This window comes from Pteropus medius, unplaced genomic scaffold (assembly GCF_902729225.1).
Source record: "Pteropus medius unplaced genomic scaffold, Ma_sr-lr_union100, whole genome shotgun sequence".
Classification (NCBI taxonomy): Eukaryota; Metazoa; Chordata; class Mammalia; order Chiroptera; family Pteropodidae; genus Pteropus; species Pteropus medius.
In genome coordinates, this window is record NW_024342471.1 from 5,875,468 (window position 1) to 5,947,556 (window position 72,089).

General features: G+C 35.9%; 2 protein-coding genes and 2 pseudogenes across 2 annotated transcripts in view; all 4 read right to left on the bottom strand.

The window, feature by feature from the left end:
- Positions 1–12,217: 12,217 nt before the first annotated feature.
- Positions 12,218–19,804, bottom strand: DEFB116 (defensin beta 116). The gene is made up of 2 exons (XM_039863677.1): positions 19,738–19,804; positions 12,218–12,435 (listed from the first exon to the last, which is right to left on the bottom strand). Exons 1-2 carry the CDS (start codon positions 19,802–19,804, stop codon positions 12,218–12,220), a joined length of 285 nt encoding a protein of 94 aa, XP_039719611.1.
- Positions 18,916–19,034, bottom strand: LOC120604243 (uncharacterized; annotated as a pseudogene).
- Positions 19,805–42,428: 22,624 nt separating the features above from the next.
- LOC120604058 (uncharacterized) lies at positions 42,429–42,547 on the bottom strand (annotated as a pseudogene).
- A 26,426-nt stretch (positions 42,548–68,973) lies between these two features.
- Positions 68,974–72,089, bottom strand: part of LOC120603366 (beta-defensin 119-like) — a 7,972-nt gene continuing 4,856 nt past the window's right edge. Inside the window, exon 3 of the mRNA XM_039863710.1 lies at positions 68,974–69,167. Within this exon, the coding sequence (XP_039719644.1) occupies positions 68,974–69,167 (194 nt within the window). The remainder of the gene's footprint in view (positions 69,168–72,089) is intronic.

The window sequence follows — 72,089 nt, forward strand, 5'->3', positions numbered from 1 at the left end:
ATGGAAATGGAACACAGGAATCTGGAGCATCAGATGATGAGGAAGGATTTCTCTGTCCTTGACTGGGATGCCTAGATTATCCTCCATGAGTCTTTTAAAGCACATAGCTTAGGATGATAATAGTAGTTTCTGCAACAACAATAACAAAAACCAAAAACTTTATTGTTCAAAAAAATAAAAGTTGGTTTCTTGTTCATATCACACTTTATCACTGGTTAGCTGACTTTCCTGGAACACTCAAACTCCTGATTCCAAGTGATGACTCAGATACCTTGATTTTTTCCAATTTTATGGCTATACCATCTTTAAGTATTTCCCTTCCAATTCCACAATATGAGGAACAGGGACAGCTGATGACACATCAGAGCTTTTAGGAGCAGGGTCTTAAAGTGGCATATTTTGGTTTTGTCCATATTCCATTGGCAGAACCAGTTACATGGCGCCTCACTAAGGAGCTGTAAGGGAGGCTAGAATGTGTAGTCTTCCAATGAACACAGGAAGAAGAAATAGAATTTATGATCATCTAATCACTCTTTGCCACAGTCTACCTAATTTGCATTTCACTCTTCCTTGCGTGTATAGAACATTGCCCCTCCCCAGAGGGGAAAAGCCAGTCTTCTCCAGTCACTGCCTTCAGCTCAAAAATCCAGCATCTCCAGGTAATCACTCTCCACAATCACGCCTTCTTAGTCCAGTGACCTATAAACCAAAAGACAAGTTTTCTGCTCCTTCCTTCAAACACATACTTGATTTAAAATAATGAAGCAGAGACAAGATGACTACAACAGAGACTCCAATTCAAAAAAGAAAAGAAGATAGACAGCAGTCACTGTATCATGGCAATCCAAATAGCTTGGGCATGGCAAGTGCTACCACCACAAGAATAGGGAAATTTTATTTATGAGGCACAGGTTCTCTGAGAAAAGAAATCTTTGTTGTCATTTTCCCCTGGGGCCTCTTGTCCAATGTTCTTACTGGCCAAACTGAAGTTAGGGAGCTTATCTCCCTTTGAAGTGACAGAGACTTTAAAGCTTACCTCCTGCTCAAAGAGGAGGGGCATAAGTTATTCTAATTCTCAGAAAGTCAAAGGATTTTCAGTAGAGTCTTGTGGTTTTTTGACAATGAAATTCTAATTATTAGTAAGAGGAAACAAATGACAAAAGTCATTTCCAGTCTCAGCCATTAAAGGCTCTACATGCTCTTCTCTTTATTAACCTTAGCAAACTAAGAAGCCATATCTTGAGATGAGGTTTCACTGGGAGCTATTAAAAGATCTTAAATAAATGGAGAAGTAGTCTATGACATGAATATTAAGACATAATTTTGTAAAGATATTATTTCTTCCCAAATTAGTCTGCTAATTTGATGTAATGTCAGTCAAAATCCCAACAAATTCAATGTAAGACCAAGCAAAATCCAAACATGTTTTTATAAAATTTGGAAAAAATGAATAAAAAAATATAGAAAGGATAAAATGTCAAGAACTGCCAAGAAATTTCTGAAGGAAAATAATCAGGATCTACCATTATGTCCAGATTTAAAATTTAGTATAAAAGTAAAAATTTTTAAACTTTATAAGTGATAAAAACAAGGCTGGAAATTGTTAATTTCTTTCATTTATCCACAAATACTTACTGAATACCTACTGTATTCCAGACCTTCTGAGAGTAGCTGGTGCTACAAGGATAAACAAGACAAACAAAAAATATTCAGAAAATGTAAGTTAATATCTTTCTGACCTTATTATAGAAAAGAATTCCTTTTTAATAACATAGAAAGTACTGCTATTAAATAAAAGACTGATAAATCTGAGTATATTGACAACAGAGTGGTCTCATCCAGGGAAGAGACACTGATATGAGGCTCAAGTTGCTGATTTTTTTATTTTATAATTCTACTAGAAAAAAAATATTATTAATCTAAAAGTAGTTTAATTTATCAATATTACTCTGCTTTTCTTCTCTTTCATTTTTTTCCCTAAGGTCTGGTCAGAATATAAATTGTTGCAGCCTCCATGGAAAATGATATTGAAGTCCCTCAAAAAATTAAGACTAGAGCTACCATATGACCCAGCAATCCCTTTTCTGGGTATTTATACCCTCCCCCGCAAAAGGAAACTCTTATTTGTAAATATATATGTACCTCTATGTTCATTGCAGAATTATTCACCGTAGCCAAGATATGGAAACAACCTGTGCCGTTTAACTGATGATCGGATAAAGGAGATGTGATACATATATACAACTGAATACTACTCAGCCATAAAAAAGGTGAAATATTGCCATTTGAGACAACATGGATGGATCTTGAGAGTATCATTACTCTACTTCTCTTGCAGAAAAATCACCAAACCACAAATACAAATTCTACACATTTTATATTATCATTATGTATCTTTATTGTGATAAAGTAAAAGCATAGTATAAAGTTCTTAAAGTTAAAAACATGATATGTATAAAGACAAAATAAACAAATGTCCATGATTTTGTTCAACTCATAAATAATGAAGAAACCAGTAAGATGTTAAGACTGGTTCAGAGGAACTGTGATGAATATCATCAGTCAAAAGAATTCTGAAATCAATTTGAAAATAAATATAAACCTGTTTAATATCCTAAAGGGCAATAAACTATAACATTCAGGACTATCTTTCCCACCAAACAGAAATCAAGTGCATCCAGTTGCATCAATTGCATCTTGTTCCTTTGCATTGTTATGTATGGTAATAGCTTTCATTATTCTCACGTACATTTTTTGCAATGTGCATCATTCTCATGTACATTTTTGCAATGTTATCAGTTTTTTTGTAAGTTAACCTTTACTCATACAGTGTTTCAAAATAGCCAAGTCAATGGAAAATTGTTCAAAGGTACATACCACTAATAGAATTATAATACCAGAAAGATCTACTAGATCATGTCCACCTATCCCCTGAAAGGACACCTAGTAATCTTTTTTACTTATTTCTAAATTATGGATAATTTTTCTTAACAACTTGTTGATAGAATGGTACCTTTCTGAACAGAATTTTATTTCAAAAAAACTTACAATGCATGTGTAATGCTCCCAAATATTTTTGTTTGGGGTGATGTTCATTTTGTTTTGTTGTCTTCAAAAGGAATAAATCTTTTTATCTTTAAAATAGAGATTACATGTTAACACAGAATTGCTTGCTACATGTATTTAATTTTAGAATCTCTTTAGTGCCTCTTTCTAAATTCAGTTTCGTTGTTTAAAATACAATCAATTCCTCTACTCCTTTGCCCTTTGTAATTCTAAACATACTCTAAAGAAAGAGTTTTCTCTTTTGATCTATTATATTTTGAATAGCAAGAGAGTTATTTCCATGAAAGAAAGTGAATCTGGTGAAAAGTCTCTGGTGTATTTAATCTAAATGGAATAGCATCTATTTACTATTATTTCTAGGGTATATTCTTTTAAACACTAAGAAATTATAGTACGAGTACTTTGAAGACTTTATCTTATGTTGAGGCAATTTAATAGAGTTTCTGGAATCTTTGTGTAGAAAATCTTGAGGCACATACAAATTCTGGTAATAGGTTGGTTTTTAAGTCTGAAAACAAATACAAATGATTTTGGGGAGTTGGGGTTTACTTTGTTTGGTTTGATCTACATGTAGCTGAAAAGGCTTATGAGGGACTTTTTTTTCCTTTGAAGTTCATTAATGATGTTTTTCAACTTCTCATAGACATATCTGTACAGGAGAGAATTTAAAATTTTGATTTACTTTTATAAGCCTCTTCTTTCCATAAATTTGGTAAACACAGAATGCAATATACATATGACATATTATTGAATCGTAGATTTGGAACCCACATAATTTTATTAAGCAATATCACCCCAATAAATTTAATTTAAAAAAAGAAAGCAATCTAGAAGAAAAGGATTATACAAATCACATGCAAATGTGTAGTGTGCCTAAGACCTCAGTCTTAAAAGCATATTGATAATGATGGTGAAGATTTTGAATTTAAATTTCTTCATAGTTCTTATGACAATATCATTAGTACTTTTGTTAAGATATGTTTTTGGTTTCTAGAATTTGCATCAGTTTTTTCTGAAATGCAATATATAATTAACTGATTAATTCAAGGTATGGATTACTATTTCTTTTTACTTACTCATTCTCATTGTCAACAATTCTACCACTGAATAATTTTCTTATTTAATGACATTTTAGTACAAAAAATGAGTTGTATTGCTTTGAAATAAATTCTTTTAATGTTCGAAGGAAAGAAACAAAATGGGAGATTTCTAGATGTTTCTCTTAGATATTTTGAAACATCTTGCTCTCGTAATAAAGAAGGAAAACAACACTAGTTTGGAGATACTCTCTGGACACCAATTCCAAATTACACTAAGTGATACTATAGCGGTTTTAAATAAGCTAAACAGATACGGGACTTTTTTCTAGACCCTTTCACTGAAGATCCCACAGAGTAGAGTCCAACCTAAAAAAGAGAAGACCTGATTTTTCTCAGCAGTAAGGGTTAAAAGACAGGCAGAATATATAGTTTATATACCTACCTGAAGAACAAAGTATTTCCGAGCTCAGGTGGGAAGCCATGTCATTTCAAGCCACAGAAGGGAGACACGGAGGAGGATCTGAAAGTAAGGCCATGAGCGAATTCAGTTCACATCCTGTTCTCCACCTCCACTCGTCTTAGGATCTTACAAACTCTGCCAAATTGTTGCACAAGAATGACCAGACTCAAAAATTTTAAATAGGTGTTTGTCATTCATTATGACCATTTTTCAGGAAGGAAGGAAGAGGATGCCCATTAGCCAGGGACTGGGAATTACTCCACTCCCGTTGCTTAACACAGCAAAATTACATGCTTTCTGTTATAACTCATTACACCTAAAAAATCCCTGTGAGATTTATGTTGAAGCAGTGTATAAGTAAAACTGGAGAAGGGAAAATGAGAGAAACTGAGGTTGGGAAGAATGAGGGGGACTTTATAAAATAGCAAACTTTGAAGGCACTGTTTAATGGGAGTACTAATAACAGTCAAAATAAAGATAGATGAGTACACATTTGAAAACAAAGGAGATCACTTTACTTTTTGAGAAGAGGTAATGTGACATTGAAGAACTCTAAAGGAGTAAAAATGTACATTCGAGGGAATAAAACATTAAGGGTTTCTTAATTAGCTGAGATTTTTCACTTTAAGAATAGTGAATCTTTGCTTATGATTATGCAAAGTCTGATTTCATCGTTGAATTGAGATCAGTTTGAAAGTTGGAACTAAAAGCACATTTTAATGACTTGGTCACTGTGACTTGAGAAGAATTGGGGGATTAAGAATGATTCCCAAGTTTCTGAATTGAGAAATAAGACAAATTGTAGATGTCAGTTACTGAAAAGGGAAGTCAAAGGAAAAGCCAGGCAAACAGATTTGAGATTCAGTGTATTTGAGATTCAGGACATTTTGAGCCTGAGAAAGTTGAGAAATTCAGGAGAACATAAAAAATATATAATCCAATATGTGTGTTTGGACCTCAGAGACATAATCTGGGCTAATTATATAAATATAGAACTTGCCTAAGATCACACAGCTTCTGAGCAATGATGAGGAGGAGGGTGCAAATCCTTCTGACTCCATATTTATGTTTCTTTCTCTAAGACATGCACAAACCAGATAAATGGGATCTGCTTTAAACCTAGAATTCTACAACCATCTTCCCTCTACAAATTCTGCTAAAGTAGAAAGTCTAGAAACCTTATATTTTAATTACAATGCTGAACCTAAGACCAACACTTTCTTCCAAATATTAAAATAAGCATCTAATCATGATACTTAATGCTCGAAAATTTCTGCCTCACTCCTTGAAAACTGGCTTCTGCCAAGTCCTTATCCCCTGTCTGACAAACATGTCATACATGCCTGAATGTCAGTGAATCTCAAAGATACAAAAATTTTATATTAATAATTTTATATTTATATTATACATAATAATGTATATTATATTTGATACAATAATTTTATAGTGGGAAAATATTAAAATTTCCCAACAGACTTCTAAGTTCAATAAAATTAAAATCTAACTATATTAATTAGTCAGTTAGTACATAGCTTTTGATTCATTGGTTTGGGCTGGGATTGTCATTTGTCTAATAATGAGAAATGCAGGCAGAGTGTCCAAAAGTCGTGGCAAAGAGAAAGAGAGAAAATAGAGAAGATGAAAAATATTACAGGGCAAACGGCAGAAGAAGAAACCCCCAAAGGAACTAAGAGAGAACACCCAGAAACCAGAAGCCAGGGCAAACGAGGATTTCAAAGAAGGATTGAGAGCAATGCAGTTAAATAGTAGCTAGAGGCAAAGTAAATAGAGAAACTAAAGAATATTCAAATTTTTCAACAATGAAGGTATTAATGAGAAAAACCAGGGCCATTTCAGTAAAGTGGCCAGACTTGTCTTTGCTGAGGTGAAATGAGGAATCTGGAACTTAGATAGCTAGTTCTAGAAGTCTGAATCCAAAGAGGAGAAAAGATAAAACATTAACCATAGGGAGAAGTATACATAATTTGATGAAAATTCCATAGCATGTCAAATATTAGTGGTGACTAAGTTTGGAGTGAGAAAACAATATTCCTCAATTCTCAGGAACAAAATGGTTTTAAAGGTTATCAAGTATAATATCTAGCTTCTATTTTTTTTAAATTAAGTTTATTGGGGTAACATTGGTTATACAATTATATAATTTTCAGGTGTACATTACAATTTCACATCTGTATATTCTATTGTGTGTTTACCACCCAAAGTCCAGTTTCCTTCAGCTACCATATATTTGATCCTCTTTACCCAATTCACCTTCCCCCTAATTCCCTATATTTGATCCCTTTTACCCCATCTACCTCCCCTCTCCCCCTATCCTCTGGTAACCACTGTCTATAGTCCATGTCCATGAGTCTCTGTTTGTTTGTCCTGTTCGTTTGTTGCTCTTAGGTTTATATCCCACATATAAGTGATATCACGTGATTGTCAAAATTTTCTGTCCGGCTTATTTCACTTAGCATGATTATCTCGAGGTCCGTCCATGTTGCTGCAAATGGCAGTATTCAACTCTTCTTATGGCTGAGTGATATTCCATTGTCTATATGTACCAGAGCTTCTTTATCCAATCATCTATCGTAGGACACTTTGTTTGCTTCCATGTCCTGCCACTGTAAATAATGCTGCTATAAACGTCAGTGTGCAAATATCTTTTCGGATATGGGTTTTCAAGTCTTTGGGGGTAAATATCCAGTAAAGGGATTGCTGGATCATATGGTAGATCAATTCTTAGTTTTCTTTGAGAAACCTCCATACCGTTTTCTATAGTGGCTATACCAATTTGCAGTCCCATCAGCAGTGTATGAGGGTTCCTTTTACTCCGCATCCTTTCCAATATTTGTTATTAGTTGTCCTGTTGATTATAGCCATTCTAACAGGTGTGAGGTGGTATCTCATTGTGTTTTGATTTGCATTTCCCTAATAGCTAGCGATATTGAGCATCTTTTCATATATTAGTTGGCTTTTCATATATTTGTTGGCCATTTGTATGTCCTCTAGGGAGAAGTATCTGTTCAGGTCCTCTGCCCATTTTTTGATTGCATCATTTGTTTTTTTGTTGTTGTTATTGAGTCATATGAGTTCTTTGTATATTTTGGATATTAGGCCCTTATTGGAGGCGTTACTTGCAAATATACTTTCCCATCGGAACAGTTGTCTCTTTACCTCGTTGATGGTTTCTTTTGCTGAGCAGAAGCTTTTTAGTTTGATATAGTCTCATTCGTTTATTTTTGCTTTTACTTCTCTTGCCTTTGAGGTCAAATTCATAAAATCCTCCTATATATAAAAAAATTATATATTTTTTCATGGTATTCTCGGATGATCCTTTGCATTTCTGCGATGTCAGTCGTAATTTTCCCTCTTTCATCCCTGATTTTGTTTATTTGCATCCTTTCTCCTTTTTCTTTAGTGAGTCTAGCCAGGGCTTTGTCAATTTTATTAACCTTCTCAAAGAACAAGCTCTTTGTTGCATTTACTTTTTCTGTAGTTTTTTTTTTAATTTCATTTATTTCTGCTCTATTTTGATTATTTCTTTCCTTCTGCTGACTTTACACTTCATTTGTTCTTTCTTTTCTAGTTTTTTAAGATGAAGCGTTAGGTTGTTTATTTGGGCTCATTCTTGTTTTTGGAGATAGGCGTGTAATGATATGAACTTTCCTCTTATGACCGCTTTTGCCATGTCCCTAAAGTTTTGATATGTTGTACTATCATTATCATTCTTTTCTATGGATCTCTTGATCTCTCTTTTGATTTCTTCTGTGACTCAGGTGCATGTTGTTTAATCTCCATGTATTTGTGGTTCTTCCTGATTTCTTTTTGCAGTTGATCTCTAGTTTCAAGGCATTATGATCAGAGAATATGGTTGGCATGATTTCAACCCTCTTATATTTGTTGAGGCTATCTCTGTGTCCCAGTATGTGGACGATTCTTGAGAATGTTCTATGTGCACTAGAGAAGAATGTATAAGCAGCTGTTTTGGGATGGAGGGCTCTGTAAATGTCAGTTATGTCCAGTTGGTCTAATGTGTCATTAAAGGATGTGATTTCCTTCTTGATTTTCTGTTTGGATGATCTGTCCCTATCAGACAGTGGGGTATTTAGGTCCCCTACTACGATAGTGTTTTGGTCTGTTTCTCCCTTTAGTTCTGTTAGTAATTGCTTTATGTATTTCGGGGCTCCCTGATTGGGAGCATAGGTATTAATAAGTGTTATGTCATCTTGGCGCATGATTCTTTTTATCATTATGAAGTGTCCCTCAGTATCTTTCTTTACCTTTTTTATTTTGGAGTCTATTTCGTCTATATTAGTACTGCTACTCCTGCTTTTCTCTGAATGCCATTTGCTTGAAATATCATTTGCCACCCTTTCATTTTCAGTCTATATTTGTCTTTAAAGCTGAGATGTGTCTCCTGGAGGCAGCGTATGGTTGGGTTTTGTTTTTTGATTCATTCTGCAAGTCTGTGCCTTTTTATTGGTGAGTTCAGTCCATTTACATTTAGGGTGATTATTGAAATATGAGGTCTTCTTAGAGCCATTTTACCTTTTGCTTTCTGGTAGCTTGGTGTTCCCATTGCTTCCTTGTCCTTGTGTTTCTGTTTTCTTTATTTTGGTTGGCTTTTGTGGGTTTTCCCTCTGGTTCTTCTTGTTTTATGTTATATACTTCAGTTCTGAATCTTTGATGTGTGGTAACCATAACGAATATGAAAAGGATAGTTATATACATACAGGCATCCATTTTCTTCTGTATGTGCTTATCTTCATTCCCCTTTGCGAATTTAAATCTTCGAATCCTCCCTTTTTAAGTCATTGTTGTCTCGATTTGTCTCTATGTATGCTGAACGTTCATTACTATCTTGTTATAACAATTCTCTTATTATTATTTAAGTTTATAATGCCCTGTTCTTAGTAAGGGTTGCACCCCTCTGCTTCTATTTGCCTGATAGTCACTTTACTCTTAATTATGTATTTTCTTTTTTTGTCATTTTGTTTTAGGTGAGTTGACCCCTTTCAGTTTTTCCTTAGTGCAGGCCTTGTAGTGGAGAATTTCCTCAATTTTTGTATGTCTGGAAAGGTCCTAATTTCTCCTTCATATCTAAAGGAGAGCTTAGCTGGATACATTATTCTAGGCTGGTAGTTCCTTTCACTTAATAGTTTAAATATTTTATTCCATTCCTTTCTAGCTTGTAAGGTTTGCACTGAGAAGTCTGAGGATAATCTAATGGACTTTCCTTTATAAGTTACCGTTTTCTTCCCCCAGGCTGCCCTGAGAATTCTGTCATTGATCTGAGATAAGTTTAATACAGTGTGTCTTGGTGAAGGCCTTTTTAGGTTGAGATAATTGGGTGTTCTATTGACTTCTTGAATTCCAAGCTCCAGTTCCTTCCTTAGATTTGGGAAATTCTCAGCCACTATTTGTCTCAAAGTACTTTCTAGTCCCTGCTTCTTTTTTTCGCCTTCTATAATGCCTAGTATTCTTATGTTTTCTCTCCTGATGGTATCAGCTAGTTCTTGTATTTCTCTTGTATTATTTATTTTTTGGTTTCTCTCTTCTTCCTTCTGATTTATTTCTAGATTTCTGTCTTCGATATCACTGATCCTTTCCTCCACTTGGTCGACTCTATTTCCCAAGCGTGCTATCTCATTTTTCAACTCTTGCAGTGTGTGTGTTTTTTTTAATCTCCAGAAGATCTATTCCATTCTTTTTGAGGGTTTCAATCTCCTTGCTTTGCTCATCTAGTTGCTTTTTCAATTTCTGAAATTGTTGACATGATTCGTTTTGGAACTCACTGAGTTTTTTCAGAAGTACCATCCTGAAGTCTCTGTCTTTTAAGCTGCATATTTCTATATCTATAAGCTTATTTTCTGGAGATTTTTCTCTTTCTTTCTGAGATGCCTTGTCACCTTGGTTGTTCATGGTGTTTAATGTACTATTTCTCCGCCTGGGCATTAATGGAAGTGTATTCTGCTGTTTTTCCAGAAAGGTTTATTACGTAAAGGTCTCTCTTTAGCCTGTTGCAAAGAATTCGCTTTTCTGTTGTTTTCCAGTAGGTGGCATCTAAGCCATTTGGATCTCTGCTTTATATAAAGCCTTAAAACACCTTTTTAAAAAATTTTCTTGTAGATATTTAATCACTTTCGCTATCCTCAGTTTCAGTCTCTTTCAGTGTAAGCAATAGTCTCGGCAGCGTTTGCTCAGATTTCCCTGGGGCTCCACGGTGACTGGTCTCGGAGAGTATGAAGGGAGGGGCACTCTTGGTTGGGAGTTGGAGGCTGCAGCTCAGCCTTGGTTTTGCAACCAGGACCAGTAAAATCAACTGTTGTTTCTCTGTGGTCCCATCCTGCCTTTCTGTCTTCTGCCCTGATGACTGGGCCCTGCCACCAGCTGTGTGGAATACACAGCACTCCCAGACAGGGCTATTCAGGAAAGAAGCTGCAGCTTCTCCCCGGCCCCTCCTCCTGCTGGGAGCTCTGGTGACTGTGAGAGGCAGCTTCAGATTTGGCAGCGTTTGCTCAGATTCCCCTGGGGCTCCACGGTGACTGGTCTCGGAGAGTATGAAGGGAGGAGCACTCTTGATTGGGAGTTGGAGGCTGAGGCTCAACCTCAGTTTTACAACCGGGGCCGGTAAAAATCAACTGTTGTTTCTCTGTGGTCCTGTCCCACTTCTCTGCTTTCTGCCCTGATGACGGCCCTTCTGCCCTGCGCAGGGGGCTCACAGCACTCCCAGGTAGGGCTGTTCAGGGAAGTTGCTGCTCCTTCTCCCCTCCCCCTCCTCCTGCAGGGAGCTTGGAGGCTTCAAGAGGCACCTTCTTTATTTCTCCCAGTCGACCGCCTGACACCCGGGGTTCCGACCTGTGATAGCTATTATGCATAGATACCACACTCAGACGTGCTGGTGTGCAGTTTGAGTGTTTTTGTTGAGTTTTAGATGGTCATCCAGCTTCTGTTTTAAATTCCTCCCTAACATCATGACTGTCAGCACCTGTGTTCCACATCCAGAAATGGTCCTCTAGTGTCAAAATTGGAAGAACACCCAGAGACAAGCATGCTTATTCCACTTTCCAGCAGCTCTACCCTTAGAAAATGTTGCCCTTGTTTTTTCAACAGATTTCTACACTCGATTGCATCCATTCATCTTTCTGGTTCTGGTTTTTCCCTAGGATACTGCATCATACTGAATAGATTGGGGTAACTCTCTGGATATCAAAGGCAACCCTATTGTCTCTGTCCTGATCCTACGGCGTTTACTCAGAGGACTAAGTGATCTTCCCTACATGTTCCCTGAGTCATCCAGACTCGATCCAGTGGTCACCTTCTCTCTGCAACCTCCAGAATGAGTCACAATCCTTGTCATGGTACCAAAACAGAGCAGAACTGTGATCTCCTCCTGTCCTTGGCACCCTCACCATCTACTGGGCTATCTTACCATCCTATTTGCATTTTTAGCCAGTGTCCTTTCCTATACTTCGTTGCTCCCCATCTCCCAGCCTAACCTCCCTCTGTCCCGTGATGACTGTTCACAGATGAAAGACACATGCATCAGAAGGAATGCATTTTTATGGGGGGGAGGGGTGTTTCACAATGGAGGAGGAAATGCTCCAGGATGGGGTAACATTGGTGATATTCAAATTTCAGAGTAGCTTTAAGTGTTTGTAACTGACAAGTTGAAGTTGGAGTCCTCCTTCACATGGTTAGAATTGGCTATTTTCGCAAAAAATTTCAGGCAGCACTTTTGATCATTGGGGCAGGTTGAGTATTGAATTTCATATTTCATGCAGGCATTTCTGCACATGCCATGGTAAAGCTGGCATGGATTCCAAGGCTCCTGGCTCCTGCCAAAGTAGGATCTGAGCAAGTCACCTGTGAAAAACATAGCCATGTTTAGCTTCTACGCAGCAATGATAATAGGAGTGGGGAAGTGTGATTTAAAGAGAACAAGCCCTAAGAATATTAAGAGCACAGGGTCTGAAGTCAAAATCACCTCAATTCAAATCTGAGCTCTGTCATTATCGTTGTACATCCTTAAGCAAATTATATAAGTTCTCAGAACCACCACTGCATCATCTTCACAATGGTCATGATAATAAGTTCAACTTCTTAACATTTTTTGTGATGACTAAATTAGCACATATAATATGCTCAGAAAAGTATCAGGCAGTGTTGTTTATGTAAAAGCCTTTTCCTGAAGGTCCAGAGCCTTAAGGGCTGCCACTGTGAGCACATATTGGACATGTCTCAAGTGCCCGTATGGAAGTGTCCTCCTCACACACCACTCTCATCATAGACACCTAGGATCTACTCTGAGGCAGGGCACACATATTCGAGCCCCTGCATGCCTTCATACTTTGAAACATTTGAACAAACATATGTCATGCATGTCATTTTGTAGATTGGCCCACAGAAACATGCTGTGCATACATGGGCAGCACACTAGCACATACACACACAGGCACAGATACATGACTCATTTTATTCACAGGTTCACATTCATGCCTAAATTGAGCATATGCATGTGTTTTCTTTACAAATCTCTACCACACGTTTTCTACATAAACTAAAATCCATTTGTGAATATTGATAGCTATGTATCAGTCATCCAGAAATGTCCATGTGTATCCAGGCTCTTCAGCTGAAAATGACCCAGTGACAAAGTTTCTAGCACTTAGTCAGCATTCTATAAATATTAGTTGTCAATAATATTAGTTATCCATTGGAAATTTCAAAGACAAAGGAGCAGTTAGAAAAATAATAATAATAACAATTGCTACTATATATTCAGCATCATCTATATATCAGGTATTTTATAAATGAGATCTCACAGAACCCTCACAAAATCTGGCTGTTATCTCCATTCTCCAGATGAAGACACTATAGCTCAAAGAGAGACCTTGTTCTATTTATAGTCCCATAGCTCACACTTGACCAAGCTAAGATCTCATTTCTAGTCTACATAATAAACTCATGCTCTTTCCTCTCTGTCACATTGCCTCTCCATGTGATAGAATTTTTAGGAGAGGGTGGCATATTGCATGATGTCTGCAGGCATAGGGCCTTCTATTGTTTTCAATAGATAGTCCAAAATTCATAGTTTAATATTTAAGGAACTTTTCTTTCTTTTGCCTTCTTTCTTTAAAAAAAAAATTAATTTTTTTTTATTTTTTAATTTCAATTGACATTCAACATTAGTTTATATTAGTTTTAGGTGTATACATAGTGGTCACACATCCACATAATTCACGAAGTGATTCCCTTCAGTCCAGTAACCACCTAGCACTATACATAGATGTCATCATATTATTGAATATATTCCCTACACTTTACTTTACATCCCCATGACTATTTCGTAACTACCCATTTATATTTCTTAAGACCTTCACCTTTTCATCTAGCTCTCCAAATCCCCTCCCATCTGGCAACCATCAGCTTGTTTCCTGCATCTATGAGTCTGTTTCTGTTTTGTTTGTTTATTTTGTTTTGTAGATTCCACATATAAGTGAGATCGTATGGTATTTGTCTTTCTCTGTCTGACTTATTTCACTTAGCATAATACCCTCTAGGTCCATATATGTTATCACAAATGGTAAGATTTCATTTTTTAATGACCAAGTAATATTCCATTGTATATATACCACCTCTTCTTTATCCAATCATCCATTGATGGGCACTTAGGTTGTTTTCATATCTTGGTTATTGTAAATAATGCTGCAATAAAGATAGGAGTGCTTATATATTTTTTATATTAGTATTTTGGATTTCTTCAGATAAATACCCAGAATTGGAATTGCTGAGTCATAAGGTAGTTCTATTCTTAATTATTTGAGGAACCTCCAAACTGTTATTTCAGAGTGGCTGCACCAATTTTTAATTCCACCAAGAGTGCACAAGGGTTTTCTTTTCTCCACATCGTCACAAACACTTGTTTGCTGATTTATTGATGATAGCCATTCTGACAAGTGTGAGGTGATATCTTATTGTGGTTTAAATGTGTATTTCTCTGATGATTAGTGATGTTGAGCATATTTTCATATGTCTATTGGCCATCGGTATGTCCTCTTTGGAGAAATGCCTATTCAGGTCTTCTGCCCATTTTTAAGTGGATTGTTTAGGTTTTTTGGTGTTAAGTTGTATGAGTTCTTTATAAATTTTGGATGTTAACCCTTTACCAGATGTAGTATTGGTGACTATCTTCTCTCATTTAGTAGATTGTCTTGTTTGGTTGATGGTTTCCTTTGCTGTACAAAACCTTCTTAGTTTGATGTAGTCTGATTTGTTTATTTTTTATTTTGTTTCTCTTGCCAGAGGAGGTATATCAGAAAAAAATATTACTAAGAGCAATGTCAGAGATTTTACTGCCTACGTTTTCTTCTAGGAGTCTTATGGTTTCAGGTCTTACATTTAAGTCTTTAATCTATTTTGAGTTTATTTTTGTATATGATGTAAGAAGGTGATCTGGTTTTATTTTTTGCAGGTATTTGTCCAGTTTTCCCTACACCACTTATTAAATAAACTAACTGTCTTTACCACATTATATATTCTTGCCTCCTTTGTCATAGATTAATTGACCATATAGGTGTGGGCTTATTTCTGGGCTCTCTATTCTGTTCCTTTGATCTATTTGTCTATCTTTATGCCAGCACCATGCTATTTTAATTACTATAGCCTTATAGTACAGTTTAATTTCAGGTATCATGATATCTCCAACTTTGTTCTTCTTTCTCAAGATTGTGGCTATTTGGGGCCTTTTATGGTTTCATATAAATTTTAAAATTATTTGTTCTAGTTCTGCAAAAAATGCCATTGGTATTTTGATAGGGATTGCATTGAATCTATAGATTACTTTGGGTTATATGGACATTTTAATGATATTAATTCTTCCTATCCATGAACATGGTGTATGCTTTCATTTACTTATATCTTCTTCAATTTATTTACTATAATAGTTTTATAATTATTATAATGCCTTATAATTTACTGAAAACAAGTTTTTTGCCTCCTTGGTTAAATTTATCCCTAGGCATTTTTTTTGATGCAATTATAAATGAGATTATTTTCTTAATTTCTTTCTGATAATTTATTATTGGCATATAGAAGTACAACTAATTTCTGAATATCAATTTTATATCCTGCTACTTTACTAAATTCAATTATCAGTTCTAATAGTTTTTTTGGTGGAATCTTTAGGGTTCTCTGTATATAGTGTCATGTCATCTGCAAATAACGATGGTTTTCTTTCTTTTTTTTTTTCCAGTGTGGATGTCTTTTATTTCTTTTTCTTATCTGATTGCTATGGCTAAGATTTCCAATACAATGTTAAATAAAAGTGGTGAAAGTGGACATCCTTATCTTGTTCCTGATCTTAAAGAAAACACTTTTAGCTTTTCATTGTTAAGTATGATATTAGGTGGGGGTTTGCCATACATGGCCTTTATTATGTTGAGATAAGTTCCCTCTATTCCCACTTTGCTGAGAGTATTTATCATAAATGGATGCTGGACATTGTCAAACACTTTTTCTGCATCTACCGATATGATCGTGTAATTTTTATTCTTCATGTTTAAGTAGTGTGTCATATTAATTGATTTGAGAATATTGAACCAACCTTGCATCCCAGTAATAAATCCATTGATCACAGTGCATTAATTTTTTAATGTCTTGCTGAATTCAGTTTGCTAATATGTTGTTGAGGATTTTTGTATCTACGTTCATCATGGATATCGGCCTATAAATTTCTTTTTTTGATGTCTGGTTTTAGAATCAGGGTGATGGTGGCCTCATAAAATGAGCTTGAGAGTTTTCCCTCCTCTTGAATTTTTTGGAATAGTTTGAGAAGGCAAAGACCTTTTCAACCATCCACCCATCCCCTTATTCCACATCCATTTATCAGCATTCACTCTGTTCCAGGTTATGTACTCAGTGCTAAAGATGCAGTGGTCTCAATGTCCACCCACATTAGTGAAAATGAAGCAAAGCAAGTTTGATGTTATTTCTTGCACACACACATACACACAAAAACACTTTGTTAATTTTTTGACAAGAGAAAGTAAAATTTTCAAAGTTTAGGTGAACTCACAGATGAGAAGAGAAAGAAAGAAATGATTCAATGGCAGACATTCCATAGCATTTGGGTGCTAGTGTATATATGGACTGCCACAAAATTTGGCACTCCAGTCCAGGGAAGGCACTCAAATGCTGCTGCATTCGGCAAACCTGCTGGTTAAGTAGAGGAAGCAGGCAAAAATGTGACCCTTTCATCCATGCTTCAGCATCATGGTCCACTGCGTTTCCTACATTAATCCTCACCCTCATCACGGAATCTGTTGCTCTTTTGCAAACTGCTACTGATGAATCTGTATACTTGTAGGAGGAAGAGATCTGCAGGGTCCTCCCCAAGTGACACCAACACTCTTTTGGCTATCATCTGAACTGGAGGACTTTCCTTTTCTCCCAAACACACTGAATGGAAACCAGGGCGCCCAAAGTTTCCTCTTTGTAGTCACCAAAGGATGGATAGGAACATAAATACCAAAAATGAGGATCATGCAGGCTACCTTTTCCTCACATTCTCCACATGGAAAACAGGTAAAGGCAGTCCTAGGAGGATTCTGCTTAGAGTGGCTAAACAAACAAATAAACAAACAAACACGGGTTTTATCTGAGACATTTATAACTTCTCACTTCTGCAGCTTTTCCAACCCTATATTGCGTTACTTCATGACAAGCTGCAACATCCACATCAAATTAATGACACCTTTTATGATCTCTCCATCTTCAAACTGAAGTCAGAGGAGATCCTCAATACTCTTGAATCCCAGCATTGCCTTTGACCCTCTGGACCTCTGGACCTAGTCTCTCCATAGGAGAAATGGGAATGAGAGAGTTTTCATGAAATCAGAAAATCTCGACCATGTTTGTAAAGGAGGAAGTTAATGAAGTGTATCACATTTTGTAATAACCTGGGGGATTTTTAAGTATATTCACATCAAGTCTCTAGACATTCTGATTTGAGAGGTCTGGTGATAGGCCAGAGCAAGGGTGCTGTGCAAAATTTCCAAGAAAATAGTCATGGGCTCCTGCTTGGCGTGAGAGCCACAATCCTGCCTGACCTTCTCATATTTACCTATAGATATTTCCCAGCTCATTTTCCCACATAGGAATTGTTTTAAGAGCAAATTAAAAAGTCATAAATCAAGACACAAAATATATACTCTAGACTCTATCAGCTCCATCCAGAGCCAAAATCAATGTGATACATGATTTTTTCTGCCATCTGTGCACTCAAAATATGACCCTTCTCCCTCCAATTCCTAAGATTCTTCTTACCCATATAAATTTATTAAGAATAAGTCATTTATATATTCATTTAGTCAATAAACATTTGCTAAACTCTGCTCTGTGCAAAGCACTCGGCTCAACCAGGAATACATAAAATGGAAAAGCAAAGTCTTGGCTTTCAAACAGTTTAATTTCATATGTATATGTTTGGGGCAATGAAAGGAAAAGATTACTTTGATTGTCCCAGAAAAGACTGTCCAGAACAGTTCCTGCCCATAAATTCTGTCAGGCAAAAGTATTAAGTAGTTACTAAGGAAGCAACAGTACGCACAGCTTTTGAAGCATAGAGTGCTGCTTCCTTTTTGTGTTGTTTTTTGCAAACCTGTGGTTTTTATCACTATTATAACATGGGAATTGAGCTTTACTGGATATGAGAAGTAAAGAGGATGAAACAAGATGAGAAACAAGGGGTATGAGAATACAAAGTAAGAAGAAGATGAGGAAGGAGAAAAAGGAGAGGAAGGAGAAAGGGAAAGCAGAGAAAACACTAAACATGGTAACTTTGAACTCAATCCTCAAAAAAGAGAAGCAACCCTGGTCTTCTATAGGGCTAGGTTGAGACTACTCCCATGTCCCTCTGTACTTGTCAAGGTTTGAGAGAGACATTGAGGATATTCCAGCTTTCTGATTTCATTTATCCTAGCTACAGTTATAGCTATTGTTCTCAGTGTCCCTGAAAATCACACTAAAGAAACTTTTTTAAGAATTTAAAAATATAACAATATTTTTCATCCAAAATTCATTTTTTCTATTTCAATAGCCACAGCTCTGCTGTCATAATTTGACTGCCTTACTCAAACTTAATCACCCCCAGATTCCGGCTAAGCCAATCACTGCTCAAATAAACCCCACATATGCCCAGCTTGAATAAGACATCTACTTAAACCAAAAATCTGACTCCAACTTCCAGCTCTATCTCCTGTTTAGTTATTTTTGTTTTTTGGTTTTTTTAGGCGAGGCAACTCTTGGTTGACCTCACAGTTAAGGACCTTTGTTCAGCTTACAGTCCGCCTACAGCACCTGGTCTTCCTAGGTGGTCTCCTATCCAAGTACTAACCAGGCCTGACCATGCTTAGCTTCCGAGATCAGATGAGATCGGGCTTGTTCAGGGTAGCATGGCCGTAGACCAGCTCTATCTCTTTTGATAACAAACTAAGGTTCAATTATAAAACTTAACACAAACATAACACTAGCCAAACCACTCAATCCTTATTCACAGCATCAAGCCAAAATACAGACCAGCTACAAACTTCACTCCCAGTTCTCTCACTCCCAGTTCTACCCAACTCCATCCTCAGCTCCACTCAACAAAAATATCATTCCCTCTTCAGACTACATCAAAACATCAGTCCAGCCCAATTCTATATATAGAATTGCTCACCCCCTCCACATCCCCGCTCATTTTTCCAATATTACTCTAAAGTCATACACCATCCCACCACAACTCACTCTCCAAACTTCAAACTACTCTGTGCAAAGCACTCAGCTCAACCAGGAAAAGATTACTTTGATTGTCCCAGAAAAGACTGTCCAGAACAGTTCCTGCCCAGTTCCTGTGCACTCAAAATATGACCCTTCTCCCTCCAATTCTTCATGCTTCGACACTCCAGTATTCCAGGAACAACAACCTCTTAAATTTGTATTGGCAGAGCAGAACCAAGGGAGATCTTAACATAAGCTGGACCTTGGGATTAATATCTACAACCCATCTGAGACCAGAAAAGGCTTTAGGTAGTGCCTACTATATGTGGGTAAGAGTCATCTCAGAGTTCACCAAGATACCAATAGCACATGCAAGACCCCAGAACTTTTGAGAGAGGCCTGAATTACCTGGAGTCTTATGAACCAGGATCAGAAGGATGGAAATGGCCATTAAATAGGGCTTCATGACTGACATGTCCTGAGAGAATGAAGGACTGTGTTGCAGGGGACCAAATAGAGATCTTTGCAGTAGGACAGTGCCTTGCCTTTATTAGTTTTGGAAATGGGCCAGCATTTTGTGCAGTGAAGTAAAAGGGATGAGACATACCTGGAGTCAGCCAGGCAGAGGATGATATATATCAATATCTCAGCTGGACACTCTGTGTAAGTGTGGGAGATTTGCCAGTAGCACCCATGTCAAGGTGGATCTTTCTTCCCAGTAAGAAGCAAAAGCAAATTAGAGCCAGTGGCATTTTGGGTGAAACAAATTTGAATGAATGAATCAATCAATCAATCAAACAATGAGAAAATGAATACGTAATTTAAGAAATAAAAAATCTTTTTAAAAACATTTGTTTTAATCCTCCTGACAGTAGACTATCACCTTTTGTCAGTAGTACATACTATATATCCAATCCTGTACTAGGCATCATGGACTAACAAAAAAAAGAAGGAGGAGGAAGAAGAGGAGGAAGAGGATGAGGAGGAGGAAGAGGAGGAGGAGGAGATAATGGTGATGAAAGAAAAGATGGGGAAGAAAAATTAAATTGAAGAGGGGGTATGAATGGAGGAAGGGAGGAAATGATATTAAGCAAAAATAATGGCAATTCATATTTACCATGAATTTACCATGTATCACTTTCTGTATTAAATACTACCATATAGTTATGAACACTTACCAAAACACTGTGAAGTTAGGTGGTATTTTCCACTTCACAGATGAAGACAATAAAGATTGAAGAGATGATGTAACATACCTAGGCCACACATCTAATTAGGCATAGAGCCTAGATTAGAAACAATATCTGTCTTACAGCATATGCCTTTGGCGTTTTTCATTCTTTCTGTAAGTGAAAGGGCAAAAAATGAGAGACAAAGAAAAAAACATAATCAAATTGCTGAAACTCAGAGACTAATCACCATTCAAAACAATAAATTCCGTCTGAGGAATTCAGTATTCATTCTTTGAGAAATGGGAATAAAAGGATTTTTTAGAGAAGGCTTTTTACTCCAATGAATCACATGGAAGATTGATGGGTGGGGTCCAGTCTTTCGAATAAAAGTATATAAATGAGTGAAAAGCCTCTTTCAAAAGTCGAGGATAGGATTTCCACATCTTACCATGACAAGGCAAATGGAACTGAACTAACCCTCCCAAAAGTAAATGCAATTGTACAAGCCCTGTCAATGTGAGCAACTATAACACTGGAAAAATAAAGAGTTTTAGACATTAAATTAAAGGCACAGGAGAAGTGAAAAGTCAACCTAGAAAATGTGAGGAAATATTTGCAAACAATATATCTGATAAGGGGTTGGCATCCAAAATATATAAGAAACCCTACAACTCAATAGTGAAAAAAGAAAGTCCAATTTTAAAATAAGAAAAGGACTAGAAGAGACACTGATACCAAGATGAATCAGATGCTGGGATTTTCTGAAAAGAATTTTAAAATAGCCATCATAAAATGCTTCAAGAAGGAGTAATTATTTTGAAACAAATAAAAAGTAGAAAATTTCAGCAAAAATAGAAGCTATAAGAAAAGAACTGACTGTAAATTATAAAACAAAAATATATAAAGCAATATATTTTTAAAAACACTATAAACTAAGTAAAACAAAATCCTAAAAATTGTTCAAATAACTCAGAGAGTTTAGAAAAGAGAAGGAGTGGAAGCAAACAGACAACGAATAATAAAATGGCATACTTAAGCTCTAATATATCAATAATTCCCATAAATGTAAAAGGTCTAGAGTGACATCAGTGAAAATGATGACATAAGGAATGCTGAAATTTTATCTCTCCATAAAAGCAGTGAAAATACTGGCAAAACTGTCAGAATCAACTGTGTTGGCAATCTGGATATTAACCAAAGGTTTATCCCTGCCCGAGAACACTTATTCAGAAAAAAAAATCTGACTCTCAGTAAAACAATGAGCTTTCTAGCATTTTACTTTATCACAAAAACATCTCCCACTCCCAAGCTCAGTGGTAACCTTGTAAGTAATAGCCTGCATTCTCAGTACTGGAAAAAACAAAACAGACTTCATTCACAAAGAACTGTCATTATTTGACCTGTCTGATGACTCCCTGGGAGACTGGCTCAGAAGATTTGACTTTATATGATTCAGCATCCTCCTAGAGCTAAAGATCCTATTAGGGAACATTTGTCAAAACCAATTACAGGCATGTATTTTAGTCAGAGCTGCCTGAGAAGATAAATAACAGTTGAGGACAACAATAGATTAACCAAAAGGCTTGGAAGGCAAGGCTGGGGAATGAGATGTCCATTAGGGCTTTAAAAAGCTCTGCCATATGCCTGCATGCAAAGAAACAAAAAAGCATGATGCATGCACAGGGGGAAAACAATCAATAAAAAGTGTTCCAGAGGAAGCCCATACATTGGACCTTCAAGACAAAGACTTTAAATAAACTATGTTAAATATGTCCAAACAGAAAAAGAAAGCCATGTCTAAAGAACTATGGAAGACACAAGTAAATGGAAAGACATCTCGTGAATGTCTTAATATTCTTAATAATAAGCCGTGGAAAACTGAATATTTTTAAGATGTCAATACTCTCTCTATCAAAATCCCAGCAATTTTTTTGTTTTGCAAAAATAGAAAATTTTATCTTTAAATTTATATGGAATCTCAAGAGACTCTGAACAGCCAAAATAATCTCAAATAAGAGCAAAGTTGAAAGCTTTATACTTTCGGGTTTTAGAACTTACTACAAATCTGTGGTAATCAAAACAATGTGGTACTAGCATAAAGACAGACTTACACAGTGACAGATGCTTACTAGACTTATTGTAGTGATCACTTTGTGAGGTATGTAAATGTTGAATCACTTTGTCGTACACCAGAAACTAACATAATATTGTATGTCAACTATATTTAAAATAAATTTTTAAAAAACATGTTTAAAAAGACAGATTCTTAGATCAATGAATAGAATAGAGAGCCCAGAAATATATCCTCACATATATGCTCATATAATTTTCAGTGTGTCAAGACTATACAATGGGAAAAGAATAATCTTTTCAATAAATGGTATTGGGGAAACTAGATATCCACATGCAAAAAAATTAAGTTGGACTCCTACTTATACCACATACAAAATTAACTCAAAATTGATGAAATACCTAAGTATGAGAGCTAAAACTATAAAATTCTTAGAAGAAAACACAGGGAGAATGCCTCATGATAATAGATTTGGTGATAATTTATTGGATATTACATCAAAAGCACAGACAATAAAAGAAAAATTACATAAGTTGGACTTGAGCAAAAATTTAAAACATTTATGCATCAAAGAACACTATTAAAAGAGTGAAGAGGCAACCCATAAAATGGGAGAAAATATTACAAATCATATATCTACTAGAGATTAATATCCAGAATACATACAGAGTTCCTACAACTCAACAGGAAAACAACAAACCAGTGGGCAAAGAACTTCAATGGAAATTTCTCCAAAGAAGATGTACAAATGGCAAAAGGCACATGAAAAGATGCTCAAAATCACAAGTCATTAGGGAAATGCAAATCAGAACCACAATAAGATAACCACTTCACATCCATTAGGATGGTTTTACTTTAAAAATGAATAAATAAATAACAAATGTTGGCAATGATGAAACTGAAACTTCGTGCACTGCTGATGGGAATGTAAAATGGTCCAGCCCTATGAAAAACAATATGACAGTTCCTCAAAAAATGAAATATAGAATTACCATGCGATCCAGCAATTCCACTTCTGGGTATATACTAAAAAAATGAAAAAAGAGATCCACAAAAATATTTGTACAGTCATGTTCATAACAGCATTACAATAGCCCAAAAGCAAGATAAACAAAATGTTATGTGTACATACAATGGAATATTATTCTACCTTAAAAAAGGAAATTCTGGCACATGCTACAACATGGTTGAATCTTGAAGATATTATGGTAAGTGAAATAAGCCAATCAGAAGAGTACAAATATTGTATGTTCTCACTTATATAAGGTATCTAGAATAGTCAAAACTCATAGAGACAGAAAATAGAATGATAGTTGCCAGGGTCTGGGGAGGAGGCAAGAAGGGGAGACGGACAGGTTAGTATTTAATGGGTACAGAGTTTGACTAATACTAATGTTATTCTAGTCAGGTGTAACTTTTTGAAACCACCTGTACAATTGTCAGATCCTAAATGAGTAGTGTGAACATGACTGACTCACAGTTATAGAAGATACTCGACCTTGGTCTGCTATATCTAATATTTCTATTCCCAATGCTAGCTTAATATACTTCACTAATTGATCTTGTATAAGAGACACATGAGGAAATATAAAAGCATATCATGTGTTTTAGAAAAGCAAATATAAAAGCATGAAAGTCAGACTTCATGAGGTTTTAGAGACTTATGCTCTCATAAATATAAAATTAGCCAAGCAGCAGCACTCACATCTTCTAGGAGAGCTTTTAATTTAGCCACCAGTCTTAACGTGAATATACTGATAGTAAATATGTGTGGGGGGCCTGAATACTATAGACCAAATTTGGAAGAATAGAGGCTTTCTAATATAAAGGAGAATTAAAATACCACGTAGAAACTAACTGCTGATTTATTAGAGTCATTGCAATTTCCTAAAGAGATTTATGGAATTCATTGTAGAACTCCAGTGGACAACAGGAGGAAATATCTAAAAGAAATAAATTTGCATAAAAATGTCGACTCAGATTTGGACTGGGGAAATGGAAGTCCCATTACTTCTATCTAGGGACTCCTATTCTATCTATCTAGGGACTCCAGTTTCAGAAATGTGCAACTCCTCCAAACTTGGAGAATTGAAAAGGGGCAATAAGAAGAGCACCATGAGAATATGGGAATTACCCAGTGGTATTATTCCTGCACTCCAATTGTATGCATACATGGCTTTTCATGCCATCTAACCAGCAATATGATTCAAACAAAATAAATATACTTAAAAATCTTAGAATCATACCACTTCTATATGAGCACCAAATAATTCAGTAAGTAATACAAACATATGCTGTTCGTCAGAAAATTTCCTTTCAGAGAATACCAAAGTATGTGAAGGAAGGTGTTACCTAGGACCTGGTGACAAATGAACATTGTAGAGTTTCTGCCATCAGAAGGTAAGAAATACTATTTGGTAATGATATGTATGGTGCCTGCATAGCCATATGTGTTCCCATTGGCTAAAGCAGATGCTCAAATCATGATCAAAGCCTTACTGAATTATATCATCACAATCTTTGTAATTCCTGGGTATCTAGAATCCAAAGAAGAAGTCACTTTGTTTCTATGGTAAATCAAGGGCTCTATAAAACCTTACAAATACCAATAACTTGTCATATTCTTTATCATTCTCAGATTTCTGGACAAGTGGAATGATGGACCTTACCCTAAAGAATTCTTTAGCTAAATTATATCAAGCCGCTGGCTTACAGTGACCAACAGTCTTACCTTGGTTCTATGAAAATTAAAGTTAACTCCCTTTAGCAAGCATAGTATTTCTCCCTGTGAGCTAATATTCGGAATCTCTATGAATTTAGGAGTTAAGCCTAGCTCCTTACCTGATTTAATGAAAAACACTCAGGATCAGACAGGGTTTGCTTGTTTTCCTAGGCTCATTACACCATCGTGTGGCCAGATGATAGAAACCCCCCCTGAGGAGTGTCAGTATAGAATAAGAGGAGAAGTCTATATCAAAATGTTCTGATGGCAGGCTAGGTTGTCATCATGCTGGGGAGAACCTACCAGGTATTGTTGATAACTCACACCACTATCAAAGTGAAGAAGCAACACAGCTGAAGACATGCATCACATATGAGACCAGCATCTATGACTAAATAAGTTGTGACTCCCATTAAGGACTTTAAGGTTACATTCTCCAGAAAGTAACTTAAAATAATATGCAAGATGAAGAAAGAAAAGAGTCTCTCTAATGGACAGATGGCTAGAGAGAGACAGACTATTGTTACTTTCTTTTTAGTTATTCTGACCATTATAATTTTAATATTTTATTTCATACCAGTTAAACATGAAGCTTATAGTTTTATTCCTCTTTCTTTAAAAGTAAGTATCTCAACCTCATGGAATTTTGTACCAACTAAAAATTGTCCTGAATATGGCGTAAAGGCTCAAGAAATCCCTTCACAAGAATCTATAAAATATATTTATTAGAGGAAACTGAATTTTTTTTTCACTGTAAATGAATTCACCAACCATGGTAGGAATTAACGCACACTTTTGCAAATGAATTTACAAGCCTTGTGAAAACTAATCCTCTTTTGTAATATGTTGTATATGTTCTCTTTCTGGGTCTGTCCTATGGCTACGAAAAATAAAAATTCTCAGATTTTATCTAAAAAAAGAAAGAAAACAAAAAAAAAATCCCTTTATATGTCTGTAACACTTCAGACTCACTGACTGAGTGGTTTAAATTTAAAGGAAATAAAAAATTTTAAATCTTTCCACAGACTGACAACAATATTACCTAAATATTAAATAATATAATCTTAAATATCATATCCTATTGTGTTACTAAATATATCAATTTGAAGGAACTGTTAATTCATCAAGTTTAATATAATTATACTCAAATTATATTCTATAGGATTCCAACTGCTCATTATCTTTTATAGCCATTGAGACCTGGTCTTACAAAACTAAAGATGAGAAAAAATATCTGAGCCCAAATGGTGGGAATTTGCTTTTGTACCTGGCTTTTTCACTCATCATTATGTTTATGAGATTCATGTGGTAATGGGCATTAGATGTTTTTCAGTTTGGAATCATGAATAATACTACTGTGAATATTCTTGTTTATGTCTCTTTATGCACATATGTCAGCATTTCTGTTGGAGAAAGCGATAGGTCATAGATATGCATTTGATAATCTTTTGTACCTATAGTAAAATAGTTTCCCAAAATGGTTGTACCACTTTTAGCCATTCTGGCATGCACGTGTAATGGTAGTTCATTGTGGTATTAATTTCATTTCCTTAATAACAATGCAATCGAGAGATTTTTCTTATGATAATTGATCATTTGGTTATTCTGTGAAGTGTCTGTTCAATACTTTGGCCTTCTTTTCTCTTTCAATGTGTGTCTGAATTTTTCTTAGTGACTTGTAAAAATTCTTTATATAGTTTAGGTACAAGATCTTTGTTGATTATATCTTTTAAAAATAGCTTCCACAACTCTATGGTTTTTCTTTTCTCTATCTTAATGACATCTTTTGTTCAACCAATGTATCTAATTTCAATGGGCTCCAATTTATCTACCTTTTTCTTTATAGTTAACAAATTCTGTGTCCTGTTAAAGAAATCTTTACTTATGCTAAGGTCATAAACATATTATCTTATGCTCCCTCCAGAAATTTTACTGTGTTGCCATTCTTATTAAGATCTACACTCCACATGAAATTGATTTCAGTGTATGGTATAAGGGAGAGGCCAAGTTTCATTTTTTTCAGTATAGGTATCTAATTGATAAAGCACCATTTATTGAAAATATCCTTTCTCCTTTGCTCTGTTGTGCCACTTTTCTCATAAATCAAGTAAACACGTATAACTAGGTCTTTTTCTGGAGTCTATTTTTTTCCCTTTGTTAATTTATCTTTGCTACAATATCACACTTTCCTAATTACTATAGCTTTGTAATAAATCTTAATATGCAGAAATTTAAATCCTACAACTTCGTTTTTTAAGATTGTCTTAACTATTCTTTGCCCATTTATGTCTATAAATCTTTGAATCGATTTGTCAATTTCCACAAAGAAAATACACGTGGAATTTTTATTGTAATGACACTAAATCTACAGATCAATTTTAATCTGTAGATCGAAGAGAATATTGATATAATGTAGAAGATACAGCCCTCTATTTGTTCAGCTCTTCTTTAACTTAATTATGTTCTTTATTAGTTTTCCACATAGAAATCTTTCCTTCTTTGGATTTATTCCTAGTTATTTGATATTTTTTATTACATTGTAAATGCGTCTTTTCTGTTACCTTCATTTTCTTTCTTTTTTTCTTTTGAAGAAATTTACATGTTCATGCATTTATTTAAATCATTTTTCTTAAAAAAAAAAAAAAGGAGAAAATGTCTTAGGTAGTCCCAATGACTTTTTTACAGCTTTATTGAGATATAATTGGCATACGACATTGTGTAAGTTTGAGATGTATAATGTGTTGATTTGACACACTTATATATAACAAAATGATTACCACTGCAGCATTAGCTAATGCCTCCATCATGGCAAGAGAGACATAGTTATTATTTCTTTTTTATAGTAAGAACATTTAAGATCTATTCTCTTAGCAACTTTCAAGTATACAATACAATATTATTAACTATAATCACCATGCTGTAATTATATCCCCAGAATTTATTCATCTTATCACTGGAAGTTTGTGCCTTTTGACCAACATTTCTCCATTCTCACCATCCACCCACCCTCAGCCCCTGGCAAACACCATTCTACTCACTGTTCTATTGTGTGATCTAAGCTCATTTTCTGATTTTTGTTGACCTGGTATCCAGAACAGTTAATAAGCTTTCTTATTAATTCTAATAGTTTATTTGTAGGTAGGAGTTAATTCCTACTTCCCTAGTTATTGTGAGGATGATAAGGATAATAATGATGATTGCCAGCAATTATTGAGCACCTACTATGTCTCAAGAATTGTTCTCCTTTCAAAAGAACAACTTTCTAAAGTAAACTGAAATGTAGACTGTTAGACTGTCTTCAGCTCCTCAGAAAATTAAATATAGTCAGAAGACCGAGAAGCTCAAGAGGATGAGTTGCTCGCCTTAATGAGTATTTTTGATAGAGATGAATTTAGAAAAGCAGAGTCTGTCCAAGATGGAGAAACCAGGATCTATTTGAACTTTACACAAAATTTCAAGATATTTGTGAGTACTAACTATCTGCTCTTTCAAGCATTGGACAACCTGTGGGACTCTGCCAGCATTGGTACTGAGAAGACCGGTAGTCAACTGGCACATAAGTTTGGCCACATCAGTTGTTAAAATATTAAGATAGTTTAGTACTCACTGTTCTATTGTATGATCTAAGCTCATTTTCTGATTTTTGTTGACTTGGTACAAATCTTACTATTACCTGTGAGAATATGCAAGAGGAGAATATATATATTTATATACAAATATGTGTAAAATGTGTGCTCGAGGAACAATATTTATCAGGCAAGACCCCCATCTTTCCTCTTCAGTCTCAAATTTGACTTAGCCAATCATGAATCTTTACTATTTCATACAAATCTTAGAGAAAAGATATTGAGTTTGGCCAAAAAAACTAACTGGAATTTGTATGAGAAATATATTGAATTCATAGATTATTTGGGGGAAATGGACTCATCCAGGAGCACAAATGTCTCATCTTCTATGTCCTTTATTAGTATGTTAAAGTTTTCTCCATAGAAGCCTTATATATGTATAATCAAAATAAAGTCTAGAGGCTTTATAGACTTTGTTGCTAGTGAAAATTATCTTATTTTACATTGTATTTTCCACTTGATCATTGGTAGCATGAAGAAATGCTATTGAGTCTTATAAGTTGATCTTATATTCATCAAAACTGTTGGACTCGAATTTTATGAGTTTGTCCATCGATTGATTCTTCTAAAGTAATTGTATCATCTGCAAGTAATGACAGTTGTATTCTCCTTTTCAGTCAGTTCTTTCACTTATTTCTCATTTTTCCGAATAGCATGGGCCAGCCCCTCCACTGTCACAATAAACATTTGCAATGTTAGTGGGAATCCTTGCTTTTCTTCCAGTTTTAAAGGAAATGTATCTAAAGTTCTTTGAAAACACATAAGATTTGACTAAAGAGTTTGGCATTTAATCTTTAGCATATTTAGTAAGTTCTCTTCCCAACCTAATTTCTTTTTTTATCAATACTTCTTGTTTATCCTGTGCCAGACTGTTTTCTAAATGCTTTACATGTATGAACTCAATATGCATAACATATCTACAAAGTACATTATATTATGATCCCTAATTTTACAAATGAAGAAACTGAGGCCCCAAAAGGCAAAGTATTCTCTCTTTCAGTGTGGGCTGCACATAGTGTCTACATTATTTCTTAAAATATTCTACTGTAATTGGTTTTTGAAATTTATAAAATACTGTCTCTGGATCATTATAATCATCTTTTTCTATTAAAACAGAGAACTACATTGTTAACTTTTCTGATATTTATATCATCCTCACATTCTTAAATAAATACTAATTGATCAGAGTATATTTTTAACACATTATTGAATTCAAAAAGCTACGATTTTATTTGGAATTTTGGCACATACATACAGAGGAGATATGGCCTATAGTTTTCTGTTCTTTATTGTTCTTATCTGTTTTCGAAATCGAAATATTACTAATCTCCTGAAATCATCTGGGCAGCTTTTATATGTCCTCCATTTCCTGGAATGACTTGTATAAGACAGGAATTAACTGTTCCCTCAAAGTTTGTAAGATCTGAGGTGACTATATGATTCATCCATATTTAATGTAAACAGGACACATGCAGAAAGGAAGATGAGCATTATTTACAATAGTGCTGGGGCAAAAGAGTGTGAACAAGGACTATTCTAAGCAGAACAAGCTAGAACTCACTGTTACTACCTTGTGAGTGTGGGACTTAAGTAGGAGGAAGAGAGGCTATCAGTAACATTTCGATATCTGCATGCTTGGCTGATCTATTTAGGTTTGGGTTTCTTTCAGTGCTACTCTTGATGGATTGTTTTTCTTTGAAGTATTTTTCAAATTTATTATGCATATTTCCTCATTATAGAGAATAATATTCTGAAAAGCATATATGCCCAAACAACTGTATGTAATTTTTATACCTCTTCAATTTCAGTCAATAGTCCCCATTTTGTCTACACTGACTTGTTGATGACATTGGGCCAGTTATGCCCACATTCTGTTCTGTCATTTTTAATTTAGCTTACATCATGTAAATAGAAGGTTAGTTCTAATGGTTTTAATGATTTAAGTTATTATTTTTGACAAAAATGTATCAGAGGTGAACCTGTGTTCTTTACATTGCAACACATGAAGAGTTACTTAATATGTGGGTGCCACTTAATATTCTGAATCGCGACTGAATTTAAGTGATGACTGCCTGATTCTTTTATTGATCAGCGCTAGTTTTCCCCTTTTACATTTGAAGTAATCTATATGGTGCTACTTTTGCCTATACAAATGTCTGATTCCATGACAGCAATACTCTTAATGGTTTTAACACAAATAATAGTCCTTGCCTTAGTCAATAAACTCTTTAAGAGTTGCAGGATACCACTTAGTAAAACAGACTTTTCCTTATCAACTAGAGCTATTTTGTTACTAGAAATACAGCTCCTTCTGGAGAGACAGGATAAATACTTAATTTATTCAAATTAATTACTGGTTCTCAAAGTAAATAGTTTGCTTAGTGGCTGTCTCAAATAGTGACATAGACGTTTTCCTGGTTATCCCGTCTCTGGATATTATTAGGCAATCACATCTTTCCATTGATTCAATTTATTTCAATCTGTTATATTTGGTTTTATTTTTGATGCTCATATTCTCATAACTTTAGCAAGTAGAAAATTCTTGCTGGATCCTGTGTCCTTTTACATGATCCCATTACTTTTTTCATATTGAAATAAAATTACAAATATTTATTAGTGTCTTAAATGTGTGATAACTAGTGCAATTTCAAAATAGTGGTAAGCATAAATGTTATCTCAAGATAGATACAACATCTTTAATATGATATAAAATTGTTTTTACATCTATTGTGATATAGTCAAAAGAATAGCCAATACTAATGAATTTGTATTCATTAATCAAGGAAATGCTTAAATATCAATTAGAGACAAAATGACAATAAAGACATTATTTCTCCATTCAGTACATAGTCCCCAATTCATGAACATGTACCAGTGGGAAAAGTTTTGGTCTTAAAGCAAAAAAATCTGGTTTGTCAACTAATGCTGCCACATTCTTCCTCCCCTCCCCCCCAAGTTATACTGAAATATAATTGACATTCAACATTGCATTACTTTAAGGTGTACAACATGATGATTTGCTATATGTATATATTGTGAAATGATTACCACAATATGTTTAGTTAACATCCATCACCTGAGTGGAGAGCACAGCCTAAGGCCTTGTCTGACCACAAAGCCCAGCCATCAGCCCCACCTGTACATGAGTTCCAACCGGAAGCACCATTTAGTCACGAAGTACAGCCTGAGACCTCACTCAACCAGGAGAAATTGCAGAGCACAGCCTCAGCCCTTGCCATCCAAACCTGGCATCACCTTGCCAGAGAAACAGCCTATTACCTACCCCACCAGAGGTGATTGCAAAGTCCAGCTGTGGCCCCATTTGATCTTGGAACACAGCTGGCATCCCTGCCCGACCAGGGAGCCCACAGACAGGCCCCATTTGAACACAGAGTCTGCACAACAGGCCAACCCAACTGGGAACCCAGAGTGGGACTCCCACCCCTCAACATCAGAGCATCAGCAGTTGCCTCACCAAACTAGAGAGCTTGATAGCAAGCCCCACCTGCACGGGCGGAGGGACACTACCAGCTGAGCCACCCAGCATCCCAAGCTGAGCTAAATGATGAAGATCTTTCCCTGTCAAAATGCACCTGTATGGCTTGGGAGGGTACAGGACTTCCTCAAATGCACAGACACCAATGCAAGGAAACAACAATTATGAAGAGCTAGGTAAACAGGACAGCATAAAAAAAAAAAGAAGAAGATTTAATAAAGCTCCAATAAGAAAAAATAACCAAAAATATATAAAAATGTTGATACAGAGAGAGTTGTAAGAAGGCAGTCTTCTCCTCACTCTCTCCACCTAGACAGATGCAGCTGCACCCCCAAAACAAATGTCAGTAACTTTCTTCTGCTCATTACCACATGGCTTCATGGGTACCATATTGCCTGGGCCATCATGCTTTGTGTTCCCAGTATCAACATATTGTCACTTGTAATGTTTTCTCCTTTCTCATCCTGGTAATCAGAAGAAATCTGCTTTCTAGTTTTGGCACTGCCTGTGACGGAGTGCCCTGTGGAAGGTTACTTTCCTCTCTGGGGTTCAGTTTCTTCTTCTTTTCTTCTTCTTCTTCTTCTTCTTCTTCTTCTTCTTCTTCTTCTTCTTCTTCTTCTTCTTCTTCTTCTTCTTCTTCTTCTTCTTCCTCCTCCTCCTTCCTCCTCCTCCTCCTCCTCCTCCTCCTCCTCCATACAAACTACAGAGTATGACAGTATTGGTGGGCATTAAAAAAATGACCATTAGGCAGTGATGAGTTCTCATAAGTAGAGAGAGTTGAGGAGGAGCATAGGGAGGAAGAGGAGCTAAAGAAGGGAGATAAGAAGGGTAGAAGAGATTGGTGCTCCTGTAGTGGTGGAATGGTGGAAGGTTTGGGCCTGTTTCAGAGTCAAGGTTGGCACTGATATGTATGCCACTTATTCTATTGGTTCTTTTCTGTCAGCTTCAAATTCAACCATCTATACTCCATTTTGTGATGCTGAGGCTAGCACTGAAAGAACAGAGGGCTGAGAGAAATCTCTCTCAAGATATTCTTCTGGAAATGTTCAGTCTTCAAAAAGAGCTTCCTTTGAACATGTAAGACCTGTCTACGGCCATACCATCCTGAATGTGCCCGATCTCGTCTGAACGTGTAAGATCCATTTCTTCCTCTACTTAACCTCAAAATCCTTACAGTTGAACCATTCAGTGCCTGTGAAATTCCTACCCATGTGAAAAGCCACTCAACATTTTTCATTCTGAGGAGCTAACTGAATTCAATTCCCATAAACTCAGATCCATCCTGATTAATGGATCCACTTAAGACTGAAAAAATTAACGGAGAACACAAAGCTATAATGGAGAGAGCAACTCCAGGAATCAGCTACTACCCCTAGGCCTGGGGTAACACGAAGAGAGGTTGGAGTTATTAAAACTTAGAGACTTGGTATCTCTGTGAGTCATAATGAAGCTGGCTCCATAAATGTTAGGAAATTACAGACTAGGTCCAGCTGCTGCTAAGGGAATGCCCTGTCAATGTCAGGGTGAAGAAGCAAGGTTATGGTAATGCTGATGGCAACAGGAAATAGGCAGCCTTGTCTTTAGAGAGGAAGTAAGCAGACTGGAGCAAATCCGTCTTCCTCCTCCAGCCTTGCAGTGTCCCTCTAGCACCCTCTATTGGCAGAGCTTAATGAAGCTACTGCCAAAGGAGAACTGGTTTGCAGAGCGCTAGCCTCAGCATCACAAAATGGAGTATAGATGGTTGAATTTGAAGCTGACAGAAAAGAACCAATAGAATAAGTGGCATACATATCAGTGCCAACCTTGACTCTGAAACAGGCCCAAACCTTCCACCATTCCACCACTACAGGAGCACCAATCTCTTAAATCTATCTTGGCAGAAAAAAGCCAGAAAGAGATATTAACATGAAATGAACATGGGGTAAATTCACTCAGATGCCTAAAACCAGGCTTCAGTTGCTGACCACTATAATACAAGGCTAGGATCCTAAAACAACACCAGGATCACAGTATTGAAAGAGTCCTATATTATATGAGTCCCATGGACCAGTTTCCATGACAAAGATTGGGCTATGAAACCCCATGGCTGCAGGGTCCCAAAAGCAGTTGACTGATTCATGAAGATGGAAAATCCTTTTTGCAGGAGGACTGAACTTTGACACTATTAGCTTCTAAAGCAGGATAGTGTAGGGTCAGTGAAGTACAGAGGAAGGGAACTTATTTGACATTGACCTGGTTGACAGACAACATTTAATGTGTATCCCAGCTAGATACCCTTAGGAAAAGTGGGATATTGTCCAGCACTGATTAAAAATGGGGGGGCTCTCCCTCCCAGTAAGGCAAACAGGCAAATTAAAACTACTTGCCCTTTTATGGGAGACACAAACTATAACAAAAATATTTTCTTAAGAAAATGTCAACATAAGAAACATCCAAATCTATAGAGAATTTATATAAGAGTTTATGTGAACCAAACTGATGACATGCTGGGAAGCAAGATCGCAAATGACAGTTTTGCAGTTCTTTTTATACATTTGGAATTAAGGAGGGGACATAGGGAGATTACATGAAGATGGAAGAAAGCAAGGTGGGGATTGGATTACCGGGTAGTTAATAAGATTATGTGCTCTCTTGAGGCTGGTTACACCTCCGAGGGGTCTAGGAAAGAGGGTTACACTGGCATTTCAATAGTGGGTTAATCTAGATGTACAAGAACAATGGAAAGGGCTTGCTTAAGGCAAAGATAAGCCGTTTATAGGCCTGGGGGGTGACCAACCACCATGACATGCCTAGCTAGGAATTTATGATCAGATCACCCTGTGAGGTTACTTTTGATCTCTGGGCTTGTCAGATTTATTACATAGCCCCTTTTTTGTTCACAAAAAGAATAATTTTAAATAATAAACTGCCCTTGCTCTCCTGTGAGGGAAGAGTTATGGAGCACTTCTTATGTATTCAGGCTTGTGCTAGGCACTGTAGGAACCAAAAATGCAGAGAGCTGGAAAAAAGGGAGAGAAAGAAGGTCAATTAAAATTTATCAAGCACTATTTTGTGCCAAGTTCTGTTCTAAACAACAATATATACAGTAATTACAGATAGAGATAAAGAAATAAAAGTTCAAAGAGGGGTGTTAACTAACCAAGGTCATCCAGCTCCTGAGAACAAGGGTAAGAATGTAGATTTATCTAGTCTTGAACAAAGTACATTTTCTTCTCAGACAGGATGGAGTGGAGGCCAGTGGAAGAGATAGTTATAAAATGATACTGTTGAATCAATATGTTCTTAATAATCATTATTAATTTAAATATATCCAACTTTTGGTTTAGATAATAAAACTGTAGGGTCATTTCACTTGCTCATTTCATTTTATGAGAGGATTTGGAAGACCCAATGATCCCCTTCTGGCTGTTTATCTCTAAAGAAAGGTAAAATATTACGAATGTAATAAATATGGCAACCGATTGGAATTACAGACCTCATATGGAGGTTGAGATTAATTTCATAAGACATAGCAACAAACTTTAAAGTCTGTATGGTTTACAAAACTTTTTTGTTAGTATTAACCTTCATGAGAATAGTTTTATCAAACTGGAAATTTGCTTTCTTAGCAACTGTATGAGAGAAGGGAACATTTTCTTCTTGTTGAAATTTATTTCACCAACAATGAGTAGGATTTACAGTTTCTAGGACAAGTGCTGGAATCTGATGATTACTAAGAAGGTGAGGGCTGACCAAGTTTAAAACTTATAGACAGAGACAAATGGGAGTTTTTAACTAATAAAATATGGAGCATGTAATGTTTTACATTCACAATTCCCCTCTTCGTTGCCATTACGTGACACTTTCCTGTAGACTTGAATTTGCAAAAGATGCCTTAGGTCCCTTTTTCCAGGTTTCTTTTTCTACAGCACACTACTAGTAAAGAAAAAACCACAGGCTCAAAATAGCATCACTTGTACTAAACCCCAGGATACCAAACCTAGATTTAATACTTGACCTAGTTGCTGTTTCAACCTCTCCCAGAAATATAATCTTAATCAGCTAGTCTGGAATTATCTGGTCAACACCAATGATGTCATCTGTCACTGGGGTCCTTTCCACCCAACTCCACCCATAGAAAGAAGAGGCATGATAAAACCCCTTGCCCAAGCCTCTCCCCCCCCTGCCCCGCCCGCCACCCCACCCTCCCACCCCCTGGCAAAAATAAAGAAGACATCCTGATCTAAAAATAATCCTTTATTTTAACCTTCTGTTCTGTACAACCTCTCTGAGAGCTTCTGGGTGCTAGATGGGATGCTGCCCAATTCATGAATCGCTTAATAAAGCCAATTAGATTTTCGAATTTATTGGGTTGAATTTTGTTTTTTAACAATATCCATGTGAGAACATTTGTTATTTATTAGTTAAGGCTTCAAATTATGCAACATTTCAAAAATGTCACTGTTAAATATAAATCGTCTCTTCCAGCACCATTACTACTCTGCACATTTTAAATACAAGAAAACATAAACTGTTAAACTTTTTTTTTAATTTTTTTTTTAAATGTCTCCAAATAGTCAGAACCTTCTATATATACACTTTCTTTTTACCAGACTTCTTCTTTCGGGGTTCTTTCATATTTCTCTTTTCCTCCTCCACTTTCCTTTTGATATACTCAAACCTTTCTGAAAACTTCTTAATTGTTCTTTGATGAGATGATAATGGTCACCGTATACCTCTGATTTATATGTGAATTTGTACAAAAGATAAATTAATGTCAAGCCTCCATCTTTTCTTTAGACATCCATTTTGGGTGAGGATTTGTAAACTGGGGCGTCAAAGCCACCTCTCATCTGCAAAACTGATACCTCTTCAGTTCAGCCAAAAAATTATTACTCAATAAATCATCACATACATTTAAAAATAAAACAGAGTCTAATCTTTGAGAATCAATTTCTGTCCTTAGTCTTCTTCCAGTCTCTGGACAGCACAAGACTTGACCACTCTGGTTACCTACAGTCTTTTTGGTGTCCACTAGATGTAACATCCAGAGGTGTCCAGAAAGGTCACTATCTCTCACAGTGTGTACTGTGGTGCACCACCTGGAATCTCTGTCAGGACTGAAGCTGTTACCAAATCATTCATGGGCCCAACACTTCAAAAGGCCTAAACTCAAAACATCAGAGCTTGGAGTAAGGAAAAGTTTGTTGATCGAGGAGATGCCAACCTAGAAGATGGGAGACCTAATGATGCCTCAAATCCATCTTGCTCACTAGGCTAAGTTCAGAGTTTTTAAGGAATCGAGGGAACAGTATGCCGAAGCACTGGTGGGGCAAATTCTAATTGGAAGACCTTGGAACTTGGCTGTTTATGGTCGGGCGCATCAGCATTGGCTGTTCCTGGACAATGGACCCTTCAGTTCTGAAAGGGTTCCAGTGTTCAGGTTCTGGTTATGTTCTGTTCCTTTGATTTGGAACATACCAGTGTGTATGGGGGGGTGGGGGGGCGGGACAAGACTTTGGTTCCAGGTGCAGCTGGAAGTCAAAGTTCCCTCCTCTGTGCATGCTTCAGCTGTGCAACATGTGATTTTGGTTTGTCGTTTCTGTAAAGCAACTCAGTATCTTGTTAAACAGGATAGGACTGTTTTGAACTGATTCTGTGGTTAGAAAGCCTTCATTCCCCTAGCTGCTAGGAGTGCTGGGTGCTGATAGCTCACAGCTGAGTCTCACTCTACTGAAAGAAGCTACCATACCCAAAGTAGTGTTATATGTTCATTATACCTCAAACAAATAAACAAACAAATAAGGGGAAAGAAAATTAATCTAATTTTATATAAGAGACTATAATATAAGAGACTATAGTCCAATAAAAAAAGAAAACATTTATCTGGTCTACACTTCACATGTATAAAAATCTATCTAAATATTTACAATAGGCCTTCCAATGTACATATGAGCTGCTTTCTTTACCTGAACACTGTAAAAATAAAATCATTTTTAGAATATTGTTGAACAATTCTGAAAAAATCTAAAACATATTAATCAAGCCTAATTAGTGCTAAAACATTCTTTCTTTCTATATATGTGTCATGCCATAGATTATATAAGCTAAGTGAAAGAGTAAATCTTTGGTGCAGTTACCTCTGAATATCAAACCTAGTCTGCGTACAAAAAAAAAGCCTGTCAGTCTCTGAAGGTCTAAATTTGAGTGCTGATCTTGGGCAATATGTATGAGTACTGTCATAGAAGGTTGGTCGGTTGAACTTAAGAGCATATTAAGTACATGAGATCAGAAGGGTATAGTCTCGCCTGTGCGAATAACTGAAGTCATGACATTTTACAGCCACCACTGTAGATGTTAAGAGAGAGATCGTTAGAAATTTTAGCTATTCCAGAAGCAAGGGAGTCATTATTATTACAATTGTCTAAGTTATAAAATACCCTAAATGCATAAGGAGAGTCATATTCTTGATATGAGAAAACACACTTGATGAAGGGAGGTCTGCCATTTGTACAAAATACACGGAAAACAAAAAATATTTGCTAACTCATACCGAGTTACAGACTACATATTTTGAGCTCAACCTTCTTCTCTCTGATCTACCAGTCTTTTCTCAAGTTTATTCAAATTTTTTCATTAGTTTTAATATATCTTGATATGTACTTATGTATATATATAGTTATACTTAAGCAGTGATTAAATGACAATGTAAACTCTAGTGTTTAAAAGATAAAGTATCACACATATTTTAAGACAATATATATAATACTTTGATTGATATAACTACCTTAATTTGGGCGATTTGAACACTAAATTAACTGATGTCAATAAGAAAATATTTTTCAAAAATGAGAACTATGTAATAATCCTAGACTTTGTTTTCTCTGTCTCTGCAAATTTTAATTTTTTTAAATATCAAAACAAAGATTTCTACCCAATGCTGTAATATTGAATTGTTCTATAGATCCTAATTCAATAACAGATATCATAAAACATATTTCTTTTAACTTTAAGGAACAATGAAATCACAGTTTATAATAACAATTTGACAAAGAAACAAGGACATTATAAAACTATTCCCAGATGGTATAAGTGATGAACTATCAATCCACATAAATAGAATATTATCTGACATTTACAAGAACCAAGTTTATAAACACTATCTGTTTAAGTTATGGCTCGTTTAATTGAAAATCTAAGTTTATATTTAATATCCTTAAATATTATTATAATTAATAAAAACTTATCTCATCTACAAAGTATACAAAATTTAGGTATTTATTTTAACTATTCTGTAAAAATAATAAATAAAGTCTTAGGTAAACTAAAAATGTCATGTTCCTGTTTTTATTTTCCACTGAGGCAAATTCAGAGAGCATAAGTATAGAGTTCTTTTAACCCAAATATCATCAAAAAATAAAAATAAAAATGTTTCCCTTGCCAAGGAGTATTGATGGGAACTAGATATATCTATAAAACCTCTCTCTCAATGAAGTGATGTTAAGATTTTACAGAAGGTTTTATAAAGTCTTTTTATGGTTACTCATTATTAGCCTAAAGTCCACTTGCATATTTTTTGTTCCTTATATTGTACTCAGCAGGAACATTTCTATTATTTAACTAAAATTAGATTTTCTCTTTTCTCATCCAAAAATATTGTTAATTGAAAGGATTCGTATTAGAACACAGGAACAGCATTTAAATCATTTTTAAGAACCTTAATATTTTACAGGCATTTTTTAATGAATGTTTATTTATAATACATTTTTTATTTTATTTCTGCAAAAGTATAATAACCTTTTGGTCCAAAATATCTAAAACAATTCAGAACTTTTAATTTCTTCATTCTCAAAGACTTTTTTCAACTAGAAAACCTTTATAAGATTCAGTCCTCTGTAGACAGCTTACTTTAACTTATTTAGTGTATTCACACATGTTACAAGGATCAATTTATACCTCGATTCCTCAGTCTCTTGCCACCTTCTCCTAGGCTGGAGAGATTTTTCTTGAAGTGCTAGCAGATTTAAAGCATTAGGAATTTGAGATTGATTTTGTCCACCTGGGCATTAACAAAAACTTTACACACTTGCCAATAACCTCCTTAGGAAGCCTCATATATCTGATGTAGAGATACCTTTTAAAGGAAACTCTTTTCTTTTCTCAGTCATATCACGTCTATGTCAACTTTCAAAGGTACGTGGTTTGCATACCTGTCCTGTACTTATAAGAGTCAGAAAACATCAGAAAGACAGAGACTCTAGGATGACAGAATCCTCTTGGATTCTGCATCCCAGGTCTCTCAATTCACATGGTCTCACACATAGGAGAAAGTCTTAGAAACAACAGAAGAAATTAGAAATTCTGGGTAAAATGGAGATTGTAGAGCAACCCTTATTTTTCAAGGAAAACGAACATCTATTCAGAGAAGAAAGTACACCACACTGCTAGGAGCTTCCTGTGAATCAAAACTTGACCTCCAGGGGTCAGTAGTTCCCTGATACTGAGGACAGGCAATATTTCAAGTTAATGGTTTTGTTTCTGGGACATTCTGTACTCCAATTATTGTTCCCAAACAGTAGAGGCGCATTCTCACAAAATAAGAAAACTCGTTCACGTGGAAGCAAATAAAATTCTACACTAATCAACACACTCAGACCTACAAACATTCATTGCAGGAGGACAGAAACAAGGTTCCTTCCTCTGAGACCATTACTATTGGCTTCTCAAATAAAAATCTACCTGTAGCCCATGAACATACATGAACAAAGGCCATAAATCCCTGATCAGCTACAGCTACATCATTTTTAAAAATTTTCCAGTGACTTTATAGATTCTTGGGGAAATGTTTCTTTAGAAGTGTTTTTAAGATCCAAATGGAAATAAATCTTGGATGTAAAGTATAGCATAGGGAATATAGTTAATAATATTGTAATAGCTATGTATGATGTCAGGTGGGTAGTTAATTTATTGGGGGGATCATTTTGTAAGTTAGATAAATGTCTAACCACTATGCTGTATACCTGAAACTAGTATAATATTGAATGTCGACTGTAATTGAAAAATAAAAAAATTCAAAGAGTCAAATAAAGAGAAGAAATCTTCCTTTTGACAGCTCATAAGCCTCAGCTTCATATTCTCTGCTTGGTTTAATCAGTGTATTACACGGCATCATTTACTAATTTAAGGGATTAAAGTCTCTCAAAACTTTGTTGAAATAAGAAATAGCAAGATCACTGTAGTGTTTATTTTCTCTATTCATGTGGAAAATAAGGACATACCAATACTCTATTTACTGTAGAACAAAAATATACATTTATAGTATTTATATCATTAATAAAACAGAGTGGTCATTTTAGATATTTTGAAGGAAGCTTTCAAAATTTAATACCGTCAAATTAAAGGACACGAGAATCAGCTTGAAGGGCATCCACTGGCCAAAGTGATGACAATTTGAACACCAAAAAAGGATATCGAGGCTTTAGGTACTAACAGCTGAGGTAAGTCCACTACCACCTATCTCTTCTACTGATTAAAACCTCCAACTCTGGACAAAATACAAGAAGCGACTATCTGAAGAAAGTAAGGAGTTAAAAATAGTAGGTGGATTGGAGATGAGAACCAAACTCCACAGAATGACTCATATGGGGTAATTTTGTCAAAGATTTTTCCCCTTTTACTTCCCAGCTTTTACCTAAAGGCAGCCTCAGTCTAGAATTGAATAGCAGGTGCAGGCAGCAAAACCTTTGGCAGAAGCTGAGCAGAGGACCAGAAAAATGGATCCCTGTTAGCCAGAGAATGTGTATATGGATCTGATATTGCCATTTTTTTTTTGTCTTTTTTTTCCCTGCCCAGATCTGAGGACAGGCCCAGTCATGGAGCTACAAGTGCGCCGTGGTAACAAAGGTACATGAACCTAAAAATATGGTTTTTTGTTCAGGCGAGGCAACCCTTGGTGGACCTCACAGATTGCAAGGACCTTGTCAGCTTACAATTTCTTATTTTTTTGTTTTCTTTTCTTTTCTTTTCTTTTTTATGCCTATAGCACCTGGTCTTCCTAGGTGGTCTCCCATCCAAGTACTAACCAGGCTCGACCCTGCTTAGCTTCCAAGATCAGACAGGATCAGGCACATTCAGGGTAGCATGGCTGTAGACCACTAAAAATATGATTTTAAAAATTCATCTCTCTGGACAAATGACTACAGAGAGGGTATCCTGAGGTCCACTAAGTGTGAAGGAAAGCTCCATTATATTTTTCTCTCACTCTTTTGTCCCAAAGGTGGCCTAAATGGCACCTAAGTATAAATAGCCACAGCTTCAATAGAAACCTCCCTTTCTGGCCAGAAGGCTGTCAAAGAGGATTCTTGGGACCCAGATAGTAAATCTCACAGAGAGAGTTGGACAAGACAATAAACAAACACTGTATATGAATCGGCACAAGTCCTACACTGATCTCTAAGCTGAACATGTGCTGAAGAGGCCCAAAGCAGAATAACAAATATTTTTAAATTGAATTATGATGTAAAACACTACCCAGTTCCAAAACCGTAATAAGATATCTCTATACACCTGGTGGAACGGCTAAAATCCAAAAACTTGAAACTACGAAATGCTGATAAGGATGTAGAGCAACAGGGACTCTTGTTGACTGGGAAGACAAAATGATGCAGGCACTTTGGAATAGTTTGGCAATAACTTACAAAGATGAACATGGTCTTACTACACAATTCAGAAATTGCAGTCTTAGGTATTTACCCAAGTAATCTGAAAATTATGTCCATACAATCCTGCATGCAAAATGTTCATAGCTTTATTCATAATCACCAAAACCTGGAAGCAACCAAAATCTTCTGCAATAAGTGAATAAATAGACAAATTGTGACAGAATAGTGAATGGAATTTTACACAGTAATTTAAAGAAATGAGCTATCATCCATGAAAAGACACCGATGAACTTTAAGTATACGTTAAGTGAACATCAGTCTAAAAAGGCTACATATCCTATGATTTTTATTGTATGCCATTCTAGAAAAGGCGAAGGCTATAGAGACAGAAAAAAGATTAAATATTGTGAAGGATTTGGGGGAAGGATGAGGGGTCAGATAGGTAAAATATAATTTTCAAGACTTTTAGGGTAGTGAAACTATTCAGTATGACATTGTAATAGTGGATATATGACATTACGCATTTGTCATAAAATTTTTCCAGACAAAGTATGCAAATAAGTGTGTGCAAACTTTAAAAATTGTTTAGGAGATCCAAGGATCTCTGGATGGAATGCAGACTCTGACAAAAGAATCGAATCTATTTTACAAATGTGTCAAACAACCTCACTTAAGGGAGAGAGAGTAAGGGCTGACCTAAATAACTTTGGAAATGAGTGGAGTCTTTAAGACTAAAGGCAAAGGAACTGCATATAAGCATTGTTATGTAGTTAATGAAGTTATTTCCCATGGAGATGTGTGTGTGTGTGCGTGTGTGTATACATACATGTATTTCTTTGCTCTATCAGCTGAGAGGGCTTAGAAGCAGTGACACCCCTTTAACAACAGGAACATCTAGTGGAGAAATGGCTGATTCAAGGACTTGGCAGAAAATATATAAGATGAGCTTGAAGCATCTTGTAGTGCCAGAATGTAAGAAAGTGCTTTAAAAAGAAAAACAAAAACCTGCTTTAATGAGGTTATGTCAAAGGGACACAAAATCCAAACTAAAAAGCTTCCAGCATCCAAAGCTGGAACAATTTATAAAATAAGTAAAGAAGTATTAAATTATAACCCAAAGCATAAACTAAATATCCACAAGTCTATACTTGTATAAATAAATTAATAAATGGAAAATAAGAGGAAAATCTCTCGTGCAGAGTAATTCCAAATAATCTATGCCAAAATTCTTCAAAACTCCCTATTCTTAAGTATGAACTGAACATAGTGGTTTCCTTCTGTTGACACAAGAAACATCCAAACTGGTAGAGAATTTTTATGAGTTTATTTGAGCCAAACTGACAATTACCGGGAAACAAAATCTCAACAGATCGAGAAAACGCTCGGGAGAATGGCAGTATTGCAGCCTGTGTTATAGAATCAAAGGAGGAGACGTAAGGAAGGTTACATGAAATCCACTGGTGGTAGATTAAGACAGAAAGCAAAGGTGGAAATCTCTGGGACTGGATAAAAAGCAAAATGGAAAAACACATACTTCTTTTACATTGGTGGTTACAGGATAGTTAATAATTAACATTTACAGAACATAGAGATGGTATTCAGGGAACAAGATAACCACGAGGGGCTCCGTGTTCTTGTGCTCTGGCGCCAGTGGTTGTGCCTTGAGGGGACTAGGAAAAACATATCGCTCTGACATTTGAAAGTTATGTTATCTTAGATGCAAAAAGACGATAGACAGGTTCACCTAAGGTAAAGATTGACCTTTGTCAAGGAAGGTACAAGCCTAGGAGGTGACTACCTGACATAACTCGCTTTTAGTTAAAATTTTTTTATGTTCAGATCATCCTATGTGATGATCTCTGAGTTTGTAAGGCCCACCATGTATGCCTCCCCTGAGCGTGTCAGGTTTAGCATGTGGCCACTTCTTCGTCCACACTTCCAAAGAGTAGAACATGGAAAGAGGAATAAAAGAGTACTTTTACAGAGGACAACCCTGATGAAAATTACCTCAGCCAGGTGATCATGGACAACATCAACAAGGATAAGTCGCTGATCATGATATTTGTAATATGATGTGATGAGAATGGCACTTCACCTTCGTGATCCTCTTCCTCCCAAGTCTCATAACCCCAGTCTACCCATGAGAAAAACACCAGGCAAATTCCATCAGAGAGACATTACATCAAACACCTGAGCAGTACTTCTCAAAACTGTTAAGGTCATTGAAACAAGAAAAGTCTGAAAAATTATTTAAATTGGGGATCCCTGACCCAATTCCACTGTGGGGGGGTCCCTCAAACCAACTAACAATTTTAACACTATCTACCTGGAGATAGCATCAGAGACCACAACAGGTTAAAGGTTTAGTCCTACAAGATTGCACCCCAAATGACACACACACACACACACACACACACACACACACACACACACACACACACTTCAGAGGTCAGATGCAAGCCCAGGTTACCTGTACTTCTGACGGACTGGCCACAGATTAGAGATTTCATCTACCCCCTCTAATTCAGTGTACCAATTGCAGGTCCAGATTGTCACTTATACTTCTGACTAACTAGCTATAAATTGAGGTTCCCACAACCCCCTCCTCATGTTCCATTAATTCATTAGAATGGTTTACAGAACTCAGAGAAACATGTTACTTACTAAATCATTGGTTTACTATAAAAGGATATAACTCAGGAACAACTAGATGGAAGAGATGCATAGGGCAAGTTATGTGGGAAGAGGTGCAGAGCTTCCATGCCCTCTCCAAGGGTGCCACTCTTCCCACATTTCTTTGAGTTCACCAAGCCAGAAGCTCTCTGAACCCAATACTGTTGGATTTTTATGGAGGCTTTCTTACATAATCGTGATTGATTAAATTGTTGGTCATTGGATATTGATTCAACCCTCCCAGAAGATGTGGGAGACGGGGAACTGAAAGTTCCAACCCTCTAATCACATGGTTGGGTCCCCTAGCAATCAGCCCCCATCCTTAGGTTGCCTAGGGGCTTTCCAAAAGTCAGCTTTTAGCATAACTAAAGACACCTTTATCACTCTCAACACTTAGGAAATTCCTAGAGTTCTGGGAGCTATGAGCCTAAAATTGTAGACAAAGAAGACCAAATATATATTTCTTATAAATCACAATATTGCTCTAGAATAGCCAAAAGTCACTGAAGTAGACACAGCAACTAAATGTAACATATATCTAGGTAAGATTTTGGAACAAAAAAAGGATATTTGTTTAAAAACCAGGGAAATATAAATAAAGTATGGACTTTAGTTAATGATAATACATCAATATTGGGTCATTAATTGTAATAAATGTACCATAATAATATAAGATCTTCCCAATAGAAAAAGCCAGGATGCACATATGAGAGCTCTCTGTACTATCTTCATTTTTTTCTGTAATCTAAATTCTACTAAAAATAAAGTTTATTTTAAAAATAGTCATAGAACTGTACATCAAAAAGAGTGAATTATTTAAAGGTAAATTTTAAAATAAATATTTAAAAATACGTTGAATCCATAAAAATTCATGCACGTTGATCCTTAAAACAAAAAAAAATTTTCAGTATTACATTAGCATTTGAAATGAAAATTGATAGAGAGAAATAATTTCATAATTAGCTGACTTTTCAATTGCATTTCAGGTTATCTAAATAGCCCCATGTGAGGAGGGAAATTTCTACTTTATAGTAAAATGCCAATAAACAGAATAGAAGATAGAGAGATTTAGGAAATCATCTGAAAAGGTGATTGATATCTTGCTGATGCAAGATGGCAGAATACGAGTTGTCAGCCTTCATCTCCTCATAGAAACACTGATTTTGACAACCACACATGGATGAGAGTATCTTCGTGGGAGCCCAAGAGTCCAGCAGAGGGGTCCCAACACACTCTTGGAGCAAAAAATATGAGAATAGATGCAGTAAAAAGGGTAAAAAGAACAGTTTCAAATTACCTGCATCACCTCTTTCCCAAGGCGACACAGCTCAGTGCCAAAAGAGACCACTGAGGTCTGCAGTTTCTCCCATAGGGAAAGGGAGAGCACAGTGAGTGTCCAGCTTCCCCAGCTGTGCAGGACACTGACCCACTTCCTCCTCACCCGGCCCAGAACCCTGAGGGGATCCGCACAACTGACTACTGTGATGGCAGCTAAGAGCAAAGAAAATGGGTAGAGGCTCACAGTAACTGGGGCGCAAAACTCAACAAGGGGCTATGAATTCTACTAACTTCACGACTCCACCAAGAGTTCTTCCCATGAAGCTCATACAACACATCACTGCAGATTCACCCAAGTAGCTCACGTGCCCCGCCAGCATTCCTCACACTCCTCCCCTTCTATAGCCAGCATCGTGTGTGTTCTCCCACACATGACATGCATGCAAGCCTCCGCAGATCATGCATGAACACACTCAGACAGCTGGCTCGCCTCTGTTGATTGGGTAAAAGCATATAACCTTGAACACTTTAGGGAACTATACTAAGGAAAACAAAAAGGTAGCATTCAGCACTCTGTCTGGCTTTGAGAAATTGAAATAAGGGACATAGTCCTAAGAGAAGTGGAGTAGGTGCATCTGTAGAAAAGATCCCTGGAGGAACTGACTGGTGAACGTCTTTCTCTCCTGAAGCCGGTCAGTAAAGACTGGAGGAGGTGACTGCTACTCCTAAAAGAAAACAGAGGAGAAAGCTCCTTGACATTGGCATTGACAATAATTTTTTGGAATTGACATCAAAAGTACAGGCAACAAAAGCAAAAAAAGTAGAATTACATCCAACTAAAAAGCTTCTGCACAGCACAGAGAACATTCTCTTTTAAAATGGACGAGTGTTTCATAGCAAGCATACCATAGGATTAAAACCAAAAATTCTGTTTGATACACACTTGGGTTTGAATCTAACTCTGACGCTTATTACATGAAGGGCAGTAGTGGTTATCCATGTGTTTTAGATGCCCAAAACCTGCACCGACTTATATTAATTTCCTACCATATGAGACAAGATAAGAGAACACACCTCTCTCTCTGGAGCTGGAAAGACCACAGTTTCGCTTCTCAGTACCTCTAGAGTCAGGACAGGTGACCTCCAGTCTCTGTTTTCTCAGCCTGGGATCCTAATTCCACACAGAAAATCGATTCACACATTACAGCTCATATATTTTCACCAGCAGTCTTGGGCTATGGTCTTGTGATTAGCGAGTTCACCAATGGAAGCAGTTCCCCAAAGGATCATACTATACAGACAAAACCAGTTTACTCTTACTACACTCTCTTTGAAGTGAAACTAATAGATAAATAAGATAATTTAATTTTTGGACATAAGGAAGACCTTCAAGGAAATAAAAATGGAGCACAAAAAATACCTTCTAGAATTCAAAGCAATGCAATCAATTTAAGATTGTATTTAAGGAAGTAAACAAAGAATGGTCACCAGAAGAGCTGAATCGGTGATCTACATGATAAAATGGAAGAGATATTTCACAGCGCAAAACAAAATACCATGAAATAAAAATTGTTAGCTGAGGGCATTCTTCCTGCCCCTTCCTTGTGCTTTCTTGAGAAGATTTCTGCTACACATTCCAAAAGGGAAAACTATTTTTAAAAACATTTCCGTGCTGACTCTTCAAATAATGAGCTCAAAATTTAGAAGGGGAACATGTAGGAGTTATAATTAGAGACATAATAGAAGGAAATTTCTCAACACTGAAGAAAAACATAAATTTTTACATTGAAAGAATTTGCCAAGTCCCAGCATATCCATGAGAGAAAGCACATATCTAGGCATAAACTGGTAAAACAAATTAATCTGCTTTCCCAGGACAGAAAGGCAATAGCAGTAGCTTCCAGGCAAAGGATGCAAGATACCAACAAAGGAAAGAAAACCAAACTAACATCAGACTTCTCATTTGCAATTCTGGAAGTTGGAAGTGCAGTATTATAATTTTTATAGGCAATTATTACATATAATTTATATGTTAACACAAAAGTTAAAGTGGAATTCAAGGAAAGGACAAAGTAAAATATCATGTAAAAATAAATGGCACAATCTACAAAGAAGCTGTGACAGTTATAAAAATTGATGCACCACAAAATAAAGCAACAAAATTAATTTATAATGTATAAGTTAATATAAGGAGAATTTGATTAAATGCTTAATCACATGTGGGGGATTTTAATACAATTATCTGACTATTTCAGAGTTCGTGTAAATAAAAATTAAGTAAGAATATTGTAATTTGATTGAGAGAGTAAAAAAAGCTTAATTTAATAGGGGACATTGTCCCAGATCACACCATAACAAAGAACCTGGTTCATTGATAAAAAGAAATCATTACAGTAGTCCCCTTCATCCACGGTTTCACCTTCCGAGGTTTTAGTTAGCTGCAGTCAACTGTGGTCTGAAAATATTAAATGAAAAATTCCATGAACTAACAATTCATAAGATTTAAATTTTGTGCTGTCGGAATAGCATGATGAAAGCTTATATCACCTTGATTACACCTGGAACGTGAATCATCCTTTTGTCCAGCATATCTATGCTGTATATGCTACTCACCTATTAGTCACTTAGAAGCTGTTTCAATTATCAGGTGGGTTATCAAACATTTTGAAGGGGAGAGAGAGTGACCACATTTACATAACTTTTATTAGTTTATTGTTATAGCTGTTCTATTTTATTATTGCTGTTAATCTCTTACTCTGATTTATAAATTAAACTTTATCAAAGGTATGTATGTACAGGAAAAAACAGAGTATATATAGGGTTTGATAATATCCATGGTTTGGGGCATCCACTGGGGGTCTTCGAATGTATCCCCATAGGTAAGGGGAGACAACTGTGCTACTATTCCCAAAATTAAGGAATAGCAGGCTCTAGCTTCTGATCATAGTCCATTAGAACTAGAAATAAACCACCAAAAATAAGATAAATAAATAAACCACCTGGAAACATCCAAACAAAAACATTAGTACTAAAGATTTGTTAGTACTTCTGCAGCCAAACAGGAATGTGGGCATAAGTTATGTGACTCGCTACTACAAAAGCCAATATAAGGCAAAATGAAGCCTAAGAGGAAGATTGAATTGGATCTAGTGTGTCAGCGGGGTCCAATGTCAGCTCTGTGTGTCGAGGTAATCATAGAAGTTACTGTGCTCTTTCCTAGGATGCCCGTGTCGGAAGCAGTATCCCCATTACACTTTATCTACCCTGGGACTTTCTGATTATACGATTAATGCCCTGTTGTAAGAGTCTCCTACCCAGCTCTCCTGCCTGCTAGTCAATCCTCCTCTCCTGATCTCGGTGTTCCATCTATCAAATAAGGAAGTCTGGCCTATTTGATTCCAAAGATCCTGATTGTAAGAGTGTCCAGGATGTTATGTATTATATAAAAATGTGTTTATCCACTTCATTAAAATATCATTTTCTGAGTCCCTCTTAATTTAAGCCCCTGGCCCTGGAAACACAGTAAAAAGAGAGTTTCTGCCGATGAGTTTTCCTTTGGTCCTAATCCAGTGTGACAAGAACTAGGATAAAGGGGAAGGGACCATGAACAGAGAAATTGCAACATTCCCATGAGTAGGGTGAGGTAGAAGGCTAAGAAGACATGTGGATCCACTCTTTAGATATCTCCATGATATTTTTACCTTCTCTTCTATTCTTCTGCCTCCCCTCAGTGTACCTAATACATGGCTTTGAGTAGTGAATAATCAATTACTGCTACTGGCCAAAGGGTCAATGTTTGTTTATACCTCTCTTGGTTTCATTGCCCGAGACCCACCCCCAAACCCCACCCCATGGAAGAAATTAAAAACCCGAGTCCAAAGCTTCATTGCAGAATGTTCTGGCCCCTTAGATCTTCCACATTCTTCACAAAGACCAATTAATTCTTGCTCCTGACCCTTATAGTATTTTTGATCCTGTTCCAGATGTTGCCAGGTAACCAGAACCAAAAAAGAGGGAAAAGAGAGCTAGGATGGGAAACTGTCATGAAAAGTTTAACAATTTTCTGTCAATTCAGACAGATTTTTCAGGGGTGCCTGAAATAGGCTTGACTTTATCAGAATGTCCTCCTCCCAGGACAAACTTGAGGCCCCATGTTGGGAATGTGTATCTGGCCAAGATCCCTAGATCCATGGAGTAGGGCAGAGTATCTTCCAATAAGTTCCTCTCATACTCAGGTGTAACCTCAATATCCAAATTACATTTGGCACTTTGCAACAATCAATGTCCCAAGGACACAACTGAACAACTGCCTGACTTAAGCTGTTTATCCAATCTCTACCAGATCATGAGTTCTTAAGCCTTTCTTAGACATTAAATTTTATTATCCCTTTTTGTGAAGTCTCTGTTCTCCTAGACTGAGATGAGATTTTCTGCAGAGCAGTCATGTAGAAGAGAGCACAGTGCTTTCTGCTCCTTTCAAACTATAAAAGTTTGTGATTTTGTTAATCATTTATAAAAAGATTTTACAAATATGTGGCCAGAGATTTAAACCTGTTTATGAAGACTTGAGTAATTTATAGACAAGACACTACTAGTCCCTTCATCTGATTTTTGAAACTTTTTTCTATGCATACGTAAATACATATACATATGTATGTACCAATAGTTTTTTAACCAAAACAAAAGTAATTATATAGTGTCCTAAAATTTTTAATTCAAAAATATATGGTAGATAGCTTCCTTGTCAACACATAAAAACTGGCCTCATTTCTTCTAGAAAACACATACTATTCATCATGTGGATAGATTATAATTTGTACATCTAATCCCTGTTGAGGGTAAAATGTAATCTTTCCAGATTTTTGATAAGACCAAAAGAACTGCAGCTGAGTTTTTGCAAATATATTTTTACTTATTTAAATAAAAATTTCTGAATAACTTCCTAGAGGTCAACTTTCTAGGTAGATTAAGTTTTTAATTTTATATTTCGTGGGAAACTTTCTCTATGTCTCCTTTGGATCATACAGCATGAAGAAATCACTTGCCTTCCAGGGCAAAAGAGCTTTAGAAAACCCAAATGAATATTCTTTACATAAGCCCAGAAAAATCAGGGTTGTGGCAACTTCTCAACTATAACACTGATATAAAATAAATAAATAAATACTTTATAGAGTGAAGGAAAAGAACTCCGAACCTAAAATTTGATACTCATTTACACTGTAACTTAAATATAGGAGTACAACAAAAGTATTCACAGGCATAGAGGGCCTCAGAATGTTTGCCACACAAAGACACATTGAAAACACTCTTGAAAAAAAGAAACATCAAATAAAAGGAGACACAAATCCAGAAGGATGTTGGAAATATGAAAGATAAGAATTATCAATTAATTTGTAATTTTGTAGTTGACTTAAAAGAAACTAGACTAGAGAGGAGGAATAGACAAAGAGAAAATGTATTCCATAATTTCCATAAACTTTAGATAATCAACATGATTAGGGAGGAGATGGCCAGGACTCCATGAGGAGAAAGCCAAGGAATATGAGAAAACTGCTGATGTACTTGCCTTGATAAGGAGCAAGATATAATTATGGGTAAGTTTCAAAATCAATAAAGATAGATTATCATGGACATGGGCTTTGTGTTATTGCTAAACACATAAGAATAAAAGTAAAGCGAATACATTTTAAAACAACTGAAAAAAACTTATTCATCTAATTTAAAGTAGTAAATTAAAATTACAATAAATGGAAAATGTAATATAAGATAGCAGAAATTAGTCCAAATGTAATCATCATAACAATAAATGTAAATAAATTAAACACTAAATAAAGGCTTTGACTCTCAAATGAGAAAGATCAAACAACATGTGTCTAAAAGACACAGACATACTTGATATCAAAAGATATGAAAACATTATAATAATGAAATTCCGCACTAGGCAAATATAAACTAAAGGAAAGCTGAAGTAGCAATTTTAATATGTGACAAAAAATAATTCAAGGCAAAACATATAATAATTGATAAAGAAATGGATTATATACCAGTAAAAAAAATAATTGAGCTACAAGAACCCATTGGCACCTACAATTTTACCTTCCAAATATGAAAAACAACAAATAACAGTACTTCAGAAAAAAAGAGTGAAGTCAACAATAGTGTTTGCAGATCTTCAACCCAATTTTAACACATGATTAATAGCCACACACTGAAGATTTGACAAATGTATCGAATAAGTCTAAGCTATTGTATGTGTATTTATGAGGATATTTCTATACCCAACAAGGAGTAAGTATTCTTTTGAGCACACATCAAAAATTTACAAAAATACTCCACATATAAGACCACAGAGAAAGCTACATTAAAACTAATATGATAAAGATCATATTCTCCAGCACAATAAAATTAGAAATTAATCGTAAAATATCAAAGAACTCATATATTTGGAAACTAAATAACACATTTCTAAATAAACTTTGACCTAAACGAGATATGCTATTGTCAAATGGTGGGGTACATCTCTTCAATCATAATGGGAGAGCATCATAAAATTATACAGAAAAATACATGGATCCAAAAAGGGGTGAAAATTTGGGGCCTTTTTTCAGTCAGGTGGAATTACCTTGGAGGGGAGGAGTAATGTTAGTAACTATAAGAGAACAAGAAGGGGTCTTCTAGCTCTAGTTACATGAGTAGTTTTCTCTATGATGATTCGTTCGGTTGCACATAAATAATTAGAGCACATTTCTAGAAGTACAGTATTCTCTTGGTCTATGATTCTGTGTTTATGACAGTATCATGCTATTTTAATTACTATAGTTTTATAATACACTTTGAAATCAAGAAGCATGATGCCTCCAGCATTGTTCTTCCTTCTCAAGATTTCTTTGGCTATTTGGGGTCTTTTGTGATTCTATGGGAATTAAAATAATTTTTTTCTATCTCTGTGAAAAACACCATTGGAATTTTGATAGGGATTACAATGAATCTATATGGTTTGGGGTAGCACGGACATTTTAATAATATTAATTCATCTTATCTCTGATCATGGGATATTTTTCATTTATTTGTGTCTTCTTCAATTTCTTTCATCAAAGTCTTGTCATTTTTAGAAATGCAAATTTTCAAGCCCCATCCAGACATACTAAATCAGAAACTCTGGAGGATGGGGCCCAGCAACCTCTGTCTTCACAAGCCCTTTGGGAGATTGCCACGTATGCTCAAGTGTGAGAATCAGTAATAATCTACCATAGTTGTGTTTCTGAGAACTTCAACTAAAACACTAATTTTGTTTCTTTTTTGCCTCTTAGAACAATCATTTTTGTGACATTTGTGTATCTAATTCAAGTCAAAATTCTTGTACCTGTGGTATGACAAATGCAAATAAATCAACTGAGGTTTATTAAATTAAATTATCCCACTCTGCTCAACTGATTTTACATAATCACACAGCTTCTTACCAAATAACCTCAGTTCCTGCTGGCTAGTAATTTCCTTTGACATTGATGATGTTTAGAAATATGGTATATACCACACCTTGCTTTGCTTACACAGATACGGTCACTCTAATTGTTATGACTGTGAACATCAATATCTTGAGATAATTGACTTTCTTTACTCTTTTCCAACTGCAGGCACCGAAAATCTTGCTGGATCATAAAAGGACACTGAAGGAAAGACTGGAAATCTAGTGAACATGTGAAAAAGCCATGCAAAAATGGTGAGTATTGTCGCGTTCCAAGCAATACAGATTCTCAACCACACAGACCAACCCAAACAACTGTCAGAAAGTCCCAAACTTTTAATAATTATTTGAAAGAAAAATTTTGCAGGGGTTACATACTAATAGTCATCACTTGAGCTCCACTTCATGGCTGGAATGTGTGATGACCTCACATTATAGGACTTATAAGAAAATCTTGTCTTGACTAGGAAGAACATATAACAGCAAGTGAGGTTAAGCCTAGGAGTACTGGCCACAGTCTTACAGAAAGTTCCTAGCCCGCTAGCCCTCATGCAACCAGTTTGTTTGTTTTTTTTCTGACCAGTTTTTGTTACTAAATAATTAAGAACTTCCTGCTGATGTGAATCTCCCTAAACTTCAGATGCTAGACTATCAGGAGCTTTATTCCCCTTCCTGGGAATTTAACAACAACAAATAAATTTGGATTCTAAGAATAAATCACTTCTCAAAATAGCAGCATTCAAAAAAAAAAGAAACCAACCTGTGACCTAGAGACTAACACTATCATATTTTATAGATGAGAAAACTGAGACCAAACAAGGGTTAATTTCATTAATTTCTTCAGCAAATGTTTTCTAAATACCTGTTTATTGGAAGACATTGTGGTTGACACTGGAGCTGCAGTGTTGATGATGACAGGCTTGTTGCCTGGTCTGATGAAATTTGTTGTCTAACAAATAAAGCAGAAAATGAACAAGTGAAAAATAATAATTTGTGATTGCTCCTAAGAAAACAAAAAAGGGACTCAGATTGAATAACAACTTGAATAGAAATACCTACTTTAGATGGAGTATTCAGAGAAATCCCTTCTGAGAATGTGACATTCAAGCTAAAGCCTGAAGCAAATAGTCACAAAAAAAATCATAGGAACAATAATCTAAGAAGAGGATACAAATAATATGTGATAAGGAGGCATATAGTCAGGATAGGATAGATTATATTGCAATAGCAAATAAACCCTAAAATCTCAGTGGCTTAACAATAGTGATTTATTTTTGCTTACACTAAGTCCAGGGTGGGTCACTCAAACCTTCTTCATCTTGTAGTTGGTACAGCATCTGAAACACATGGCATCTAAGATGATCACAGCAAAGGGAAGAGAGGGCTGAATAATCATAAAAAGTGTCCTCAAGAGCCAAGGCAGAAAGACTTACACTATTTTTCTACTTATTTCCATTGTCCAGAACCCAGTCAATGACACTAACCAGCTATATAAAAGACATGAAGGAAGTGAAGGAGAAGCTCATGGATATTTGGTGAACACTAACAGACTCTACTAAGATCTAAAATGGTCATATCCTCTTAATCTCTTCTTCATATGAAATAAATGCCTTTTTTTCCAGGAGACACAATTCAAATTTTAATTTAGCTCAAAGCCCAGTATTCCTGAGTGATGAATGGCCCGCACCATCAGGTCCAGATGTGAGTCTCCTCAGTCTGACAACTTGATGAACCAAAAAGACAAGTTATCTACCCATCCCCACCATAAAACATTCTGGGTCAGGAGTAAAGTAACTATAATAAATATTCTCATTTAGAAAAGACCAGCAGCCATTGGTCCACAGCAATGTGGAAACGCCAGGAAGCCCGAATTGTAAGGCTCTCGCCCTGTGCCTTGCTGAGGCCCGATTCTGCTCTCTGAGATGAATTCCTTTGCCCTTTATTCTCGGTGCCTCCCAAATCCATCCTCTTGGTGCCGTCTCCTTACAAATAATTCATCTTGGCCACATCAGAAATTAGTGTTTGGGAACTTACCTTTGAAACCTATCTTCATGGAAGGTTGAAGAACCAAAGATTGTTTTTACAGCTCAGAGATTTCATTGGCCTCGGGTTAATGGGTTTTTGGCAATATGGTTACCTTTGAAGACTTAGTAAGCTTCTGATCTATTTGCTTCTAGTCAGTTCCATCTGCAACTAACCAAACCCGATGTTCCTTCCTACACTAACTTATTTCTCAAATTATTTTTATGCTTCCTTGTGCTGTTTTTCCTCTCTCTCTCGCTCATGAATGGCAGCTATCTTGAGGCTCTGAGACTTAAGTTGGAAGTCTACATCATTAATTTAATTTTTTCTCTCATTCACTTTATCCCAACTGAAATATCTTACCAATTTAGTTGCTCAATGACTTTTTAAATCTCACCTTATTATTTGGGACCTACGATTAGTCTGGTTTTCTAACCCTGAAAGGCCTCTATTTCAGATCCTTTCTAGTTGTAACCTGGCCAGTTCTTTCTTGAAGGCATTTTATTCTTGGAATGTCATACCAAACACAGCCACTACCAACCAAAACACGTGTTGGTTCTCCATACTTTTCCTTTAGAGCTACAAAATCAGTAGCCACATGATCTGCCTCCTAAGTTTCAAAATTCTCAGCTTCCTCTGATTTCACACATTAGTCAGATTTCAGGATGACATAATGCTCTATATAGAAAATCCCACCAAATCTACCAAAAAGCTACTAGAACAAATAAGTGAGTATAACAAAGTTGCAGACTATGAGTTCGACATACAAAAATCAATTGTATTTCAGTACCTAAGAACAAATAATCAAATCCAAAAATTTTAATTACCATTTATAATAGCATCAAAAATATTAAACGCCTAGGGATAAATCTGACAAAAGATGTGAAAGACTTATTTATTAAAAGTTGTAAACATTATGGAATTCAGTTCAGGAAGACCTAAGTAAGTACAAAGATATATTATGTTTATGGGTTGGAAAACTCAGTAGCTTTAAGATGTCAATTCTCTCCAAATTAATCTATAGATTCAATGCAATCACAATTGAAATACCAGAAAGATTTTTTTTTTCCATAGAAATTGACACAATGGTTTTAAAATTCATGTGGAAATGCAAAGGATCTAGAATAGCCAAAACCACAAGTGGAAAGATCATCACCATTATCAGTAATTAGGGAGTTAAAAATTAAGACAACAATGAGATACCATCTACTATAATAGCTAAAATTAAAAATACTGACCATACCAAATGTTGGTGAGGATGTGGAGGAACTGAAATCCTAATATATTGCTGGTGGAAATGCAAAATGGTACAATCACTTTGGGAAACAGAGTGGTGATTTCCTGATAAGTTAAACTGACACCTACCATATTATCCAGCCCTTCTACTCCCAGACATTTACCCAAAAGAAAAGAGATTTGCACCTGAATGTTCATAGTACTTTTATTTGTAATAGCCAAAACTAGAAACAATCCAATGTCTTAATGAACAAACGGTGGTACATTCATACAGTAGAATACCACCTAGCAATTAAAAAGAGTAGAATGTTGAAACACATTACAACATAGATGAACCTCAAAATAATTACATTGAATTATACAAGCCAGGTTTAAAAAAAAAATACATACAGTATGATTACATTTACATAAAATTCTGGAAAATGAAAACTAATGTATGGTTACAAAAAACAGATCAGTGGTTGCCTAGAGCTGGAGGGAGAGGGCAAGGAGAGGTTAAGAGGGAGGAATTCCAAACAGACAGGGAGAATCTTTGGGGATGATACATGTGAAAATTATCAAGTTGTACACTTTAACTATGTACAATTTATTGTTTGTTAGTTATACCTCAGTAAAGCTGTTAAAAAAATAAGAACAGCTTTCAGCAAAATGAAAGTCCAATAGATAAGTAAACAACTAAATAATATCCTCCAGATATATTTATTGATGGATAGAACCTAAATTTATCCCTTGGCAAGAATGGCTGAAGGTGGGCAATGGGCCAGAGATTCACTGTAATATCATAGATGGCACCCACTTCCTTTCTCCCCTATAATAGGCTCTCCCCCTTCAGAAAATATTTTTTAGAAATTACTCTTTTCCGTTCCCACTGCCACCATCTCAGACATTAGAGCAGACTCTACAAATTGGGCTGGGAATAATCCATATGCTCCTGCTTTTCTGTAGCATGACAAAAAAAATGTTTTTCCTCAAACCTTTCTTTTTAGAAAGGGTCGGATTATCTCTCTCATCATCGAGACACAGAGAGATACCACTCGAAAATTTAAAATATATATATTTTATGCTTGGGTGGAACTAGAAAAGCTATTCTTTATCCAGTGCAGAAAATTCTTCTTATTCCATCAGTTAGCCTCGGCTTGAAAAATAGGTTATGGAATACCCTCAACCTCTCTGGGCAGTCATTCCATAGTAAGGGAGTTCTGCCTGTTAGGAGATATTAATCTAAAATTAATTTTAAAATAGCCCATCACCACCCTGGACACTCCACTTGGAGCCATCCAGAAGAGACTGGTCTCCTCATCAACATGACAGCCCTGCTAATTCTTACTATCTATTCTCACAGGTATGGTCATCGATCCCAGGGGAGGAAAATCAGCAGTCTCCTCTGAAGCTTTACAAGGACTTTTAGAGCCAAGTAAACAAGAAGAAGCAATAGTTGATACGGGGTGAAAATGTGACTAAAACAAGGCAGGACTAGGCTGACTCTAGGGGTCCCATTTGGGGTTCTGCATCCCAAAGGCAAATCTGAATGTCAAGGCTTTCGTGGATGATCCCAGACATTTAGTGGCTTCCAGGGTGCACCTGTCAAAGGTAACATCCCAAGCTACTGTGGAGCTGCCTTGGGTAGGGAGCATATCTCCCCCAAACTCTGCAGGAAATCGTCTCTATCAACTTGGGCAAGTCACTCCCCCTAGCGGGCATACATGTAAAAGATTCGGACTATACATTGACATGTGTTTATTACCTTTTATTTCCACAAACCTTCACTGAGAACAAGCTTTGTGCCTCGGGTTCAAAAATCAGAAGCACAGTCCTTACTCTCATAAATCTCACAGTCCAGTGGGGGTAAACACACAAGTAAGTAGATAGTTCGAAAGCTGGAGCCAGACGGAAAGTGAGCAGAGAAGGCAGGTGTTGAGAGGCCTGGGGAAGCCATAGAATATGTCCTGGTGTGCAAGCCCTCCCTCTCTATACCGCCAAACATCAGCAAAAAGCCCATGACTCATAATCTTCCGCTTGACTACAAGTTTCTGTATCAGATCCTTGATCAATGTACCAGCCAATTGACTAATTTTCTGCATGAATTGGCTTGTACATATCAATCCAGTTCAGTGCCCCATCCTTCTGCCCCCACCCCAGAAAGGCCAATAAAACTCTAGTTCAGATTCGCACTGCACAAAGTGTTCTGGACTCCCGGATCCACTGCCTCCTACAGCTCAAGGACAATGAGACTCCTGCTCCTGGCTCTTACTATCCTTGTGTTCATACCACAAGTGATCCCAGGTAATTAGAATCCAGGGAAGCTGCAAAAATGGAAGTGGAAGGGGCTCTGGTCCATGGAAATTTCAATGTGTCACTGTACTCCCCAACGTGGGCAGCTCCATTCCCCCGCTTGCGACCATGTCTCTGGCAGAAGCAGAACCTAAGAGGAAGACAGACTCTTCCTCAATAGACAGGGGCAACCCTAACATCCAGAGTTGTCCTTGGTTCTGAATCCCAAGTTACTATCTGAGGAAACAAATGAAAGACTGACTCACTTCGGTTCTCTTTCCAGCTTGTGTCAGCTCTTGAAAATTATTCCCAAAGCCCCCTTTTCTGTGTTTTCTTGGCCCTAAAAGTCCTGTTACAGCTTTAAACGAGGTTCTTTTATTTTCTTATATTCTGGAATTTGGCAAACAGGTCAGAAAATATCTGTATGTGAAAAATACAACTGACTTTTCTTTTCCCTTCTGCAATAAAAGTCTAGCCTTTTAATAATCACTGCTTTTTAAAGTACATCTAAAGTCATGACCGGATCTTTGAAATTGCTGCTGAAGTGGGCCTGAATAGTTTCTTATTCAAAGTACCCTTCTTTCTCCTATGTTGCATATCTCTTAAGATATATTACAACAGTGAACAAAGTCCTATAAAAATGAATCTGTATGTTTGTTTTATTTAAAAAGTAGATACACTATGTATACACAGTTATGTAGCATTATTTTTTCACTTAATTATATTTTATGACCATCTTTCCATGTCACCACCTAAAGATCTGCCTCATTCTTTGTAAAATTCCACTGTATGATAGATAAGTCATAATTTACATACACTCATTTGGGAATTTTCTAATTTTCTAATGACCCAACAGTGAACATACTTGTACAAGTATCTTTATATATTTGGACAAGGATTTATATAGAATAGATTCCTAAGGTCAAATGGCCAGGTTAAAGGTAAGTACTAAATATTTTATTCCATGAATTCCTCCCTTATATGCCTTTCAGGACACTGCCAGTAGAAATTGCTAGCTATTATGGTGACAGAAGATTACTAGAATTAGTGGGTGATCACATCATAAGGTATAAGAATGTCAAATCACTATATTATACACCTGAAACTAACATAACCAATATAAGATTGTATACCAACTATACTTATATACTTAAAAAAAGAAATGGCTAGCTATTGGAGTTTTGAATAATTTTCCAGTTGCAGTTCCAGACACAATCAGAGACAGTTCTGTGTGGTCCACTTGGGGCAAATTCTGTCTGCTTTGAGTTTTGGTGGGGGTGTTGAGACTAGGAAAGAGACAAATGTGCAAGATTTTGTAAAAGCCATCCATGAATCATGGAAACACAGAGTATCTGGGAAGTGAAGGAAATATTACATGGTCTGGGGTTTTGAGTATGAGTGTTCTGGTAAGAGATATAAATTTGGAGCCATCCTTTTGGAGAGAGTAGTTGAAATGATGAAAGAAGTATAAAGTCTTCACATTTTATCTTGGACAACCTCTACATTTAAGGAAGAATAAAAATCAGTGACATTTATAGGGACAGGAAAATCTCCATACCTCTCACTAACAGTGCACAAGAGTCACCATGTCACCATAATCCTCCAATACTCAGCATTATTTTTACCAGTCTGATGGCTGTAAAGTAACATCACCCTGTTGTTTTAATTTGCAATTATTTTATCCTGTGATCAAAATATATGAATGGCTTCCTTTCAATGACTTGCAAGATCTTCTGTGATCTCAACCACCATTATACTTCTCCAATTACTCTCCACCTAACTTATCATATAGTCACCACAGCCACCTTACTGCTGTTTCAAAACTTTGGAATAGATCTTGCCTCTCGACTTCTGTACTTGCTGCTTCTTCTGCCTGGTACACTTTGCCACCAGTTAGTCTCATAGCTCACTCTCCCACTCCCTTCTCAATGAGATCTTTTACTACTTGCCTTCCAATCACACACTTTCTACTCCCCCTTTCCTGTTTCACTTCTCTTCATAATGCTTTCCATCTGTACCTAACTATATCTAATATAATGTTTTATTTGTTCTCTTACTCTCATATAAAGACTGAACTCTCCATGAGAGCAGGAAGTTTAGTTTATTTTGTTAATGAATGTATCCTTCTGCATCTTGAATAGCACATGGTATATAGTCAACATTCAACAAACATTTGTTGAATGAATAAACAAGCGACTCTTTCCACTTCTGTTAGCTGACCATATCCTTTGCCCACGGTTTCTACTGGGTAAGTGATGCTTTCTTGTTGATATCAGGAGTTCCTCATTTTTAATACTATTCCCTAGTCAGTTTAGTCACTGGATATATTATCCCCCAATCTGTCATTTACCTGTCTATAAACTTTGCCCATGATATGTCCTTCATTGAACAGAAACACTTAATTCTGGTCTAACCAAATTCAACAATATTTTATCTTATGGATTGTGTTTGGTGATTTTGTTAAAGAAGTTCTTCCCCATTCTTATGTCTCAAAAGAAATCTCTAACATTATCTTCCAATAACTTTTTAACTTTGTCTTTCACATTTAGATCTTTAAGCTACCAGCTGGAATGTGTAAATCCACTTTTATTTTTCTCATGGGGTGAGCCAGTTTTTCCATCACTGTATGCTAAATAATCTATGCTATCTCTATCAATTTATGATGTCATTATTATTGCATATTAAGTTCTTTAAGCATGTATCTATTTCAAGCTGTCTATTCTGTTCTATTGGTCTCTTTGTTCTGTAACAATGTTATATATATGTTTTTGTAATACCATGGCTTTATAGTCTGTCAGTGTCTAGAAAGACGAGCCTTTGTCTTGCTTTTTAAAAAAGTAATCTTTTAGGCTACCGGTGGCCTTTATTCTTTACTATAAATTTTTAAGTAAAATAATCAAGTCTCCCAAAAAAACCCACTGGGATTTTGATTAGGTTTGCATTAAATTTATGGATTAATTTAGGGGAAAGTGAATCTATGTAATAATTCAGTCAGCCCATCCAAGATCACATCCTCTGTTAGTCTTAGTTTTAAACAAGACACTCCATAGCTATGCTATCTATTTTATTATATTTTCTAGTTAGCTATTGTTGGTGTAAAGAAGTGCTATTGATTCTTACAAGTTGACATTGTATCTGACATAATTACTGAACTCATAATAATTATGTTTGTTAGTAACTTTTTTACATTATAATGGAAATTTCTAGAATGGATGACAATTTTACCTCTCTCTTTCCAGTTCTCATACTTTTCTTTTTTTTCTTTTTTTCTGTAAACACTAATCAGGTCTACCACTATTTTTTTTAGTAATAAAGTATATTTTATTATTTTTATTTTTCAGTTACAGTTGACATTCAATATTATTTTATATTAGTTTCAAGTGTACAGCATAGTGAATAGGCCACTATTATTTTAAACAACAGCAATAATAGAGAGTACTTTTGTTTTCCTGATCTCATTGGGAATTAGTTTCTTCATTAAATAATGTTAACCCTAGAATTTGATACGTAACCTTCATCAAATTAAGTAAATTCCCTCTATTTCTGCTTTGCATAGAGTTTTTATCATAAGTAAGCATTGAACTTTATCAAATCATTTTTCTGCGTTAAATAATATAATTCTATTATTTATCTTCTTAATTCTATAAAGCTGGTGAATCTCATTGAAAGACTTTCAATGTTGGATAATTTATATTCAAAGTTAAACCCTACTTGATCATGATGTATTTTAATACACTATTGAATTCAGTTAGCTAATACTGTAGGATATTTTTACATTTATATTGATAAATGGATCTGCAATTTTCTGGTTTTTGAACCAAGATACACTAGCCTCATAAAATGACCCAGACAGCTTTCCTCTCCCCACTCGCCACCCCTAGTTATTTTCTAGAACATTTTATGTAAGATAGCACTTGGATCTGTTATCATTGAAGGTAACGGAATTATTCCCAGTAGTCAAAAAGTGGAAGCAATCTAAATGTCCATTGAGTGATGAATGGATAAATAAAATGTGGTATATACATGCAGTGGAATATTATTCAGCCTTAAAAAGGAAACAAATTCTGATACAAGCTACATTGTGGCTGAACATTGAAGACTTAATGCTAAGTAAGATAAGACAGCCACAAAAGGACAAATATTATATGCTTTCACTCACATAATGTATTTAGAATAGTCAGATTCATAGACACTGAAAGTAGAATGGTGACTGCCAGGGGAATGAGAAATGTTATTTTTTAACCAGCAGTTTCAGTGTTGCAAAATAAAAGGAGTTCTGTGGATGGATGGTGGTCATGGTAACACCGCAGTGTGAATGTATATAATGCCTCTGAACTATACACTTAAAAATGGTAATTTTATGTCATGCGTATTTTACTAAAATTTCCAAAATCATCCAGGGCCGAGGCTTTCTGGAAGAAAAGGTTTTTAAACTACTATTTCAATTCCCAAACACTTTTACTGATTTTGTTAAAATTTATATTGTCTTCCTGTGCCATCCTTGGAATATTTTTAGGAATTTACACATTTCATTAAGTTTTCAATTTTATTAGTGTATGACTGTTGATTTTTTGTTATTTTTAATATGCTATATCTATTTTTATTTTACCATTTCACCATACATGTCATTTTTATTTTTCTCTTTTTTTCCTTAATATGTCTTTCTGGAAGTCTTCTGATATCATTACTTCTGACTTCATTATTTTTGACTTTCTTACTACCTTCTAATCTAAGTTTTATTTTCTACCATATTATTTGATTTCCAAATACACGGTATTTTTAATTCTAATTTTATTGCATTTAGTTGGAAAACATGGAATGTATGATATTAAACACATGGAGCTTAGTGAGGGTTTTTCACAGCCTCTAATAGTACTATTATTAGAAAAACAGAAACTCAGACCCTGCCCCACATACTGAATCAGAATCTGCATTTTAACAAGACCTCTACTTGATTCATATGCACATTACGAAATTTAAGCAGCACTGGACTAATACCTAAGCAAACCAAAACCTCTCATGTAGGAATATTTAGACTACTCTAAGGACTTAGTAATATTTCTTAATCAGAATGCAGGCACATGGATATTCACTTTATTAGTCTTCTTTAAACTGTGCAGATATATTTTATATACTCATTTGAAAATATATTTTGCAGTAGAATGTATGCGAAGAAATTTAACTACATGGATTATGACCAATGCAAATAACTCAGTCACAGTGACAGTAAGATGAACTTTATGTGAATAGCTTCACACACGCCCAGGTAGCTTCACTGTAACTAGCTCTAACTCTTTGTAACTAACAAGTTCTTTTCATGTATGGTAAGGTTCATCTCACTTTCAGAAAAGTCAAAAACTTGGCAGATAGGAGATTAGGAACAGATATTTTTAGAAACATGGTATTTACCAGCCTTGTAGCCATAGTCTAATTACGACCTATGAAGTTGTTACGGGATATCAAATATACAGTCATGTTTGTAAAATGGAGGGCATCAGTAAACTAAAATCAGTGGTCTTTCCTTTTATTATTCAGGCTTTCGTGGGAAAAAATGCTCGCAAAATATTGGGCGCTGCAAGAAAACCTGCAATGTTAACGAAGAAATAAGAGAAGCATGTAAAAATCGTCGAGTCTGCTGCGTTCCTGCAGTCCCCCAAAGGAAAATGCCTACGACTGTTCCCACAACCCTAGATCTAAGTCCTATAGATTACATTGTAGTACCACCGTGGTCTACAACCGACTTTGCAATAAACACGAATTTAGAAAATGGAGATCCTAACCCGGAGAACGAAAATTCAGCTACCACTGCCAGAACTTCATCAAAGCTCATAACTACCTCTCGGCTAGCAACCACCCCTGGAGGCATATAAAGCACTGAAAATACCGCAATGACACACCCTTCATCAATGTGTAATTCTAGATAAAAACAACTTTGTAAGAAAGTGTAAAAATTGCCCGAACTGTCAATGATAAAATCCTCTGTGTTTTCTTGAAATGTCAAATTATTTCCATAACAAGTTTCAATCCATTTTTAGTGTCCCTTGTTTGCTGGTGACCTATGCACAGCCTTAATCACTTAGTTAAGTATCCCAGCACTAATTTTTCTCTTTGTCCTTCTGTCTTCTCAATAAGTGGTTTGGGATACCAGGGGCATCCCTTGTGTCAGCCCTGCCTCTTGATGGCAGCATAAATTGTCACAACCAAATGCCCTTTCAGAGACATCCATCCAATATAACCCTACCACACACCTCATTGTTACAAATCTAATCTTGCTCTTTCTGAAACCCTGACCAATCCACCAGTTAACCTATTATCACTGTCCATGAATTACTATAGATCCAAACCTTAGACCATTCCTCCTTCTATGGAAAAGATTTCCCTTACTCACGGTCTAACTTCAGGGCTACCACTAAATCAAACTGTAATGCAGCACTTCTGGCTGGTGCTAGCATATTATGTAAACCACTCCACAAACCTGCTCTTGCTTTACCCTCCTTTGTTTGCTAACCATAGGACCTCGTTGTGACACCATTAGTATGTGATGAAGGAGAGGCAATAAAGCAGGAACCATGGGCATCTGAGCCACCTGCTCCTACAGTTTATTTATGCTTTTCAGACCTCTTAAATTTCAGTTTTTAACATACCATTTCCATTTAATGTTGGAATGCTTCTTGACAGGGGTCAGATAATACCCAATTGATGATGGAAAACTCAAATCTAATCAATTTATTTTTCAGATTATTATTAAAATTAGTATCACTAATAATTCTAACGATTGAAGTCTTTGAAAGTCTGAATCCTAGTCTGTGGTTTCTGCTAGACTTGACTCACGGTGCCTTATTGCCTTGTGTGTTTTGTGATTTGGGGCTCTGATCTATGCATTTACCTTGGAACCTAATCTGAGTAAATTAATTGAGTTCTGACTTAAAGATCTACTCCTTCATTTATTTCTGTTAGACATCTTTGGCACTACCAGTTTGGGACAACTTTAAGCTAAATCATCAATTTTTTTTTTTTCAGAGCATCCATATATCATGAGTTCAGGCTAAGAGACTATGTGAGAGCCAGCTTGAGGCTGTAAATTCTCAGTGGAGATTTTTTTCTATGTACTGAATACCAAGGTCCGAGACCAAGAAAGTGTCCTTGAATGTCTGATGAAGGAAAAGGAATGTTGTATCTGTTTTATCCCTTAACGGCGTATGTAACACTTTTAGGTCTGTCATTTATGTAGGAGTCTTCTATTAGACTCACATTTTTTCAGACCCTAGGCACTGTCTCCCCTCTCTTGCCTTCCCCAGCTCCCACTCCCATAGCCAAAGCTATGGAAATCAAAGGTCATGTTCACCTGATTCACCAAATGCTTTCAAGACAAAAGCCAGCTTCAGTTACTGCCTTCAGAAAGGCACCTGGCTTCATTTGGCCTTAATATTCTTTACTTTTCTTGCAAAGTTGAGGATGCTTAAAGAATTCTTTTGTATATTTTAAATAAATTATTTTAGATATTTTCAATGGGAAGGTTAATATGGGTTTTTAGACTATTATTCTGCCAGAAACCAAGGTCCAGAACCAACATTTTTCTCTAGATCATAAGTTTTATTGTTGTGACAGAATGGGTGGCAGCACAGACGGGAGAAAAGATCATTGTCAAAGGATGAAACTGTCACTCAACGTCTGAAACCAAAATGCTGAAATGATTGTTTTCTTAAATAATTGAGAGCCATGCTGGTCAGGCACAGGCTCATTCATCAGAGCAAAGAACTGAATTTAGAGGAAACATCTTAAGAGAGTGGTGTTTGTAGCAGATGTGGAGATGGGTCGATGACAACTTAGAAATGTGTACACTGAAGAAAACCCAGTGCTGATTGACTGATTTTCCAAGTAGAATGCCGTCACTGCAAATCTGTCTTTCAGATGTGTATTCACTGAAACAAGTTGTCACTAATCGATGAGAAAGTTTTCAAATCTTTCAAGGTATTTACTTGTTATGGCTAGAGAACTGTCAGCCTTTTCCTAAGAATGTGGAGAGTTTTTATTGTCACAAGAGAATAGTAACCTCAGAGGAATGCAATGCCAGAGGAGGAACTCCAAAAGATAGTGGAGAAAGAGCAGCCCAAAAGTTAGGAGGAAAACAAAGAATGAAGTCACAGAAGCCAACCAAACTAAGGTTTTCAAGGAGGCTGGAAATGCTACCAAAAGGGAGAATGTAATACAAGTCGAGCAACATCCGTGAAACTTTCCAAAAGGAGGTCCAGTGATGACCTTGGCCAAGGCCAGTTCAATAGAATAGTGAGCCCAGTAGCAAATTGTAATGAGTTACCGAGAGGCAGAGAAATAGAGAAAAGTAATTGGCAGGTGTAGTAGCTACTCTCCTTTTGAAAAATTTGGAACTAAAGATGGAGAAAGAAATAAGATATTAGTGGAGGAAAGACATAAAAAGTAATAGTAGAGTTTTACCTTAAAAAGCTAGTGTCGTTTGTAATTGGCTCAAACATGCTAGATTTTCAGGAATCAAAAAGAACAACCATCTAATTTTCCAATTCCTTCCGCAATAATCGCCTGACTTGAAACCTTGACAGGACAACTTATTCTACATTACAATGGCTGGTTAAGAAGTTCTTCCATGGGCTAAGACATATTTGTCTGTAAGACTTTCACTCACTACCCGATGCATGTATCCCACTAATTCTGGTCCCTCTCTGAGCCCTACATATCACAGATTAAGTCATAGCTCTGCCGAAACCCTTCAATCCTCCTTCAGTGGCCTCATGTTTACCCTCTCCCCTCTCTTCCGTTCACTCCAGTTTTTTAGCCTTGTCTCTTACAAGACTGGGTCCAGAAGGGGACAGATATCTCACCACGCAAATCCCAACCTTGACATGATTTCTAAAGGCTGAAAGACAGATAAGAGTGTCAAGTGCATGAATTTTAATGAGGTATATTAACAGTAGGCTGAGGACGGTGATCACCAGCACTCAAGATATTTTTGGCCAGCTGTTTTCTTGGCTCCAGTCATTTTTCCCCTCTTCGCCGGAAATGCTTATCCTCATATAAGACTGGAGGCAGCATGATTGATAATTTCTGCAATACAAGTAGGGACGTTCATCTTTTTTGCAAGAGGTTCTACAGATTCCCATGTTACCCATGCATCGAAGGATGTGACGTTTGCCTGGCCAAAAAAAAAAAAGTTCAAATAGTTAATTTCTACTTAGCAGCAACATAGATTTGACCGGTCAGAGAGCATAGTTAAAACATAAAGGGCTAAAACAATAATGAGATACCACTGGACACCTATTAGAATGACGAAAATCTGGAATACTGAAAACACCAAATTCTAACAAGGATGTGGAACAACAGGAACTCCCATTCATTGCTGGTGGGAATGAAAAGTGATGCAGTCACTTTGGAAAACAGTTTGGCAGTCTCTTATAAAACTAAACTTACTTTTACTATATGAACCGGCAATTGAGTTCCTTTGTATTTACCCAAAGGACTTGAGAGCTGATGTCCACAAAAAAATCTGCACACAGATAGCTTTATTTAATTGTCAAAATTTGGACGAAACCAAGATGGCCTTCAGTAGGTGAATGAATAGATAAACTCTGGCACCTTCAGACAATGGAATATTATTCGACACTAAAAAGAAATGTGCTATCAAGTCATGAACAGACACAGAGAAAGCTTACATGCATTTTTCTAAGTGAAAGAAGGCAATCTGAGAAGGCTACATACTGTGTGACTCCAACTACAGGATATTCTGGAAAAGACAAAACTATGGACACAATAAAAAAAAAGTAGTCATGGATTAGACTGGGGAGAGGGATGAACAGGTAGAGAGCACAGAGGATTTGGGTGGCAGTGAAAAATACTCTCTATGATACTATAAAAATGGATTAATGTCATTATGCATTTGTTCACATACATAGAATGAACAACACCAAGAGTGAACCATAATGTAAATTACAGACTTTGGGTGATTATTGTGTTGATGTAAGTTCACCACTTATAGCAAATGTACCACTCTAGTGGGAGATGTTGATAATAAGGGAAGCTGTGCACTAGTAGAAGCAGAGAGTATATGAGAAACATCTGTACTTTCTTCTCAATTTTGCTGTGAACCTAAAACCAATCTAAAAACAATCTTTTATTAAAAAAAAAAGAAAAAAGAAAAGAAATCCCTTAAAAAATAAATAAAGGCTGCTATGAACATTCATCATTTAGTTTTTGAAACTAAATTTTCATTTCTCTGGAATAAATGCCCAAGAGTGCATTTTCTGGGTAGTATGATAAGTATATATTTGGTTTTTTAAAAAAGAACTGGTACAACCACTTTTTTTTCCAAAGTGGTTGTACCATTTAAGATTCTCACCAGCAATATATAAAAGATCCAGTTCCTCTGCATCCTTGCCAACATTTGGTGTTGTCGTTATTTTTAATTTTAGCTGTTCTAATAGGTAGGTAGTGGAATCTCATTGTGGCCTTAATATACATTTCTTTAATTGCTAATGATGTTGAACATCTTTTCATGTGCTTATTTGCCATCAATGCATCCTCTTCAATGAAATGTCTTTTCTTGCCTTTCACATTTGTGAAAAGTCAACTTGGTTATGCTCATGCGAAGCTATTTCTGAGTTTCCACTGATCTATGCATCTATCTCTCTAACAATATCACACTGTCTTGATTATTTTAGCTATATAAGTCTTGAAATCTGATACAATGATTCTTTCTACTTTATTATTTTTCAAACATTTTTCTTTTTTTTAGCTATTCTCATTCTTTTGCGGATTTCTTTACAGAGATGTAGACAGAATAATCTTGTCTATATGTACAAAAATTCTTGCTGGGATTTTGATGGAAATTGTGTTGTGTGTCAATCAATTTGAGGAAAATTGACATTTTTGTTAGTTGTCGATCTATAAACACAGTCTCTTACCATGTTTATAATCTATAAACAATCTATAAACATGGTATGTCTCATCATTTATTTAGATCTTTGGGGTTTTTTTATAAAGCATTCTGTAGTTTTCATCATACAATTTCTGTAAATATTTTATTAAATATACTTCTAAGTGTTTTATATTTTTGGCATGCTTGTGAATGTTATTATATTTTTTATTTCAGTGTTCACACATTCGATGATAGTATGTAAAAATACAATTGATTTTTTATATGTTTATCTTGTATCTTGTGAACTTGCTGGACTTACTAGTACCAGATATTTTTTAGATATTCTTTAGGATTTTCTACATAAACCATTATGACATTTACACATACAGACCATTGTATTTACTCCTTTCTAAACTGTATGCCTTTTATTTTTGTTTCTTGCCTTAATAACTAGAACTACTCAGTATTAAAAGGAATCATCTGTTGATCTACACAACTTGGATGGATTTCAAGAGCATGACGTTGAGTGGGGGTGGAAAGCCATTCTCAAAGGATAATATTTACACAACATTTATATGACTCCATTTATACAACAGTTTTAAAGTGACAAAATTATAGAGATGGGAAACAGATTAGTGGTTGCCAAGGATTAGAAACAGTGGCAGAGGGTGGGGTCAGAGAGAAGAGTTTGTGCCACTGTAAAGAAGTAGCAAGAGGGAGATCTTAATAGTAATAGAACAGCTCTGTGTCTTGATCATAACTCTATGCTTGCAATAAAATGTCGCAGGAGTATGCACACGCATTGCACCAAAAGCAGTTTCCTGGTTTGTATATTGTACTGTGGTTATGTAAAATACGACCATTCAGAGGTAAACTGCATGAAAGGTACATGGAACCTCTCTCTGTACTATCTTAGCAACTTCTTGTAAATGCATAATTATTTCAAAATAAGAAGCTAAAATAAAAAGTTTGTGAGGATGTGGAGAAAAAAGAACCTTTGTGCACTTTTGGTGGGAAAGTATAGTGGTGCATCCACATGGAAAACAATATTGAAGTTCCTCAAAAATTAAAAATAGAACTACTGTATGATACAGCAATCCTACTGCCTGGGTATGTATCTAAAGGAAATGAAAACAGGATATTGAAGAGATGCCTGCACTCTCGTGGTCATTGCAGCATTATTCACAATAGTGGAGATATGGA

Bases quoted from the DNA above. Each gene is read 5' to 3' on its own strand.
- DEFB116 (XM_039863677.1), bottom strand. From the start codon at position 19,804: ATGTCAGTCATGAAGCCCTATTTAATGGCCATTTCCATCCTTCTGATC. The intron at 12,436-19,737 runs GTAATTCAGGCC...TGTTTTTCACAG, and splicing joins CCTGGTTCATAAGACTCCAG to GTGACTTGCTCAGATCCTAC.